The 60,948-nt window shown below is 33.0% G+C and overlaps 6 protein-coding genes, 1 long non-coding RNA gene and 3 pseudogenes across 12 annotated transcripts in view; 8 read left to right on the top strand and 2 right to left on the bottom strand.

The window, feature by feature from the left end:
- Nucleotides 1-721, bottom strand: part of LOC110657850 (protein PHYLLO, chloroplastic) — a 3,791-nt gene extending 3,070 nt beyond the window's left edge. The window contains exons 1-2 of one of the 2 annotated variants that reach the window (XR_009145607.1): nucleotides 137-363; nucleotides 1-45 (exon numbers count right to left, since the gene is read on the bottom strand). The exon at nucleotides 1-45 is cut by the window's left edge and continues 163 nt beyond it. The gene's annotated coding sequence lies outside the window, so the exon portion shown is untranslated. The other variant, XM_058139675.1, reaches the window with a different exon arrangement.
- Nucleotides 705-2,130, top strand: LOC110657851 (fe(2+) transport protein 1-like; annotated as a pseudogene).
- Nucleotides 2,131-11,223: 9,093 nt separating this feature from the next.
- On the top strand, nucleotides 11,224-12,170 carry LOC110657813 (basic leucine zipper 43-like). Its single transcript, XM_021815177.2, has one exon. It carries the CDS (start codon nucleotides 11,422-11,424, stop codon nucleotides 12,019-12,021), a length of 600 nt encoding a protein of 199 aa, XP_021670869.1. The 5' UTR covers nucleotides 11,224-11,421; the 3' UTR covers nucleotides 12,022-12,170.
- Nucleotides 12,171-16,310: 4,140 nt separating this feature from the next.
- Nucleotides 16,311-16,994, bottom strand: LOC110657849 (phytosulfokines 3). Its single transcript, XM_021815247.2, has 2 exons — nucleotides 16,649-16,994; nucleotides 16,311-16,562 (listed from the first exon to the last, which is right to left on the bottom strand). The coding sequence occupies exons 1-2, from the start codon at nucleotides 16,748-16,750 to the stop codon at nucleotides 16,437-16,439; spliced, it is 228 nt and encodes a 75-aa protein (XP_021670939.2). The 5' UTR covers nucleotides 16,751-16,994; the 3' UTR covers nucleotides 16,311-16,436.
- Nucleotides 16,995-18,450: 1,456 nt separating this feature from the next.
- LOC131168966 (chaperonin 60 subunit beta 4, chloroplastic-like) lies at nucleotides 18,451-21,178 on the top strand (annotated as a pseudogene).
- A 2,911-nt stretch (nucleotides 21,179-24,089) lies between these two features.
- LOC110657945 (uncharacterized) lies at nucleotides 24,090-24,827 on the top strand. The gene is made up of 2 exons (XR_009145673.1): nucleotides 24,090-24,264; nucleotides 24,406-24,827. It is a non-coding gene; the product is annotated as an uncharacterized LOC110657945 (long non-coding RNA).
- A 5,732-nt stretch (nucleotides 24,828-30,559) lies between these two features.
- On the top strand, nucleotides 30,560-33,611 carry LOC110657848 (6-phosphogluconate dehydrogenase, decarboxylating 1). The gene is made up of 2 exons (XM_021815245.2): nucleotides 30,560-30,780; nucleotides 31,814-33,611. The coding sequence occupies exon 2, from the start codon at nucleotides 31,825-31,827 to the stop codon at nucleotides 33,280-33,282; it is 1,458 nt and encodes a 485-aa protein (XP_021670937.1). The 5' UTR covers nucleotides 30,560-30,780; nucleotides 31,814-31,824; the 3' UTR covers nucleotides 33,283-33,611.
- Nucleotides 33,612-47,585: 13,974 nt separating this feature from the next.
- On the top strand, nucleotides 47,586-53,469 carry LOC110657846 (ASC1-like protein). Of its 5 annotated transcripts, none has more exons than XM_021815242.2 (7): nucleotides 47,586-47,958; nucleotides 50,578-50,807; nucleotides 50,956-51,111; nucleotides 51,367-51,552; nucleotides 52,143-52,327; nucleotides 52,656-52,722; nucleotides 53,113-53,469. In XM_021815242.2, the coding sequence occupies exons 1-6, from the start codon at nucleotides 47,821-47,823 to the stop codon at nucleotides 52,679-52,681; spliced, it is 921 nt and encodes a 306-aa protein (XP_021670934.2). In that variant the 5' UTR covers nucleotides 47,586-47,820; the 3' UTR covers nucleotides 52,682-52,722; nucleotides 53,113-53,469. The 5 variants fall into 5 exon arrangements, with proteins under 5 accessions (XP_021670934.2, XP_021670933.2, XP_021670936.2 ...); XM_021815241.2 differs by having other exon boundaries at nucleotides 47,587-47,958; nucleotides 53,072-53,469; XM_021815244.2 differs by having other exon boundaries at nucleotides 47,820-47,958; nucleotides 50,553-50,807; nucleotides 53,072-53,469.
- Nucleotides 53,470-53,622: 153 nt separating this feature from the next.
- Nucleotides 53,623-55,526, top strand: LOC110657847 (uncharacterized; annotated as a pseudogene).
- Nucleotides 55,527-56,625: 1,099 nt separating this feature from the next.
- On the top strand, nucleotides 56,626-59,390 carry LOC110657845 (peroxidase 11). Its single transcript, XM_021815240.2, has 4 exons — nucleotides 56,626-56,913; nucleotides 57,307-57,498; nucleotides 58,519-58,684; nucleotides 58,830-59,390. Exons 1-4 carry the CDS (start codon nucleotides 56,668-56,670, stop codon nucleotides 59,252-59,254), a joined length of 1,029 nt encoding a protein of 342 aa, XP_021670932.2. The 5' UTR covers nucleotides 56,626-56,667; the 3' UTR covers nucleotides 59,255-59,390.
- The last annotated feature ends 1,558 nt before the right edge of the window (nucleotides 59,391-60,948 follow it).

The following is a 60,948-nucleotide window of genomic DNA, read 5'->3' on the forward strand; positions in this document are numbered from 1 at the left end:
TCAATACCCATTATCGGACCATCAAATCTCACCGCTTCCACAAACCTAACCAATCGACAGCAATACACATTAAATCATATAAGTACACTAAGAAATAAAATGCAGAAGAAAAAAAAAAAAAAAAAAGATGAAGAACTTGAAATTGGGGTTTAGAATTGCAGGGCGGCGAAGAAGATTGATGTGAATGGCACTGTTTCTGCTGGGGAATGCGAGTGTCAGTGGAGAGAATGAAGATTAATAGATGGCGAAATCGAGAGATTGCTTGCGAGTAATATCTGAGGCTTCGATTGATAAGAGAATTGATAAGAGAGAGTAAGGATTGAAGGTGGGCGGGATGATAGCTTGTAGAACTGATAGTAGTGAGTTTTTCAAGTTTGGAGACAAACAGATAAGGCGGCGTGATTGGGATTTGCCACGTCATGTAAGACTGTCAAGCGTACACTGGTGTAATACGCAGACACAAGCCAACCACGAGGTTTCTACTTCCAACAGCAAGCTCTCCAGAATACCCATCGTTATATAAGAATTTACGTTTCTCTCCCCCTCTTGCAACCAAAGCCACTCGAGGCTCTGTCAAGGGTAGTCTTGACATTTCATTATTCTGATTGCAGCTTCAAAGTTTGAACACTTCAAATCAGGTAGTGGATGGAGACCCTCCAACAAGCATATATGTGCGAATTCACTACCAGGAAAATCATTCACCATTGACGCATACTGCACTAGTAGCTTGCTTCAAGCTTACTAGCCTTAATATAACTAGCCATGGCCTCGTCGCGAAGTTCAATGCAAGTATCACTATTTCTCTCCTCATTTTCTCTTTCACATGTCCGGCATTTGCAGAACAATGCCTTTCCAAAGCCGGTGGAGGGTGCCACGACATGGCGAAATCCTTGAAGCTTAAGCTCATTGCAATAGCTTCAATTCTGATCACTACCATGGTTGGGGTGTGTTTACCATTGTTTTCGACTGCAGTTCCTGCCCTTAGGCCTGATAAAAATTTGTTTTCAATCGTTAAAGCGTTTGCTTCAGGCGTTATCCTAGCTACAGGGTACATGCATGTGTTGCCAGACTCCTTCAACTGCTTGACTTCGGAGTGTTTGCCAAAAATCCTTGGAAGAAGTTCCCGTTCACGACATTCGTGGCCATGTTATCAGCTATCGCGACGCTTATGGTGGACTCGTCTGCGATGAGCTATTATTGGAAGCGTTTGAATGGTGTAGCTGAAGGTGGTGATCGTGAAAAAGGGCGAAATCGAGATGGAGAGTCGGTGAATGTTAAGGTTGAGGATCAGGGGCCGAATAACCAGGATTCGGCGCCGTTGTTACGGCATCGCGTTGTGGCTCAGGTATATAAATAAAAATATTGGTCATATATATATATATATAGCAGAAACTCTTGTTTCCAATTGATCATTTCATATAAATATTGGATCGTACATGCAGGTATTGGAACTTGGAATTGTAGTGCACTCGACAGTGATTGGTCTGTCAACGGGAGCCTCTTACAATCCATGCGCAATCAGGCCACTTGTTGCTGCACTCTGTTTCCATCAACTATTTGAAGGAATGGGTCTTGGAGGATGCATATTGCAGGTAAGAAACCAGTCCCTTCCTTTCAAATTTACACAATCAAAAGCTCTAGTAATGTAGTAAAGAGATATCTAATTGATAAGTGCATCGGTGCTCAGGCTGAATACGGATTGAAGATGAATGCAATCATGGTGTTTTTGTTCTCAGCCACAACTCCCCTTGGTATTGTGTTAGGAATTGGTTCGTCGAATGTATATAGCGACAACAGTCCTACAGCACTGATTGTGGTGGGAGCCCTAAATGCTTCATCCGCAGGATTACTGAATTATATGGCACTGGTGGATCTCTTATCAGCTGAGTTTATGGGACCTAAACTACAGAAAAGTGTGAGACTTCAGATACAGGCAGATATGGCAGTGCTACTAGGCGCTGGAGGCATGTCATTAATGGCAAAATGGGCCTAGTTAGGCACTCAAGATCCCAGGCCATTCTGTACAGAGAAAATGCCAATTTTGTTTAATTTTTTTTATGCATGTTTGTATTGAATCAAGCTTAGATGAGACTATGTAAAAACAGTAGAAATAAAAATTAAACATTTTGTCATTTTTAATTTTTGGTAAAACAGACTATCAGTTTAATTAAACATGCACACAGTAATCTGTTCCCAATGGTCATTATTTTACAATTCGAACAATACAGTGATACCAGGTTAAGGTTACTCTCTATGAACTAAACAGGTACAGGAATCATGCTTGGAACTTATTATTCTGAAAGGTGATCGATAGTCTAATTAATTATTTGCTAATTGTGTATATAGTCTGCTGGTAATTCAACAAATGTGTGATTTGTACTGGTTGATATCGATTATACCGATTCCCCTGTTATTTATATTTTTAATTAAAAATAAATAAAAAGGATAATGGGTAAATTACCAAAATCATCCAAAACTTTAGTCTGCATGTTTTTAATATCAGAAACCACTTGATCTTTTAAAAAATGGCAGTGATTTTTTTTAAAAATAATTTTACCTTGTATAGATTATTTATTATTTTATTTTAATAATATAATTTAATATTTTTTATATTTTACATTTTTAATATTATATTATAAAATTTATTAATGATTTATATTAAAAATTTGAACAATTATTCTCTTATTAAAATTAAAATAATTTTTTATTTTTTAAATAATTATCAATTATTTTCCTCAAAATATTTTTTCAAAAGAATGTAATATTATAATATTTTATATTTTTAATAGTAATTAATATAATTTGTGTAACACCCTAGGCAAATCCCACATCGGCAAAACACGGGAGAGATGCTGGGTTTATAAGTTAACGGTTCGTAACCCCTAGTGACGCGTTTTAAAACCGTGAGGGCTTCGGCCCAGAGCAAACAATATCACTAGTGGGCCGGGCCATTACATTTGTGGTATTAGAGCCGCTCCGCGTGCAACCATGGGCGATGGTGGGGCAAACCTCAGGAAAAATTCCACATCGACAAAACACGGGAGAGATGCTGGCTTTATAAGTTAGCGGTTCGTAACCCCTAGTGACGCGTTTTAAAACCGTGAGGGCTTCGGCCCAGAGCGGACAATATCACTAGTGGGCCGGGCCATTACATTTGTAGAACAGGTACAAGGACGTGGATGAACAGGGGATTATATATATAAAAGTTATTTTATTTTATTATTATTTAATATTTTTCTTTTATATTTTAGGTATGTAGGAGATTCAAATATTCATTCTGTCAGCTGAAATTATCTCTCTTTTATTGAATCTAGCTATTATTTTGGAGGTTACAGGTGAGTGGTAATTATAATATATGGCACCGTTTTAGTCCCTTTTAAAATTTCTTAGCATTAAGTTTGTTATTAAATGAAATTTTAAATCAATATTTTAACAAATATTTTATATGTGATTTTCTAGAGTTTTATTTTATTATTGAATTTTATTTTGATTTTGATTAAATAATTGATTTTGTCAACTATCTCTGTATTAGACCCATTAGGATTCCGGGAATAGGCCTTCAATGTATTTATATTGATTGATATTTGACTATAAAATTTACTGATGTATTACTAAATTGATTTGAGATTAATTTGATTTTATTGACTCTCTGAAACTATTGAAATACTCTATTGGAATTGTACTATAAGTTATTATTTGCTATCTGAAATTTTTTTTTTTAATTTTGATTGATTTGTACAAATTGATTTTCTATTTTGAATTGGTACCTGTGCCAAGTATCTGTTTCTGTTATCTTGCCCCGCCGTGTGGACTATCACGGTATTAGGTTGCATTGTCGAATCATGCATCATTGCAGTTTATGGTTTGCATTAGTATCATATGCATTGATATCTGTGAAGGAGGAGGAAGGTATCTAATATCTGGTAGTGCGCTTACCATCTGGCCTTTGGTGGTGTGGGGTATCATCACCCTGGTGTACTGTACTATAAAATTTTTATTGAATGAATTTATTTTATATACATGTTTTATGAAGTTATTTTATTAATGATTTTGACAGCAAGAGCATGATTTTATTGAATAGAAAATTTATTATGAAATTAATCAAGCGTCTACCTGTTCCTATTCCGTTGTGTGCTATAATTATCATTCACTGAGCATCTAACTCAAACCACGTTTCCTCTGTCTGTTATCTGTTTCAGATCAGTATAATTCTGCAGCTGATCCAAATATTCAGTCCATTTTCTGGAGAGGGACAACTTTGATTTGTTCTCATGGTATACCCGAATTCATGTTTTCTCGGGCTAATAATTAGTTTAGTTTATTGAACAGTTTAAGTTTTTATTTGAAATCTGTAGAGACTCCGCAGTTTACCTATGAGATATTTACGATATTTATTCAGCATTTTGTTTATTTAGATTTTGCCTATTTTTGAGATTGGTAAGTGACAAAATATTCGTTAAGATACTATGATAAGGCTTGCATGATTTAAGAATACTTAAATTATACGCCGGTCACGGTTCAAAATTTTGGGTCGTGACAATTTAATTATTTTTTTTAAGATATAAAGAAGGGGAAAGACAATGCTGGTCAAGATTCCATGACACCATTTTATAAGTCATTTTGTAAATCTCAGTTTTCATATAATTTGAATGTATTAATGATTTCTTTTTTTTTTTTTTGTTATTACTTTACAATCTAATAATGTATTTTTAAACATTTCATTATTCATAAATTGAAATCTTAGAATAATTATTTTTTTTAAGAGGGATTTTGTGGGAAATAAGGACTGGAACTTACAATTGAGTGATATACCACTGACGTAAGTCAGATTAGACAGAAGAAGTTTTTGGTCATTGTTGATGATAATTTTTTATCATTAAAAAGGCAGGATGGATTTACTAATTACAACTGCTTTTAACTAAGCAAGAATGAAATTTCTGAGCCAGTTTGGTCTCAGTGTAGTGGACATGACAATGACATCATGACAATAGACTCTCACAAGGCCAATGAGTAAATGTATTTTTACCTAATGATACTGATTTGCATAGCTAGACAATCACAAGACGACAACTCAAGGTTTAATCAATTGAGTGCATGCTGATGGACCATTTGCACATAACGCTTGGGATTTCTAAAAGCTGATTTGGGTAGAGACATCATTTTGAATCATGCATATATTAATGCATACGCAGCGCAACATTTCCCATCTCAAGATCTTGTTTCTAGATATGAGGAAAGAAAGAGGCCATTAAACACTAGTGACCACACATCACAAGGCCACAAGGCTATAGGAAATCTCTTATATATGGTCATCACATGTTCTTTATGGCTCTGATCTGAGACGAAAAAAACAAAAGAGCGAAAGTTGTTTGTCCAATTCAAAATGGGACACCCAGCAATCAGGGGCCTCTTCTCAAGATTTAATCAAAATGAAATTATTACCACTTATGACCATTGATATATGGCCTTGGTTTGCTCTCTGAGCTTGCACTTCTCTGCTTTCAGATGATATTTTACGCCATATATAGGCCAAATTCTTAGCATGAAGCATTTGGTCAACGTAAAGTGTGCAATTAAATCACTCCAGAACTTTCCCACTTCTTATTGGAGACCCTTCAAAATAAATTAAAATTAAATGTAAATGTTCTAATTGTAACATCTAAAAGTCTTGATCTAACCATAAAAATACAATAATAAAGCTACATTTGAAAACTAAAATGAAGAATTTTTAGAATTAGCTAACTAGTTTTGTCACTGCTTGTAAAATTTGTAATTTTGAGAAATACTTAGAAAAATTATTTTGATCCTTTAAAATTCTTAAAAATACATTTTAAAATTTGGCTAAACATTTAGATTTGAAAAATAAAACATTGGTAGTTTAAATTTGGCAAAATTCTCCCTTAAATTTTACATAGAAACTAAAAGACTTAAACTAATAAACATTTTGAGTCTTTATGTCATGTGTTCTCTCATTATCTTCATGTTTCAAGTTCTTGCCGGCAAAGTATAGCTCATTTGCATTGAATAAAGAAGGGTCAATTAACTCCATTGATTTTATATAAAATTCAAAAGAGACACATACATTAGAAGAAATTTATGTTTTGAACCCGCTACAAAACCAATTATAATCCACTAAAATTAGTAATAAAACTCTACTCAATATTTTTTAAAAAAGGTGGCTGCATAAAAATTAAAATTCAATTAAAATAGGAAAAAATATGAAGAAATTATATATTACATTAGTTATTCCATATAAGATAGTATACATGAAATGGCAAACTAATGATGAACAAATATGTATACCTGGTGGGTCCCAAAAAATTGTAATCACCAGATAATTATTAATTTTTTTTTTAAATTTCAATAACTATATTTATATACTTATCAATATTTTATTGCTCTATTATTTCATGTAAGATACTGACATGATATCACTATTTCACTATATAATTTTTCAAAAAGATTAGGCAATCAAGCAAATTATATGGGTTAGTATTTAGCTAATCCAAACTTTAACTCTCTTATAACTAGTTATTGATGCAATTAACTTCCTAGTGGAGAAGCCAAAAGCTTTGAAGTTGACATGCATATGCTTACGCCAGTTATTTGGTTAGGTTCAAAGATGATGATGATAGGTAAAGCATTGTGCATTTTCCACATAGCCTGTGTCGAGTATATGGTTGAGTATTTGATGTCATTAGAGAATTGGATAGCCAATGGTGGGGCAAAGCCAAAGAAGCAAAAATCAAAGGGTCTTTGTGCTTTGTTTTTGTTACTTTGCAGAATCATCATCATTCATTCATTCATTCATTCATTCATTATTCTCAGAGAGTTTCAAATATGATTATTATTTCACCCCCCGAAAAAAAATTATGATTATTAATTTGTTTATTAATTACCATCCATATCAACCTCTTCATGCCCATTCCTCCTTGAAAAAGATGGCTTGCGATGACTGATCACACTATAGGGACTACGGCCTAACAGTTACAAGAAGAGAAGCTTTAACTTGCACGATAAAAACATCATTAATTACCATTAACAAACATGTGGACTTTCATCATCATCAATAATAATAATAATAATATAGATGGGGATTGATCACTGTGGCACGTCTACTGGTTGCAAAGTTTGGCAACACTGTGACTTTGTGATGGTACGTACTAGGAAGAATTGCATGATCGATGGTGACCAATCCTTTCATCCAGAAATATCCATTGATCGTCTGCTGTTGAAGAGTTTGGAGCTATCATCCATCGACACTTGTGGGCATCGCCATTAATTACACAGTGATTAATTAGGAGATAATGAAGATGATGTGCTCTCTAGCTACTTCAAATGATATAATATTTAGTGACTAAACAATGCCAATTTGATTCTTTTAAAGCACCTAAACAACTTTAATCTGCACATTTGATGGTGGATTATGACCTTAATTAAATTAACATACGTAAGCACAAACTAAACACGCGCGCAAGTTATATTGTATAGTCTTGTTATTGTAAATGCACCATCCACCATTGATATTATTATTATAAGACAAAGTTATAGAGATATAGAGAGGTATTGGGAATTAAAAAATGCAGAATTTGGTAGAAGAGGAAAGATTAGATGAATAATAAATGGTGATGATGAGGAGCTTATCCTCTTCGAGCCAATCATTCTAAAGTTGGGATGACCTCACCAAGGGGAATTTTTCTTGAGGGAAAGGAAAGGAGTTGGGTTGTTTGAGTGGGGGGAAAGTGGAGACAATGCACACACGTTAGAGGTTTGCTATTCTAAATTGCTGACTCCATGATGGGGAAGCCAAAAAAAAAAAAAAAGCTTGAAACCGACGGACTTTGACGTCGTGGCCTGTGGTCTTACAGAGTTTTCCAGAGTCCCCATTTCACGTGGTGACAAGTTCAAGAAAGACAACATGGAGCACCTTTGATTCGTGGAATTTTCTTTTTTTCTTTTTTTATCAACATTCCTGTGGAAAAAAAAAAACGTAAAAGTTAATAACCTGAACTATTAGATGGTCATATTCATCATCAATGTCTATGTACCATTATCAGGTGAAACGGTGAAAAATGAAATATCATAGCACAAACTGCAAGTTAAAACTAATGACCTGAAGCAGAGAATCTATGGCAGAAGTAACAGAACCCTGTCTGTATTATACTTGTGTATGTGCACGCGTGTCCACGCAAGCGAGTGAAGGAGAGAAGGACGAGAAAATGCACTTCTTTTGGAGTGAGTTGACAGGCAGTAGGTATTGCAAATTGGTGGAGGGGTGGTGGTGCGCCGGGCACCCATGGTAGCAAGAAATATGGACCCATATGGGGTGTGTGTATGAACAATTGCTTCATTTTATCTTATGTGTGTTGCCTTACCCAAATTATGCTTGTTACCATATGGAAGCTGTTAAATCCAGTCCCCCTCTATACCTAGCACTTTCGTCACTTTTGTGTGTCTGTAATTTATTTATGGCTATATTTTAGACTACGCATGTATGGGGAGAAGTCGTGGATAAAGAAAAGAAAGTGCAGCAGTAGCTGATGATCTCTCTGTTTTCCCCCCCTTTATGTTTTTGTTGTTTTCTTCCATTGGTAGGACCCTGAATTTGTACTCCCTCCAATATCTGTTAATGATTAATCAAATCAAAGCATTTTTATGAATTTTAGTATTGCACACTACCTGTTGTTGCCTGTGGTTGAAAATTAGAGGTGCCTGATAATGGCTTGGTTTTCAATCAATCTCTTGGTCATCCCACAAAATTCAGAAAATGATTTTTATGTGGCTGAGCCTCAACAAAAAGTCTTATGCATTAGAATAAACTTTCAACCATGCTCTTTAGATAGTGTTATGAGAGTTTGAACACTACAAACCTCATAAAATATTATATTCCAACCGTACCGCAAACTTTTCAAGTTGAGTCATAATTGGATTCAAGAAAAAATATATCCGAATTTCAAATCACATTATAACATATGAGTGCAATAATTGTTAGGCAATGGTAGAATTGTTTTTCGCAAGAGTTTATTTTGTTTATTAGAGAGAGAGAGCCAAATCAACATGTAATTTCTAGCCTGAACATTGTAGACAAGACATCATTAAGCAAAATATATATATATTTATATATGCTTGCTATTTTAATGAAACTGTTATTGCAACATCCTTTAGTCACCAGAGTCACCCTCCAGTGCTCATTTCAAAGAGGAAAGGTAAACAAGGGAGGACAAGAGACAAAATCTTAGAGAATTGCCTCACAAATTAGTCAGATTAACCTTCATTTGCTGCATATTGTACTGATACGAAATTATTGGCTGGCAGGCAAATTTACATTCCACAAATAGCATGTAAGAATAGTACCCACATGTTATCAATTGGAGAAATAGTTTTTATGAATCTTTTTCACAAAATACTTACTTTGTGTCAATCATGTCTTGTCCAACTTATTTTGGCAACTTTTAGTGCTCTAAGATATACTTTTTTTTTTTTTCTTTTTCTTCCTACTTTGTAAAAATTTTTATATTTACAAGTGGAGGGTCTGTCTGAATTGATTCCACTCAACTTCAAAAGGCCAGTGACTTCTATCCTTCATGGTAAATCATAACAGTTTCATATCTTGATTTGTGTGGCTATAAGCAAAAGTAGCCAACAATTTTTACTGCAAGTTCCCTTTCCTTTTCTTTGATTCGCACTGTAGAATTCTCTTGCATAATAGCATACTGAAATACTATTTCTATTATCCTTCATCTTTTCCAACTTCGTAGACGACTACCTGTCCAGTATCTAGTGATGAAGCTGTCACCATACCTAATTAATTTGTATATGACCACATAATATTTAACAAAGCTAATCTAGTTTCAGATCATGGCAGCCCTTATCTATATATATAGTGCAACATGCTCAGTGATCAAAATGCACCCAATAAATTAATATGTATAAAGAAACAAATTAAAGGCTGCCATGTGATATCCAACACAAGTTTAATCAACAAGGTTTCTTTTATGTATGGATGAGTTTCATGGAATCTTGTTGTTTAATTATCTGTCATTCTGATCTGCAAAGGAAGTTCAGGGAACAAGGGAAGTTCTATAGTGGGGATCACCTAAACCGAGAATAGTTTATTAGTGAAGCTAAAGAAAAAGTTTTGGAGAGAATATTAAACTCTATTAAATAACCAGAATGTAAACATTTGCGTTTGCAATTAGCTGCCTCTGAGATTATGGTAAGACTTTTTATGATCTAATATTCTGTTTCTATTAATCCTCCTGTTATTATAGTCCAAGTGGGCCTCAAGGATTCTAGTTTAGCAGCATCGGACAAATAATTAAACAAACAGAGTGAACTGCTTAAACAATGCGAGATGCTGACACATTTTTCTTGTGTTCATGGTATATATATTATGATAGATGGAGACGTGCCTGTTTCTGATATGCCATGAAAGAACATCAAGAATTGATGATATTCTTGAAGGGGTACTTATACCCTAACATCAAAATGATGCAAGTGAACTTTTATAATGATCTTCGGGATATGTAATTAATAAGGGATCATATGGAGAAAGCAATTGGTAAATAGCTACCTTCTCTTTACTGGTGAGGTCTTAAAAGTATGTGTTACAACCTTAAATGGGCGGATGGAATTAATAAGGGATCATATGGGTTTGCTTGGGTGAGCAATTGAAAGCCAACTATTATTTTTGGTACCCCTATGCTAATTCAGGGCATTGGTAAAGTTGGAGGTTGAAGTAGCTTTCTAAATCCAAAGTTTGTTGTTGGCTTCCAACTGCTAATTGCCAACCACCAACATCTAACCGTTGACCACCTGTCAATGACTGCCAATCAAAACAAGACCAATATATTTAGTACAAAGGATAATTTGTGGCTACTGAATTTGTCTTTTTGCTTTCTTTACTATTGTCAAAGTCCGAGAGTATCTGTTCCATTGACATTGCTACAGTTCTGACAGAGGACAATCAAGAGTCAAGACCACCATTCACCAAGGCTGTTCAGAATGGTGAATGGAGCTCTTGCCTTGACAAGATATTGCACACTAATGACTGGGACAAAGGAAACACAGGAGGAAAGTGCCAATATCATGATCACAAAATCAGAGAAGAGTCTGCATAGGTGTTTCTTGCCTAGTCCAGTTTAATAAAAAACTTGAGAAAAAATGGGCAGGGGTGAGAATTAGGTATTTGATGTTAACTATTTAGATAATTCCACTCTGATGGACCACTCCAATCTCATATTTAAAAATTTTGCTCACGAAGCATTTCTGATACTGTTAATCTTGTTTATGAAAATTGGCCCACGTCATTAGCCCTTTTTTTTTCTCCTATAAAACCTTTCACTCCTCTTGCCATTCTCCCCTACTACAACCTCTGAATACAAAACAAAAACCTTCTAGTATCATCTCAAGGATTTCAGCATGCTTCCAGGTGAGCTCACAGGTATTCACTATCTGGCAGCCGAAAGCCCTATTCCATTCGCAGCTAACCTTGGCCTGATACAGCAGAGCAACATACCAGACTTCCATTTTAACAGAATCTTTAGCAACTTTCACAACCCTCCCTTCCCTCAACCTGTCCACGAATTCACCCCTCAATCCTCAAGTCTCAGCAACAACTCAACTTCTGACGAAGCTGAGGAAAACCAACTCAGCATCATCGATGAAAGGAAGCAGCGGAGAATGATTTCCAATAGGGAGTCTGCTCGCAGGTCGCGGATGAGGAAACAAAAGCACCTAGATGAGCTATGGTCTCAGGTGGTTCGTCTTCGAACTGAGAACCATAATCTGATAGACAAGTTGAATCATGTGTCTGAGTGCCATGACCGTGTTCTTCAGGAAAATGCAAGGCTCAAAGAAGAAGCTTCTGATCTTCGACAAATGCTTACTGACCTCCAAATTGGTAGTCCTTTCACTGCCAGTGCTTTACGAGACCTGGAAGAGATCCCCTGCAACACAGCCCATCTCAGAGCTGAATCCTCAAACCAATCCATCTCTAGTTCTGTAGACTTCCTTCACTGAAAATATATGTTTTTCCATAATAACTACTTTATGTCCTCCTGTTCGTTGTGGTGGTAATCAGTCATTACCTTCATTTGAGTTTGTATATGAGATCAAAAGGAGGCTGCAATAACAGCTCTTAACCATCTTCTTCCTGCTCAGTTTAATCATCATTTCTCACATTCCACTTACAATCAAATCCCATTAAACAACTTATTATGGATCTTCTCGCCGCATATGTGTTGGTAGTTTAGTACACCAGCACAGGAAAAATATATATATTAAAAAAAGACTTGAAAATGAAATCCATCGATCCATTATAGACAAATCAGAGACGTTATATTTGCATATATCTTTTAATCATTTTAAGAACCCCACCAACTCTGATTAGAATTTCAGCTGAATTATCAATCATAGACAGAACATGAAATAGCACTGGAAGATGAAATATGAAAACAAAAAATAAAGGATAATGGAAACGTATGATATGAAATAAACTATTTAATTTCTATAGGAGGAAGTAAAAACTTTTTTCAGGTGTACAAAAATGTGGTGAAGAAACAAGTAATTCTTGTCAGTGATGGATCTTGTCTGAACAGACTCCATTCATGGCGAAGCAAAGAGGAGAGGCCCGTAGCCAGTCATTTATTGCTTACAATACCAGAGGCAAGAAGACAAATGATAGTGGAGGTGCTGGTTATAGTGGCTCATCATAAAAATAAAAACAACTACAAGATGCAAAAACATGTGAAAAGGGTATCCACTAATCACCCCCACAATCACTATTCTTAGCTTTTTGTGAGTCCATCACAGCCCGTGTAAGCTTGTTCCCCTGAGTTTACATTGTTTTCACCAATTCTGCTGGCATCACAAACCTGCATATCCTCCGGTGTTGCTTCTTAGTAGTATGCCCTAGAGCATATCATTTTAGTATGTATCTTGTATTGTACATGTTTTTATTAATAAAATGTATTTTCACTTTTCCGTTTATATAATATATTTATGTGTAGTAGAAAATGTCCTTTGATATTTTGTTAGAAATTCTATTCTTAAGTTGTTAAGAATATGAATGACAGTATTTCTAGCACAAAGTATCATAAATAGGTTCACAATCGATGATATTTCACAATAAGGACATGACTTATCCAAAAAAATTGTAATCATATTTGTTCTCAAGTTAATTATATGAGATGTAAATAAGATGGGATGGTGAGTCTCATGCTATATAACAAACATGATAGGCACTTATACATGATAAGTAGGCCGAACTAGTGACATTTATGATAAGCACATAGAGTTTAATCTTGTCAATGTATTGTCATAAATCATATCAGTGTATATAATCTTTAGACTTGAGATAGCACAGTTATCTTGTATATAGGTGGTTTGAGTTTGATACTACTTTCATACTTGTACTGTGTATGGGTATATGGGTATATGGGTATATGGGTATGTGTTGGCTCCTACTAGTTATATATGGAGGTAGGTGTTGATCAAGATTGAATCTGTTACTCTAAGTAAATAGGGATAAAATTCTATGTTCATTTAATTGTTCTTGATGTTTCAAGTTCCTGACCAGGACAGATAGATTTAATCAGAAAAGAGTTTTTAATGAGAAAATCTTTTTAATCAAGAACTGAAATTAAAAGAGAACATAATATTCATAGCAAATGGGGTTCGACATAAACCATAACTTCAGCTCGAATTGAGATTTTGTAACAGAGAGATTCTAGTGAATGGTAACATATAATTATAGGTTCATTTAAGGTAAACCTTATTACTGATTGGGTGGCCATGACATGCAATGCTAGGTGTTAACCATGGTCTATGAGGTGCATAAAATGATTTAGAGAAATCATTTATGGCAAGAAAGAGTTCTGATGATGTTAAGAGTTGATATCATGTCTCATTGTCAATTACTGATGTGCCTAGTAAGTCACACACATATACAAGTAATCACCAAATTAAATATGATTTAATTAATTAATTAAAGAGTTTAATTGATTAATTAAATAGGTTTGGTTTGTAATTAGATTGTAAAGTCCCTAGCATGGCTTAAAACCAAATCTAGGTTAATGGATATATAGTATAAGTTAAATTTATATTTAAAGTATTTAAATATGAATTTAATTATGAGAAATTAATTAATAGAGATTAATTAATTAATTTATATTTGATATAAATTGATTAGAAGAAGAGAAATAATTATTTTAGGTTGAGAACTCAAAATTAAGACATAAGTGTATTTTGATCATTTCACAGGGTGACATGTGGCACCATGAGAAGGTGACATGTAGCACTACACATAAGCTTGCCAATTGTCTTTTAATCATATAAGATGATCAAAGACAAGATTAAATCTTAGTTTGACACTTGGCACAATGAAATTTGGTCAATTAAACTAGAAGCCAATCAGAAGGTGACATGTGGTAAGGGTTTTAATTGGTGACTTAACTATATAAGGGAAATGATGAAAAGAAAAAATACAATCTGCTCTTTATCAATTTTGTGCGGCCACCCTTAATTGCCTCTCCCTCTCTTCTTCTTCATCTCTCACCAATTCAAAGAGAATTGCCAACATTATCTTGAATTAAAAATACTAGAAATCGTTTCTAGTGTCCTGTATACATTTGTAATCTCTCAAAAGGCAAAACTTGATTTTCTAATTAATTAGAAAGGCTTTAGAAACTGTTCAAGGGGCCGTCATTGGTGATCTTAGTGTAGACAACCTAGAGGGACAACATCTGGTCTCCTAAGCGCATACCAAATATGCCAAACAAACTGCAGTGTATCAAAAAGGTTAGTGCACTTGTTCTTGATCTAATCTAGAATTCTAATGAATTAATCTGTTAATTCTAAAATCTTAAATGGCAAATGTAGATTCAAAAATATATAAAAAGAATTTTAATATGCTGTTTATCATTGAAATCAAATAGATAAAAATAAATCTTGAATGATATATTTGACCCTAAATGAAAAAATTTTAAATTCAATAATTTAAACTTATATTTTTTATGCTTCCGCTCCTAAAGCTCAATGCTGTTTTTTCTTTAATAATGGCACATTCTCTGCATCAGCAAAGTCGGTCTTTTTTTCTTTTCTTTGTCTTTTTTGATTTTTTCTTTTCTTTGTCTTTTTTGGTTGCTTACGCGTATCGCAGATGCAATTTCTGCATAATGTTCTGTTTCTATAGATAAAGTACATGACTTAAACATGTGTTAATGTTAATCCTCTTGGAAAACGCATGTAATATATTATTATTACTTAGTTGACTTTGCAGTCTCAAATCACTTTAAGCCTGCTAGAACAAATTCAACACCATCTTGACAAACCTTCTATTCTATTGGATTTCATGTCATTATTGTTGAAGCCTGAATCGATTCTCAATAAAAAGTTGCAGACAATGTGGATTGCTGAGTATCATATCTTTACAGAATCGGGGGGAAAAAAATAATTAACAGCAATTAATAAATGTACAAATATTTATGTATATGGGTTTCAAGCATCCAAAAGGTTACTTTAGTACATGCTTATCCTGAACTAATTCCATGGCTGCTTTGGTTTTGTTTCTCATTATTTTACAAGAAGTTGTAGTTTCAGAAAGTTACAGCAGGGCATCATTATGATTCAAGAGAATCATAATTTTCTCCTTAGGATTAAGTGGCCACAAAATGAAATATAAAAATCAGTGTGCCTGAATAAATAAATATAAAATCTTGATACAAGTCAAGAGTGCAAAGCCAAATCAGGGTGCCTATATAAATATAATAAGTTCATTAGGAAGACATCGAGACTCAAGGTTGACAGAGAAAATCGATGGGTAAAGGTGGAAAATAAGGTCAGAGATGAAATCAGAATTGTATCGTGTAGCCATCGCTCCAATTCAAAAGCCACGTGAAATTCAAATCCTATCAATCCACCTTTAACAATTTCCAATATATTTAAAAAAAGGAAATGGAAATGGAATTGGAATTGGAAATATAATTGCAAACTTCTGACGCATTGACAATGGAAATGTTTCATGTTATGACATCATGGATATGAACCCTATGCACTGTCCAACGAGCACTCAGACTACTCTAATGATTAGAGTATAACATTATAAAGGGTTTTTTTTTTAATAATTAATTAAAATTGTAGAATTTAGACATTACCCAGCAATTGAAGGGCTCAACTTTTAACATTTTATAAGTTGGGCCGAGCTTGATGGAAGGGGGAAAACAAGCCTAAAGTAGGGCCTAAATGGATGGCTTACCTCACTAACTTGTGCTATTTCTATGACAATAGAGGTCAGAGGAGGAGCAAGGAAATCAATAATAAAAACAGAATTAGATTGGATTTCCCCCATCAAAGGATATTCATCTCAAAACTATTACACATAGATAATGGGTAAACAAAAGCAGAAACAGAAAGAAACTAAAATAAGATTAAAAAAATCAAGGTCCAGTCATGTCTTGAGTATAGATGTAGTCTGTATGTTCAGCCATAAACCTCCTAATCAAGCACTCTTCTTCACTTTCTAATCCAGAACAATATCCATCATCACTGATGTCTGATTCCTCCTACGAAAATCAAAACAAAAATAAGAACATGCAGAGTACAAACTACGACCCAAAACCATTTCTTGATAGATAAATGATAAACTTACAGGAGATGAAGCGAGGTGGGTGTTGGCTGATATGGGTCTGCTGGCTTCTGCAGTTGAGAGTAAAAGAAATACCAATATGAAGAACGAGATGCTCTTTCCCATTTTTCTTGAAGCTAAGGACTTGAGAATATAGACAAAGTTTTGGGAGAAGAGGCTTATATTGTTCTAGGCATTGAGAAGTGAGACTGTCTTTGGCATTGGGATGGAGAAAGGATCAATGAATGAGCATTGAAATCAAGTACCCAAAAGTCAAAACAAAGGCCAGTACTAACTTGGGGCCTGGGGGTCAATAGGGCAAGCAAATGCCCATATTTCTACCTAGGAAAACACACCATTTAAAGACATCATTAAGAAGGCATTTTCCCATCCTCCTTGTTGATAATGCAAGAGTGCCATCTTGAGATTAGAAGGGGCTAGCTGTAATTTCCGCTGCCTGATTAACCCACACGCTCTGCTCCATGTGATAGACATTTATCATTTTTTGAGATTTTTATAATTTATAAAAAATTAATTTCTTCTAAATTTGTAATTACCTTTCTCAATCATGTTTTCTCTAAAAATTACACTGTATATAGAGAGGGGTGGGTGGAGAAGAAGTTTCCCCTTGTACATAAACAAAGGCTATAATGCATCAATATCAACATCGACACATATGAAAGATTCTATGTGGTTTACTGAACCACATGCTGAGATGCTCCTCAAAGCAAAACACCATAACATGATCATATGAAGTAATTAACCTCTAAACCCAACATGATTAACAATTATAACATTTTAACGTCATCTATCATTTTGCTGGGCGATCACAATTATATTTTTTTTAGTAGAAATGATTTCAATAGAAATTTAAATTTTTAAAATGATTTTAATATTATTAATTTTTTTAATAATTAATTTTAGCTAAAATTCGATATTGAGACCTTACAATTTTTAAAATAATTTCCACACTATTGAAATAAAAATTATTAACACTAAAAAAAAAAATCCAACGGATCAGCTCTCCTCTCTTCTAAATTAAATTTATAATATTATAAAACAACTTTCCATGGATGGTTAAATAACACTTTTTCTAAAATACATTTTATTATTATTATTATTAAAATTGTTTTAAATTCAAATTATTTAAAATCTTGCAGTCTTAAAAATAATTTTAGTATTAATAAAATAAAACTTATTAAAAATTACTTATTATTATTATTATTATTATTTTAATTTTGAACCTGAGAAAAAATATTACTCATAATCAGGTGTAATAGGAAATCGCTTATCATGTTTTTAAATAGAACTTGTCCGTGTCATTTATAAATTAATTAGGTATATATTTCTATAAATTGTTGGGACTTAATGTCTCTTTCACATATATTGAATGGCTTCAATATATTATTTTCTTTATTTTAAATACAATAGAATTAATTTATTTAAAAAATAAGCTCTGAAATTTTTATAAAAGTAATATTTAATTTTTATAAAATAATCACTTTATAAAAAATAAAAAATTTATAATTTCATCTTTAAATTTTTTTCTATATTACGCTTTAATCTTTAAATTTTAAAAATATTAATTATTTAGTCTTTAAATTTTACATGATACTACACTTTAATCTTCTAAATTTTAAAAAATAAATTATTTAATCTCTAAATTTTACATTATATAACATTTTAGTTTATATAATTTTAATATATTGAACAATTTAATCCATTTGGAAGAAATTCATCAAATGACGCCAGTCACTCATGAAAAAATGTGTGATTAGTAGTACTTTCTAAGTGACATGCTAAACAATAACAAGTATTTATGAAAAATGTATAAAAAATCTTATTTCACAATTAAATACAAAGAGAATAATTACACCTGTAAATCCAAAAGGAAGAAGCATCTAAGCATTACAGAATTAATAGCGGTAAAAATAGAAAGAAAGGAAGATTTGTTCCATTTTAATGTAAATTTTATTGAGTTAGGCTGATAAATTATCAATATTTATTTCAGTCAATTGAACTTGTCTAACTATCAAGTCAATTTTTTTAGTAAAGCATTTTGAGCCTTAGCATTTTATTATAAATGTTAAAATTACAAGGATTAAATTATTTTATATATTAAAATTAAAAATATTAAATAATTTATTTATTAAAATTTAAGGACTAAAATATAATATAATATAAAATTTAAAGACTAAATAATTAATTTTTTAATATTTAGAGATTAAAATATAATATAAAGTAAAATTCAAAAATCAAATTATAAATTTTCTCCAAAAAATAACTAAAAGAAAAAATATTGTATATACTTTAAAAAATATAAAATATATTTTTTTAAGTTAATATAATAAGATATTATATTAAATTAATAACAATAAATTGAATTATTTACTTTTAATTATAATAATATAATAATATTATTATTAATTTAAAATAATAAATATTATATATTTAGGTTTTATTTATTTTAAAAAAATAATTTATATATAAAAAATATTTTTATATATTTTTTTTATTTTAATAAAATTAATATTTTATTTTAAAAAATATTTTCTTTAAATATTTTTAAAAAATAATTTTCACACCGACAATACACTTAACTCCGGGCTCCGGAGCAGCGGCAAAATCAACCATAGAGATATTTATATAAAAAATAAAAAATAAAAAAAAAAATCCTGTTAGTATCTATCAAATTTGAGCAGAGAGCTTACTGGTTCAACCATGGCATTCTCATCTCCATCTCCAATCTCTGCAATATCTTACCCTAACCCAACTCTTCCTAAAAGTGTCTCTTCACGGCTTCACCTTCCATGTTCATTCCTAAAGCCATGGCCAAGGAGCTTTACTTTAACCATGATGGTTGAGCAACTAAGAAACTTCGGGTATTCTTCAAAGCTCTTTCATTCTTTTTTCCTTTTTCTTTTCCAGTTTTTTTTTCTCTAGGCATTTGGTTTGATAAACCAAATTTAGCTTTTTTTCTTTGATTTGGGTTGGTGCAGGCAGGATGGATATGGTGGCAGAGCTAGTAGGAGTAATTTAGGTCCAAAAGGAAGGGAATGTAGTGTTGGAAAATAGGTATGGACTCCAAAGATTGGTTAACGATGGAGAAACGGTTCTCAAACAGGTACTGCCCAGCTATCAATCAGTTTATTGCCTTGTCAATTTTCATTTTTCATCACCTGTTATAGAATTTGCAATTTGTGATTTTGATATTCTTACAACGATTAGAAAACAAACCATTATTGGGCTTTCACTTATGGGTAATGGGTGTTAATGGAATATCGTGATTTATTATCTGTAGTGGATTCAAAATCTATTGCTTCATTTGGCTCATGAATAGGAAGAGAATGGAATAGCTATATTAATCTTAGTTCAGATTTTAGATGTGTAATAGAACAACTATTCTACAAATTAGTGGCATACAAATTCCACATATAACTGAAGAATAACCATATTCCATGGCCATATGGAATAACTGTTCTATTACACAAACGAAATGAACCATACATAGTATTAAAATTTCATTGTTTAACATTGTATCAATTTGATCTTGATCCCCTCAGGGTCCAATTCAACCAAATTGCAATTCATCATTCAGGGCCAGGGGTTGTTAACTAGGAGTCATTAGGGAAGGGAATCATCCTTCTGAGTTCTGAGGCCTTGGTAATTCGGTGTTCCTCTCCTCCAGCTTTAGTTTAGAAAACAGCAAACCATGTGGGCACTACTACTACTATGGCCCAACGTAATGGATATTTTCAATTTTATATAGATGCTCATTATTAATTTGTTTATGCATAATAGAAGTCAAAATAAAACTGCGGAACATAAGCAAAATCATTTTTTTGGGATTACTTTTTGGAGTATTTTTCTTTGATAGATCTATCATCTATGAGTCTTGATATTTATATTTAATAGATGAACTTAAGCAAATGATATTGTTAACACAATTAAAACTGTTATTTTCACTCTTTGATCGGGTACTTTTTCTTCTAATGAATCTGATTTGTTAATATTTAGATTGAATTGGAGGACTCTTTGGAGAATGTGGGAGTGAAATTGTTGAGGCAAGATAGTGCAAAAACAAATGACCTCGCTTGTGATGGTTCCACAACATCTGTAGTTCTTGCTCATGGTTTAATCACTGAAGGTCAGGAGGTAAGTCACCAGTAGACTCTCTTATAAATCAATAATGCTTGCTCCAATGGTTTAAAGACTAACACTTCTTGTGTCTTGTTATGGTTGAAAGAAGATGCATAAAAAGTAAATTTGTAGCCAGTAGAGATGTTTGTCATTTATGTCATGCAGCAGCTCCTGGCTTTTTTTGATAATCTCTTTCAATGGTATCTCCACTTCAAATATCTCACTAAGCTTTTATATAAGATTCCATGAATTTTTATGTTAAAGATGACGCAATTTCTAGGAGATTGCGGCTGGCATGAATCCATCCAAATTGCTTGCGGGATTGAGAAAACCTTGAAGGCCCTTGTTTCTGAACTCGAATTGATGTCTAAGGAGATGAATAAGTTTCTTTTTCTCCTTTCCTTATGCTTAGAAGTTAAAAAATTGAGATCCAGGAAATGTAAATTAGTATGTAAAATGAGGAGCAAAGATGCTTCTTCTATGTCTGCAAGAATACTAACAAAAGCTTTTAGGTTGAGGATGATGAGCTTGCAGATGTTGCTGCAGTTAGTGCAGGGAATGATTATAAAGTGGGAAACATGATATCTGATGCTCTTCGGGAAGTGGGAAGGAGGTGCATAGTCATAATTGTAAAAGGAAAGTATATTGAGAACAATCTAAAAATTGTTAAAGAGATGCAATTTTATCGTGGATATTTGTCCCTTATTTCATCCCTGATCAATGCAAAATGACGTTAGAGCTCCGAAACTGCAAGGGAGGAACCATAAGCTTTTATATAGTTTGATACCGAATGAAGAGAATGTTTTCATTGGTGGAGATTTGAATGGGCATGTAGGAAGTGATAGACAAGGTTATGAGAATGTTCATGGAGGTTTTGGTTTTGGCAGTCGAAATGAGGAGGGAAAAAGTATCCTGGATTTTGCTATGGCATACAACCTAATACTAGCAAATACCTACTTTATAAAAAGAGAGTCACATTTAGTGACTTTCAAAAGTGGGCAACATAGAAGCCAAATCGACTTCCTCTTAACTAGGAAGACAAATAGGGCTCTATGCAAGGATTGCAAGGTCATTCCAGGAGAGGCTTTAACAAGTCAACATCGGTTGGTGGTCTTGGATGTCAAGTTTAGGAACAATTCAAGTAAGGTCAGAAGAAATAGTGTAGCTCGAACAAAGTGGTGGGAGTTCAAAAGAGTAAAGCAAGTGAAGTTCAAAAATGAGCTTCTCGAGTTCGAAGTATGGAAGCTAGATATGGAGGCCAATGATATGTGGATATAGATGACATCAAAGATTAGAGAAGTAGCTAAAAAAGTACTTGGAGAGTCTAAAGGACATGGACCACCCTCAAAAGAGAGATGGTGGTGGAATGAGGAAGTACAAAAGGCAGTGAAGAGAAAAAGGGAATGGTATAAGAAATTACCTAAATGTGATAATAATGAGGCATATGAACAGTACAAGATAGCAAAGAAAGAGGCAAAAAAGGCAGTTAGTCAAGCAAGAGCACAGGCCTTTGAAAAGTTATATGAGAAACTTGGAATTAAAGAAGGGGAGAAAGATATTTATAGATTAGCAAGGAGGAGAGAAAGGAAATGTCAAGATCTCAATCAAGTTAGGTGCATTAAGGATAAAGAAGAAAAAGTGTTGGTGAAAGATGAAGACATTAAAGAAAGATGGAGAAATTATTTTAATGTTCTCTTTAATAATAGTCAAAATGGTAATAGCGTGAATATAGATTATAGAACAATAGAAAAGAATGTGAATTATACTAGAAGGATTAAATCTTTAGAAGTAAATGTAGCACTTAAGAGAATGAAAGTGGGTAAAGCCTGTGGACTCGATGAAATACCAATTGAAGTGTGTAAGTATTTGGGAGATATGGGAGTGGCATGGTTAACTAAATTATTTAATAAGATTCTAAACTCAAAGAAAATGCCTGATGAATGGAGGAAGAGTATTTTAGTACCTATTTTTTAAAATAAGGGAGACATACAGAGTTGCTCAAACTATAGGGAAATTAGACTCATGAGCCATACTATGAAGTTGTGGGAGAGAGTTGTGGAGCATCGACTATGTCATGATACTTCTATCTCTCTCAATCAATTTGGTTTCATGCTCGGTCGTTCAACTATGGAAGCAATCTTTCTCATTAGAAGCTTGATGGAGAAATATAGAGATGTGAAGAAAGATCTACACATGGTTTTTATTGATTTGGAGAAGGCTTATGATAGTGTTCCAAGAGAGGTCTTATGGAATGTGTTAGAACAAAAGAGGGTATCTATTAAGTATATACAAGTATTGAAAGATATGTATGAAGGAGCAACTACTATTGTGCGCACAGTAGGAGGGGACACAAGAGATTTTCCGATCTCAATTGGATTACACCAAGGATCAGCCATAAGCCCTTACCTTTTTACATTAGTTTTAGATGAACTGACGAAACATATACAAGAGAGTATTCCTTGGTGCATGATGTTTGTGGATGATATTGTTCTGACAGATGAGACACGAGAAGGAGTCAATATAAAATTAGAACTTTGGAGAAGTACTATAGAGTCAAAGGGTTTTAAGTTAAATAGAACGAAAACAGAATACATGCATTGCTAGTTCAGTAAAGGCCAAACTGGTGATAGGGAAGGAGTTAGTTTGAATGGAGTGATACTGCCCAAAGTAATCACTTTAAATATCTAGGCTCAGTCCTTCAAGTAGATATGGGATGTGAGGAGGATGTTAGTCATAGGATTAAAGCCGGATGGTTGAAGTGGAGACGTGCCACGGGAGTTTTATGTGATCGTAAGATTCCCAATAAATTGAAAGGAAAATTTTACCGTACAGCCATACGACTGGCTATGTTATATGGTAGTGAGTGTTGGGCACTGAAAGAATCGTATGCATCTAAGATAAGAGTTGTAGAGATGAGAATGTTAAGGTGGATGAGTGGCCATACTAGACTAGATAAAATCCGTAATGAGAGTATTAGAGAAAAGGTAGGAGTGGTGCCAATTGAAGATAAGTTGAGAGAAGGGAGATTGAGATGGTTTGGTCATGTGAAGCGTAGACATACGGAGGCTCCAGTTAGACAAGTAGAGCACATTAGGTTAGAGGATAGAAAGAAAAAAAGGGGTATACCTAAATTGATTTGGAGGAGAGTAGTACAACATGACCTAGAAGCATTACACATTTCTGAGGATTTAACCCAAAATCGTTCAGAATGGAGAAAGCGAATCCATATAGCCGACCCCAAATTTTTGGGATAAGGGCTTAGTTGAGTTGAGTTGAGTTGATATGTTCTTCTATGAAAGGATTAGAGATGATATCATTTGGTTGCAGTTACTTTTGGTTCACAAAAAAATCACAAATCCAAAGGAGATGTTTAAAGTATTGGACAATGCTGTATAAGAGAAGTACCCCATAGTGAGAGTTGCAGAGGGCATTGAACAGGAAACGTTGGCTCTAGTTATTGCGAACAAACTCAAGGGTGTGTTGAAGGCAGCTGACAGGAGGTAGTGAGCTAAGTACTCAATATCAATAGATACCCTTATTTTATTGTATCTTATCTTACATAACACTACATTCTATAATAGTTATTGACTTGTTCAATTATTAATTATAGTTGTGATCTTATTATGCAAATATTTATGCAGATTGGAGCTGAGATCTTCAGAAGAGCTTAGAGTTATCTTGCAAGACTGATAACCGAGAATGCAGGCGAAAATGCCAACATTGTCGTAAACTAGGTCCTTTTACCTTAGTTCATCATTATTCTTTAGATATGAATGCTGGGATTTGAAATTTTGGGCTTTGAATTTTTTTTATCATTATAGAAAAATTTGATGCAAAAACTTGAATTTGGTTTGGTGCTATGTTGTGACAGCAAAGGAGTTGATTCAGCAATCTTGAGGAGCTGGCAAGATCAGTTAGAGAGTTAGTTAGCTAAACAAGTGATAACTGTTAGTTAGAGAGTTAGTTAGCTAAACAAGTGACAACCGTTGTGTTACCAAAATAAATAGTATTCTTTGTACAAAACAGATTCATTCAATGAATAATACGGAAATTACTCTCTAAATTCTCTCTCTTTCCCTCTACCTCTCGAGCTCTTTCTCTCTCCTTTCTTCTTCTTTTCCTCCCCCCATTCTCCTATCTTCTTCTTCCTTTCCCATTTTTCATGCTAGTTTGTGGCTCTGCCATAACATGCTGTCAAATGATGATCCAAGATATGGATACAATCCTGCAAGAGAGAGATATGAGGATTTGATAACTGCAGGAATTATAGATCCAACAAGGGTATCATCAGTTATATGGCGTATAGCAAAGAGGCAACAAGCTTATGCACTTACTGGATGATGAACAAGAAGGATAGATGCTAATATGTTGTAGTGATCTAGAACTCTTAAGTGGTCTAGCATATTTATATAACTGCTGATGGCAAATATCTATATTAGATGCACAAAATAGCAAGTATCAGTAATTCAGTGACTATGATAGTGAACAATTAACTTCATGAGTGGTTTTAACTGGCTGGAAATCATATCTTAAACTCTTAACAGAAAACAAGTAGAGGGCGAAAGCGGTCAAGAATTATTATGTATTTGAAGTGGATTTCTTGCAGCACATTTGTCTTTGTGCAACTTCAGTTCTTCTTTTCTAATTATCACTGCCATTTTTCCTATGATCAGGCACCAATTCCAAAGCTGAATCAGCTAGTTATTTCTTGTATGTCAAAAAAAACAAAAGCTAGAAATTTTCACTGGATAAAAAGTGTTTGAATTTAATTAATGTAAACATTGATATCAAAATGCTTATGATAATCAGAATTTGGTGCGGGTAGTTAGATGTTGTTTGGAGAATGCTGCATCAGTGGCGAAAACATTTCTGAATTCCGAAGCTGTTGCAGTTGACATTAAGGAACCACAACCGCTGCCAAGAAAACCAATGTCAACAAATCCAGGTAACACGTCCTTCACGCCATATACAGAGATACTTGTAAGTGAATGCAGGCAGAGACAACAGTTCTCGCTTATCTCTATCTGCTTGGCTAAACAATGCCAAGCTCTGATGTTTTGGTAATTCATAAAATTTGCATCCTAAAAGGAAGGGTAAGGGCACCAAGATAAGGTGGTTGCACAGTTTGACAGACTTCCATGGAAAATGATTTTAGACTGGACCAACTGGTAATGATCTGATACTGGCAAGCTTTTGTAAACTTTCCAGAGAAGTATATTTTAATTGGATTTTAAAAAAAGGGACTAAATAACTAATTTTAATAAAAAATAGGGATCTAAAAGTAAGTTATCCTAAATTAAAGAGGCTTTGACCTGCTCCGACCCTATTTGCTCCTTGTCCTGTTAATTGATTTTAATGGCAAATTTCCTTCACCAAACCACGCAACAACCAACAAACTCGGTGTGGTGGGGTCCGTTAATCACAACTACTGAACTACCCTTTAACTTTGCAAGCATTTTTTACGTAATAATATAATAAGAATGGCATATACGTGGAATCTGAAGGGGATCCCAAACTTTTACTTTTTCGCCCCGCTGAATTCTTATATTTCGTATTATTGCACCTGTCTCCTAAAGTATTTACAATTGTGGCACCATACCCTAAGAGAGATTAATTAATAAAAAAATTACTAAAAAATTAATAAATATTAATTTAATGATAATGGAGTCATCTCAACTTAAGTTTAAATTATAATTGGAATTAATTATAAAAAAATTAATATTTATAATATATACTTTGATTAATTTTAAATAATAAAAATTGAAATCTATGAATTTTGAAATAAATTTCATGGGATTTTCGGAAATAAAAAGTTTAATTTTTTTTATTGGTTTCTAATAAAAATTTGCATATGTAAAAGTGGCTGAGTGGGTGGTCAATGGCTGATTTTAGCTGAAATTTTAAATAATTAGCTAAATATTTGTGTCATACATAATTTTAATAGAAATTAAATTTTAATTTTCAATTTTTATTAAAATTATTTTAAATGTTTTTTTATATAATTTTGATTATTAAAATTTATAAAACGTAATTATAATGCTCTCATTTTAATGTATTATTTTTAATATTTATATATTCAATTTAGATTTTTAATAAAATTATATTTTTTTATCACTTTTTACAGTTTATTTTCTAAATAAATTAGTTAATACATATATATTGTTAAAATATATCATCATTTACACGCATGAACAAATGAAAAATTTTAAAAATATATCATCATGATAATCAATAGATAAATAATTTTGAAAATATTTAAATTTAATAGAATAAATATATATTTTGTAAATTTTAGTTATCATTATATTATTAAACTAAAATAATTTTTATTTAAATAATAACAACAATTATCATAAATAAATGATTGTCAATGTTGTGATAAAAATAATTATTTTTTCATTAATTAATTACATATGTTACAATATATTAATCTTAAGAAGGTAAGTTTTAAACGAAGAAAACAATTTTACAAGGCCAATTATATCAATTATCGAGTGACATCTTAAATATAACTTAAATAATTTAAGAAATAAATAAAACATTAATATGATAACATTAAAAATTATTATTTTTTTATTAATTTACATAGAAAATCAAATAACATCATTTAGCAAAATGAAGCTAAAGAAGATTCCACCAAAAGGGGTGACAATTTTTTAAATTAAATTAATTAAATTATAGAGTTAAATTAAATTATTTTTTATATTAAATGATAATAATAGTAATTATAATAATTAATGACAATTAATATTGTAATATTTTTTATATTTTTTATTAATTAATTATAAATTAATTATAAAGATTACAATATATATTAAATTTAGAAATGTATTAAATAATTAAAAAAGTAATCGTTTTTAATCAGTAAGTTAAGCTCTCCTTATAAGCGTCACGTTTCAAGGAAAAATTTGGCTTGCTTTACATATTGGGAGAGATTCTACATTTTATAATATAATCTTAAATCATTTTACTAATTTTAAGATATTGTGGAAATTTAATATTTTACCTATTTATTTATTTTAATTAGTTAATAATAATTTAATATATTAATTAAAAAAAAAGGAGAAATATTTTATTGAATGGCCTACTTATTTATTTCTATATATATTATTTTTAAAATTAAATATATATTATAATCTGAACAATCCAGTTTAATAATAACTCTTATCACATTCTATACCTAATAGAACTCTTGAAATATATATATCATAATCAATTATTTTTGCTAAACTTTACTCTCAAAACATGTTTATCATCTCATTTTTCTACCAAATACTCTTAACAAGTATTTTCAATATCTTTCATTATTGTTATATATATATATATATATATAAATTTATGATTTATAATCTGATATGCGCAGAAAATTCATAAATTTTTACTTCTCTTTCATCACATTGGATTCTATTTTCAAGGAGATTCGAATATTCAATCTATCAGCTGAAATTATCTCTCTTTCATTAAATATAACTATTGTCTTAGAGGTTTTAGGTGAATGGTAATTATAGTACATGACACCGTTTTAGTCCATTTTAAAATTTATTAGCATTAAATTTGACATTAAATGAAATTCTAAATCAATATTTTAATAATTATTTTACATATGATTTTCTAGAGTTTTATTTTATTATTAAATTTTATTCTAATTTTGATTAAATAGTTGATTTTGTCAATTATCTCTGTATTAGAGCCATTAGGATTCTGGGAACAGGCCTTTAATGTCTGTATATTGATTGATATTTAACTATAAAAATTTACCGATGTGTTACACTGAATTAATTTTGAGATTGATTTGATTTTATTGACTCTCTAGAATTATTGAAATAAACTATTGGAATTGTACTATCAGTTATTATTTGCTATCTGAATTTTTTTTTGTTAATTTTGATTGATTTGTACAAATTGATTTTCTGTTTTGAATTGGTACCTGTGCCCAGTATCTGTATCTGTTATCTGACTCCACCGTGTGAACTATCACGGTATTAGATTGCATTATTGAGTAATGCATCATTGCAATTTATGGTTTGTATTAGTATCATATGCATTGATATCTGTGAAGGATGAGGAAGGTATCTAATATCTGGTAGCACGCTTACCATCTGGCCTTTGGTGATGTGGGGTATCATCACCCTGGTGTACTGTATCATACTTTTTTTTTTAATAAACTTCTTTTATATATTTATTTTATGAAATTATTTTTATTAATGATTTTGATAGCATGAGCATGATTTTATTGAATGAAAAATTTATTGTGAAATTAATCAAGCGTCTGCCTGTTTCTATTCTGTTGTGTGTTATAATTATCATTCACTGAGTATTAGCTCAAACCACGTTTTCTCTATCTGTTATTTGTTTCAGATCAGTAATCTGCAGCTGATCCAAATATTCACTCCAATTTTTAGAGAGAGATAATCTTTAATTTATTCTCATAGTATGCCCGAATTCATATTTTCTCGGGCTAATAATTAATTTAATTTATTGAACAGTTTAAATTTTTATTTGAAATCCAAAAAGACTCCACAGTTTACTTATGAGATATTTATAATGTTTATTTAGTATTTTATTTATTTGGAGTTTATTTTTTTTGTATTAATAAGTGACAATATATTTATTTAAGATACTTTGATAAGACTTGCATGATTTAAGAATATTTAAATTATGCGCCAGTTGTGACACAGAATTTTGGGTCGTGACAGATATATAGTTTTAAAATTTTTTTAATGAAATATTTAAAAAATTAATAAACATTAAATAAGAATTTTATGAAAATTTAAAAATTAATTAATTAAATATATCTGATTTTTCATCACGTCAAAACTATATATAAATACATCAATCATTTTTTATACAAAATATTTTATCAATTATAATAATTATTAAATCCTAAAATCTTAATTTTAATTTTATTTAATTATCTCATTTTAAATTAAATTATGAATCCTTCTAAATTAGATCAACAAAATATTATTCAATTGAAATTAATAAAAATATATTCATCAAATTAATGTATAACATTCAATTAATATATTAAGGAGTTGTAAAATAAATGATAAAAATATATGCATATTATTAGGTATATGGATATTAAAGAAAAACAATATTATTGCTATTTTGATAAATTAAGAAAAATAATGTAATAAATTTTTAAATAATAAATTTAATTGTAGAAGCTTTGAGATTTGACAATCAATTGATAAAGAAAATAATCATTTAATCATTAAAATTGAAATAACAATAATAATAATAAAGACACTTAAATAAATAAAAAAAATTAATTACTTAGTATAAAAGATAATAAATATTATAATTACAAAATATTTTATATGGTAAGTATTATGTAACAATATTAAAAAATATATTCACATGATAATAACAAAGAAAAAATTGCAATAAATGGATAAATTTATGAGTTCTTATGATTCTTCCTTTATTTAATTTAAACTAAATTAAAATTGAAAGCATTGATATAAATTGTTCGCTTTCTACAATATTTTAAGAATATTTTAAAAATTAAATTGTCTTAATTTGTATCGAAATGAAATTAAACTAAATTAAAATCGAAAATCGTTCATGAACTACCCCTTTCGATCCAGCTTAGGTCCATTCAGATCATGAACCAAACCATCATTTCTGATTCAAATTCGGACCGAGTCTGACCGGCGGGTGGCCACCCAATGTGAGAGTTAAAAAAAAAAAAAAAACCTGTAACATTTATTCCTTGGACTGTGAAATAGAAACTAATAGGGGTAAAAGTAGAAATATGCCATAATAGACGGTGCAGCGGTTGAAAGAAATGTATTTGGCACGTGAAATCAAACAGCCACCAACCCCCACATTCACAGAGACGGTAGGCCGAAAGCCCCAAAACAAGGCATTAAAAATAGCTAAGACATCGGCTAATTTGATCTTCTGCAGCTAGTGGAGTGCTCTGATTCTGATACGATATAAGAAGATCTTTAATTTCTCTGGGTTCTTTTCATTTTCAAACTGTATTCACTGCTCTGCAAGTTTAACAGGTATATATCTTCATTGTCACTGTCGTTTCACCTTTTGCCTTTGCCTTGTGCAATTCCATTTATCTCGGGGTTTGATGATCTGGGTTTTTTTTCTCACGCCTTGCTAATGTGTTCTGATTTTCCTCTAGAGTTTGATGCTTCATATTAATTGCTTGTGTTTGTTGTGAATTTTTTTTTTCTTTGGTATTGTAATTTGGTCTCATTTCGTTTGATCTTTCTTCTTTATCCTTCACTTTGGATGAGAATTGCGATGTTGTATAATTATGAGATCTGGTTTTATTTACAATGTTTATGTGTTGCGTCGCAAGCCACATAATAGCTATTGTGTTCCTTCCAATAAAATGACCTTAAACAGCTGTTTATTATGCTAAGGATTCTTCATATACAGGCCCTTTCTATTGGATCATTTAATCGGCCTTGTCCAAATTTGATTTTCTTCTCATTTTATAACTCTAATGAAGTTAGTCAAGAACTTTTGGGGCTTTAACCTGTGATAGAAAGGCGGGTTGTGAGTAAAAATCCAATGGAATAAGGGTCACAAATTTTAATATGTATTTGGTTGTTTTTTTTCGTTTCTTTAAAAGTTCAAAATTTTTCCTCTTTAGCTACCACATGTTGTAATCATCAGCTCCTAATTATGTGTTGTCTGCTGCTGAACTTGTTACATGCTTTCAACAAGTGGTTATCCAGGTAGACGATTCTTTATTGTTTGTGGGTCTTTTCCTGAATCAATTGGCTTCATGTAAGCTGCAGAACATAATACCTGTATTATTACAGTGCTAAATTTATGAGCATAGGTGGTGCTCTAATCTCTTTCTAATAGATTGCCAATAATGTTTTTTTTTCCCCCTTGAACATTTTTTTTCATCTCTATGCCGCTTTGAGATTATATGGCTAATCTCTTTCTAATAGATTGCCAATAATGTTTTTTTTTTTTTTTTTTCCCTCTTGAACATTTGTTTTTATCTCTATGCCACTTTGAGATTATATGGAAGTTGCCATCTATTGAACTCCGGTCTTAAATTTTGACCAGGAAATTTAGATATGGCTCCCTTAACAAGAATTGGGCTTGCTGGCCTAGCTGTCATGGGCCAAAATCTTGCACTCAACATTGCTGAGAAAGGATTCCCAATTTCTGTTTATAATCGAACCACTTCAAAAGTTGATGAGACAGTTGCACGAGCCAAACAAGAAGGAGATCTTCCCTTATATGGATTCCATGATCCTGAATCCTTTGTAAGGTCAATTCAAAAACCTCGTGTGATAATCATGCTTGTTAAGGCTGGACCCCCTGTTGACCAAACTATCAAGACTTTGTCAGTTTACATGGAGAAAGGTGACTGCATCATTGATGGTGGTAATGAGTGGTATGAGAACACTGAGAGAAGAGAGAAAGCCATGGCTGATTTGGGTTTGCTTTATCTGGGAATGGGAGTTTCAGGGGGTGAAGAAGGTGCTCGTCATGGACCATCTTTAATGCCTGGAGGTTCCTTTGAGGCCTACAAATACATAGAAGACATCCTCCTTAAGGTGGCTGCTCAGGTTCCTGATAGTGGCCCTTGTGTCACTTACGTTGGCAAAGGAGGGTCTGGCAATTTTGTCAAGATGATTCACAATGGGATTGAATATGGTGATATGCAGCTGATTGCAGAAGCATATGATGTGCTGAAATCAGTTGGGAAGCTTACAAATGAGGAATTACGCCAGGTTTTCTCAGAATGGAACAAAGGGGAGCTTCTGAGTTTCTTGATAGAGATTACTGCTGATATTTTTGGAATTAAGGACGACAAGGGAGAGGGATATTTGGTTGACAAGGTTTTGGACAAAACTGGCATGAAAGGTACTGGTAAATGGACAGTTCAGCAAGCAGCTGAGTTGTCAGTAGCTGCTCCTACTATAGCATCATCATTGGATGGAAGATTCCTTAGTGGTTTGAAAGAAGAGAGAGTTGAAGCTGCCAAAATTTTCAAATCAAGTGGTATTGGAGACTTCCTAGCCAATCAAGCTGTTGATAAGAAAAAGTTGATTGATGACGTGAGGCAAGCTCTGTATGCTTCCAAAATATGTAGCTATGCCCAGGGTATGAACTTGATACGTGCAAAAAGTGCGGAGAAGGGATGGAATTTGAAACTTGGGGAGCTGGCAAGGATTTGGAAGGGTGGTTGCATTATTCGTGCTGTGTTCTTGGACCGTATCAAGAAGGCCTATGATAGAAACCCAGATTTGGCTAATCTTCTTGTGGATCCAGAGTTTGCTAAAGAGATTATTGAGCGACAATCTGCTTGGCGAAGAGTTGTCTGCCTTGCTATCAACTCAGGTATTAGTACCCCTGGCATGTCTGCTAGCCTTGCTTATTTTGACACATATAGGAGGGAAAGGCTGCCTGCTAATTTAGTCCAAGCCCAACGAGATTACTTTGGAGCACATACCTATGAAAGAATTGATGTGGCTGGATCCTTCCACACCGAATGGTTCAAGATTGCTAAACAGTCAAAGATTTAAATTTTGCTTTCTCTTGGTGCTGTTGGTAATGCGATAATCTACCCTAGTAACTTATTGCCAAAGAACCTAATAATGTGACATTTCTGAAAAAATCATGTATTTTTCCTGTTATCTTGCGGTGATATCATCTCAAATATGTAAGGCATATTAAATATGTTCAATTTATTGGACATAATGTCGCCATGTGTGTGATTGGGACCTTTCCAAGAAGATCCAGCCAGCTTTGTTGTTTTAGATGAAAGGATTAATCCTTTTACTTACATGCACCTCATTCAATACAATAAGAGTGTATTTACGCTCCATTGGTAATTCATCAATATATTAGTCCATATTCCTTGTCTTGCTGCTTTTTTTTGGTAGTGTGTTTATTTCACATTTTAGAGCTTTGTACTTTTATGTTCTCATACTTGAGCCTCATGGAGGGGGTTCCATATGTTAAAAGAGTCCACCACTGCATCTCTTATTGGAATTTTTACCGACAGTGTTTGATGGATACTTCTAAAAATCCTTGATTACATCTATCGTTGCAAAACAATTCTGTGTGCATGTAACTTCTTAACTCAGTAAGATTCTCAGCATAACAGTGCTTTCTTAAATAGAGTAATTAGTATTTGCTTCATGGAATAATCAGTTGGTATCAATACTGCTGATTACAGGGTGGTTAGCGGTTACCTAATTAAACAGTGTCAATATTGTGGGAAATAGCATTGTCTTAATCACATGCTGGTGGGTGGTTTGCTGGTTTAGGAAACCATATTTGAAGTACCTTTAATTAAAGTCTGAATTTTGATCCTGTTCTTGATACAATAGTCAAAAGACAATTAGGTCACGTTCACTCTTAATTCCTGTAGTTTTATAAGCTGATTGTGAAGGAGGGCCTACAGAAATATTACATTAGAAGAGAAAATGATGATATATGTCTAGTTTGTATGCTCATTTGGTTAAGCACTCGTCCTTTATGTATTCTTTTAATCTTTTGGGTGTGGGAGAACGAAGTGAACTGCACTGCTTATTTATGAATTTAAGGTTCACTTTTAAGCAGCGCAGGTGTTGAGAAAATTCCACAACCCTTTCTTCTTTTTCTACATGGTCTTTGACATCATTTAGCATCTCTATGTGCCTGGAAAGAACAGTATCAAATCATGAAGCCCGTAAGTTTGTTTACCCATGCACACAAAAACTTTTGCTACTCTGCTAGTGTCTCTGGATTGTAGACATTTGTCTATTTGTACGCTAACTTTTTTATTTGATCAATGTGAGCAAAGAGGCGCCATTTTTTGGCTGTCCACTGGATCTATGTGACCATTACATGAAAGGTCATCTAGACTTTCATTAAAACATCAATCATCTTGAACTTCTTCTGAAAGAGTGAAAGCTGTGGTGGAACCTGAAGCTTATACATGGAATAGGGATCCTAAAAATGATGTATCATCTTTTTTGTTCAGCAAGCAAAATTTCACTCAATTTGAATCCTTGGCCAAGTTTTGTATGTTTTTTCATTGCGTTTAGCAACAATTCTTTTTTAAGGTCCTTTGTTTTGGAAGACAGATTGCAATGCTTTCAGAATCTGCTACTTTTAGCTGACGTTCAGGGATTTGGAGTAACCAAAAGATACTAATCATTTCTGGAAAAATCATGTAAACCATCTTCAATTTTCTGGAGAAATAGATTCAATTTTTTTATCAGTTTGTTCTGTGCATCGTTTTTCTCTCTAGAATGACCTTTATTTTGTTTCATTTTATCGGACAGAATTCTTGCATGCGAAGCCTCAGAAGGATCTATTTGTTTGGGTGACTGAATGTCCGAAATATTGCAAATAACGATAGACACTAAATAAAGTTTGCTGTGGCACGTTGGGGCTACTCCTCTCCATGATTTTGAATACATTGATACTCTACCAATTCAGACATCTTGTGATGTCCGTAGCCCAAAATTTTGGACGTGGGCTTACTGTGGGAAAATGGAGGCTCATACTCCATGTTAGAAAAATGCAGGGGAGCTGAAGATGGTTTCACCCAAAATAAACAAAATGCTTTACACCAACACAATAAAGAAATATTGGAAGTAACGAGTAAAACACATATTTCATTAGTTAAAAAGCTGCACACTCAAATTCACAGCAGTAGCAGCTCGTCCTTTTTATAGGTAAAGAAATGTGTTTTACATGTCAATAGGAGAAATTAAATAGTATATCGGTTATTTCATGTAAGACAGCTTACATGAAATGATAAATTAATAGTGAATAAATACATATACATGGTGGGTCTCAAAAAATTATAACCACCAAGTACTTATTTTTTTTTTAATTTTATTAATTATATTTATATACTTGTCAATCTCTTATTGCTCTAATATTTCATATAAGATGCTGATATAATATCACCGTTTCACTGTATAATTTTTCTGTCAATAGTCACACACCTAACACTTGGATAAACTTCCTAATTTTTATGCTATGCTAAAAACATGAAAGGCCATTCCTTTTCAACGCATTATATCAAGAAGATTTCTTGCAGCAAATATCTCAACTTCCAACACTTATCGCAGCCCTTTCAATTATCCTAAGCATCATCAAGTTCATTGGGCATATATCGCAAGTTGTGACTTGTTGCTGCAGATAAAATTAACAGTAAACTAAATGTCTCAACTTTATAGGTACTGGCTGGTTTGGAAGTTGGAACTCCTAAGAGAAGGCAGAATAAATCAACATGCCAGTCACAGAGGGTATCATCCTTTATCATATCTTCTCTTGGTTCCCTGTCAAACTACGAAATCAAGCATCATTGTTCTATTTTAATCATGGTATTTTTTCTTCGCTCGGAAATCTGTGTAACCAGTGCGTCAAGCAGTTGAGCTAATACCAATCTTGCAAGAGAATGTATTATGCATCAGTTATTCTATACTTCCTTAAATGACTGACCTCAAGACTTAAAGAAGCAATGTAGCTTAACTATTAAAATCTTCATATGTACTCAGCGGGGAAAGGGTTAAAATAGAGAAATGCTGTTTTGTACTCTTAACTTTTGTACCCTAACTATTGAAAAAGAAAAAAGATCTTAACATGATTTATGTTTAATTCTTAACTAGGCTTTATTTATGTCTGATCACATTAGCAAACCTCTTTGATCTCAAGAGTCTATGTTGATTGGCGCTCAACCAAAAATCAGATCCATCTAAGAATTTCTTGCTTGATAATCTAATCCTGCTTGATCTTCTTCAAGCTGCCAATATGAAATCTACTTGTGTGTGTATATTTAATATGAAACCTACTTGTGTGTGTATATTTAAGTATGTATGTTGCAGGAATTTCATTGTTGGTATGGCTGTTTGCATCATGCTGATGCAAATATTCAGCCAGGAGAAATGATGATGTATTAAAGCGTTCATGCATTTTTGTTAAAATGGAATGGAAAATGTTTGAAACATGTACATTCCAGGATTCTACATTCGACACATCCAATTTCTGAAATCTCCAGACAGAAGCATGGAATTTGCTCTGTTTCTAGTCACCTGAAGAACACTATCACAAAGAATTTTGCTGCACTCTATGATAAGTGACAACTAAGGCGCATAGTTCTTCTTACTTGGTTTTCCTTACCGTGCCTCCAACATCAATGTCACTAACGGCACTCCCAACTTCTTTTCCTAGTTTGATCCTTGGCCTTGCTCCTTCGTTTTGCTTAAATTGTTTGCCAAGTTTTTCTCTTGATGAATAGTTAGTAACGGCATGCTTGGAAGGACCTATGCCGACACTTATTTCATTGATTTTACATGGACATTCAAGATGACTTGGACCAGAAGATGCATCGGAAGCCATGGAGTCATCACTCTCAGTACCATCATCGACTTTATTATAATTGCCCTTTCTGTAATCTGCTTGGCCATTGGTGCTGTGATCATCATCATCATCATCATCAAGGTGGTGGTGCTGGTGGTGTTTTTCTTGGATGGGGGAGGCAATATAGGTTGTCCACCCAGATTCATTGCTGCTATTGCCACTGCATTCCTTTATGCATCGTAGGATTCGTGAAGACTCCATTACTTAGCTAGAGCAGCAGGATGGAAAAGAGAAGCATAGCACAACAAAGAAAGAGAACAAGGTTTCAAGAAACTAGATAGTGTAGTTATAGTGTTTTAATATCACCTTTGGAAGTTTACTTATATTTTTGTCTCTGACCATCAGCCACAAGCTTCATCCCATACTTGGGCTAAAGATACCCCCTGATACTGCACATGAAACCTTCATTATTGAATGCTGAAGGCAAATATCACCACATGTCAATCCTAGCAACCATTATTTCTTTGGCTTGAATTGCTTGTGGACAAGCTACGGTGATAAATAAGGAAGCTTGTCGGATAAAATAGGACAAAAATCCAAGTCCTTAAATATGATCAACTGGGGTGGCTCACTCGGTCATTAGACCTTTCAAGTTTGACCTGAAAAATACAACCTTTACTACTCTGAGCATTTCATAAAATAAGAGCGGCTTTGAAGGTGTCAGTACAGGTGAGGCGCACTCCAAAACCAGAATGTGAGACCCATTTCTTAAATAGGTTAGGACAGTGGCCTTCACTACGCTTTTAATTCACATCTTTAATTCTCTGTCTTGTCATCGACACAGGGCAGCCTTTTCCTGAGAAAAATTGCAGAGAACCCAACTGGGTTTTGGCATTTTGTATAAAGGTTGTATGGAATTAGGTTGGCTAAAGGTCATTTTGCTTAAGGTCTACTGCCCTTATATTGCTGTTTTCAGTCCCATGAAAAAAGTAAGTTTATGTCTTGTCTTATTTGGGATGCGATATCAAGGAAATTTCAGAGTGAAAGAAACTATTCTAAGAAGCTGTTCTAATGCAAACAGGAAATCAAAAGAAGCTCTGTGAGTATAAGCTAGCTAGCATATATCTATTAATTGTATGGTATGCAATTGTGTTACTGTTTTGCTTTACCCTGTTCTGTGCTTTCTTTGATTTTCCTTAACTCACCTTCCTGAATTTGTAATTGAATGTAGTAACTTACACATGGAGGGTCAAGGATGCATTGTCCACCATTGAGTGGTTTACCTTGTGACTTCTCATTTTAATTTCTTGGCCAACTTATCATGTCCTTACACTGAACAAGTGACTTGTGGCAGGCCCCTTGCATTTTTGTTGCCACTTGTGCCCCCTGGGTGGGAAATCTTCTCCATGCCCTTCATATTTTGTTCGATGCAGATGCTAGACAAGTGTTCCTTGTTAATTTAGAAGCTCAGATATTAAAGAAAAGAGGGCAGGCCCCTTGTACAGCACCTGCTTTTTGGTGATGCCTGTCCTTTTGGGGTATTGTGATTTGACTCTCCCATTGTTCTTGGGCTCCATTTGTGAACAGATTTCATTTGGGAGTTTTCTTTTCAACCATTAGAGCACATGCACTGAATTAAATACCTGTTTCACTCTCTGCATTTATCTCAGTTTTGAGATATGCATCCGAAATCCCAATAAGACAAGGCAAAACTAGTATCCTTCACTGGTTTTGTTTTCTTGCTAAGTTGCTATTCTGGAGCAAGATGCTGAGGAGGAAAAAATTTTGCTTCTGATTGTCGTTGTCATTAGCTCAATTTTCTTATTGGTTATGAAATAGATTCTGATTTTGTTTTGATTATTAGTGTCTATAGTCGATAGTGATTTATGTTGTTATTTTTATGGCTTAAAATTTGGATATGTTTTTCGTAGATCCGAATTGTGACCCGACTCGAAAGTTTCGTGCTACGACTCGATTGGGATAAAACACACTGAGGTTAGGGTTTGAAAGTTCTGATTAATTGTATCTTGCTCTTTTCATTATAGTGAAACTTTTTCTCTTGTCTTGTCCATGGACGTAGACCTTACAGTTAAACCACGTTAAATTCTATGTTATTCTTCTCCTCTTTTCAATACTGTATAATTGTATAAGTTGTGTGTGTGCCTTAGATTTGTGTGCTTGTTATAACAAACTGGTATCAGAGTTTTGTGCGCAAAACCTAAGGTTTATAGATGGAGTCGTTTTCAACGAAGTATAAGATGGAGAAATTTGATGGTGGATCGAGTTTCAGTTTATGGAAGATTAAAATTAAATCTTCCTTGATCCTATAAGGTCTATGGAAGGCAATCGATAATAACTTTCCAGAAGGTATGAAAGAGGCGGAGAAGGCTGATCTAAAGGAGAGAGCCTTGAGTGCGATTTTCATGAGCGTAATTTATAATGTCCTACGCGAGATTGCTGGTAAAAGCTCAGCATCTGCGGCATGGAAGAAATTAGAAAAGTTGTACTCTACCAAATTGCTGATTAACTGCCTGTATATGAAGAAAAGGCTTTACAATCTGAGAATGAGCGAAGGTACGCCCATTAAAGAACATCTAGATGAATTCAATTCAATCATTATGGACCTGAAGAATATTGATATTGAGATTGATAGTGAGAATCAGGCCCTTATTGTATTATGTTCTTGCCACCCTTCTATGAAACTTTTGTTGATACTCTGTTGTATGGGAAAGACAGTATTTCACTAGACGATGTTAGTAATTCTCTAAAATCGAAGGAGTTGAAAAAGAAATTTCCAGATAATAGAGAAAGATTTGAGAGGGAAGGCTTGGTGAGCAAGAGAAGAACACATTCAAGGGAGGGTTTTTCTAGCAGAAAGAAATCTAAGGCCAGATCTAAGTCAAGAATAAAAAAGGCTAACTGTTTTGAGTGCGGGGACCAAGGTCACTACAGGAGAGACTGTCCCAAGTTGAAAAATAAAAAGGGAAAGCAACCAGAAAATTCTGCAAATGTGGTTGATAGTTTTATCGACTCTGATGGTGATGACAGTGCTGGAGAAATTTTATCGATGAGTTTAGATCATGGACAAAATTCCTGGATTCTTGATACTAGTGCTACTTATAACATGTGTCTACACAGAAACTGGTTTGTCACTTACAAATAGATGAGTGGTAAGGTGTTTCTCGACAATGATCGTGCATTATCTGTTGAAGGAATTGGTAACATCAGATTGAGGATGTTTGATGGCATTGTCAGAACTATACAGTATTGGCATGTTTCAGGGCTAAAGAGGAACCTGATTTCTCTTAGGACACTTGACTCTCATGGATTCAGATACCATGCAGAGAATAGAGTTCTCAAAGTGTGCAAGGGCTCTATAGTACTTGTGAAAAGTAGTTTGGTTTCAGGATTGTATTTTCTTCAGGGAAGTACAGTAGGGGAAGCTACAGTAGCATCCGGAAGTAATAATCAGAATCAGACTCAATTGTGGCATATGCATCTTTGTCATATGAGTGAAAGAGGAGTATCTGTGTTAAGCAAGTGAGATTTATTGGACAAGCAGAAAATAGAATCTATGGATTTTTTTAGAATACTGTGTGTTTGGCAAACAGATCAGGGTGAAGTTCGATAAAAAAGCAGTGCGCAAGACTAAAGAAACGGTTGATTATATCCACTCAGATCTATGGGGTCCTAATAGAATCCTTTCCAAGAGTGGTGCCAGGTACTTTATGACTTTGATTGATAATTACTCTCGGATGGTGTGGGTGTATTTTCTGAAAACAAAAGATGAGGCATTTTCAACCTTTGTAAAGTGGAAGACAATGATTGAGAAGCAGATAGAAAAGAAGGTCAAGCGTCTTAGAACTGATAACAGATTGGAATTTTGCAATCATGAGTTCGATGCATTCTGCAGCAATGAAGGTATAGTGAGACATCGCACTTGTACAAGGACACCACAACAGAATGGTATTGCAGAATGCATGAATAGAACTCTTTGGGACAAAGCACGAAGCATGCTCTCACATTCAGGATTGGAAAAGGATTTCTGGGCTGAAGCATTTAATACAGACTGTTTCTTAATTAATAGATCTCCATCTACAGCTATTGAGTGCAACACTCCCTTTGAGATCTGGTCTGTTTCATTTGCTGATTACTCTCAGCTGAGAGTATTTGGTTGCCTTGCTTATGCTCATGTGAGAGATGGTAAGCTTGAGCCGAGGGCAAGAAAATGCATATTTCTAAGGTATGCATATGGAGTGAAAGGCTACAGGTTATGGTGCAATGATCTAAAGTCTCCAGGATTAATTATCAGTAGGGATGTGACATTTAATGAGTCTACTTTATTGGATAGTCAGGGGGAGAAGTCCATAGTAGAATCAGATCACGATGTTAGAGAACAGGTAGAGCTTGATATTGATACTTTAGCAGTTCAGTCTAGTGATTCAGAGGATGAGGTACAAGATCCTGATCAACAAGAGGATGCACCTGAGCAACAGCAACAGGAACCATATAGCATTGCAACTAGTAGAGAGAGAAGACAGATTAGACCACCGTATAGATATGCATATGCAGTTCTAGTTGCGTTTGCCTTGTCAGTTACCGAAACAATTAATGTGCATGAACCCAACAATTATATAGAAGCTATTTCTTGTTCAGATGCAGATTAGTGGGTCGGTGCTATGAGTAAAGAAATTGAATCTCTTCACAAGAATCAGACTTGGGAACTTGTAACATTGCCTAAGGGACAAAAAGTAGTAGACAGGGGTTGAAGAACCTTGATATAAGGCACGGTTGGTAGCAAAAGGCTTTAATTAGAGGGAGGGGATTGACTTTAATGAAGTGTGTTTCTCCAGTTGTGAAGCACAGTTCTATCAGAGTCTTACTTGTTATGATTGCTCTTCATGATCTAGAGCTTGAACAACTAGATGTGAAGACAGCATTTTTGCATGGTGAGTTGGATGAGCAAATTTATATGAGTCAGCCTGAGGGATTTGTCATTCCAGGTATGGAAAACTGTGTTTGTTTGCCTAAGAAATCTTTATATGGTCTGAAACAGTCTCCTAGGTAGTGGTACAAAAGATTTGATACATTCATGGTTCGTAATGGCTTTAATCATAGTTCATATGACAGTTGCATATATCATAAGAAGCTTTCAAATGATTCCTTTATTTATTTGCTATTGTATATGGATGACATGCTTATTGCTGCTAAAAGCATGTCACAAATTGACATTCTGAAAAAGTAGTTGAGTAATGAGTTTGAGATGAAGGATTTGGGTGCTGCAAAGAAGATATTGGGAATGGAAATTACCAGGGATAGAAGTGTTGGAAAGCTTTTCTTGTCTCAACAGGCTTATATTGAGAAAGTGCTTAAGCGTTTCAACATGAATAATGCTAAGCCTGTGACTGTTCCATTTGTTACCAATTTCAAGTTATGAGCAGACATATCACCAAAAACAGATGAGAAGATGGAGTACATGTCCAGTGTTTCCTATTCGAGTGCTATTGGTAGCATCATGTATGCTATGGTATGCACCCAACTTAACATTTCACATGCAGTTAGTGTTGTGAGTAGATATATGGCGTGTCCTCCGAAAGAGCATTGGTAGGCAGTGAAATGGATTTTGAGGTATTTGAAGGGTACTAAAGATGTTAGTTTGACATTTGACAGGGCCAAGATAAGTGATTCAGTTGTTGGCTATGTGGATTCAGATTTTACAGGGGACTTAGACAAGAGGAAATCTTTGACAGGTTATTTGTTTACTCTTTCTGAAAGTGCTATCAGTTGGAAGGCAACATTGCAAGCTATAGTTACTTTGTCTACCATAGAGGCTGAATATATGACCTTAGCAGAGGCAGTAAAGGAAGCTTTATGGTTACAAGGTTTGGTGGGTGATCTTGGGTTAATACAGAACAAATAACAATGTTTTGTGACAACCAGAGTGCAATATACCTCATAAAGAATCAGTTGTACCATGAGCGAACTAAGCACATTGATGTTAGATATCACTTCATTCGGGACATTGTATCTCAGGGGATTGTAGTTGTGCAGAAAGTCTCTACACATAATAATCCAGCAGATATAATGACCAAGGGAGTCATAGTCAGCAAGTTTAGGTATTGCCTAGACTTAGTTGATGTTTGTAGTGCTCAGTAATGCCCTTACGAGGGCATATGGCAAGACAGAATATTTTGTAGTTATTTTGTTGATGATTGAGGGAATTCAAACCAAGGGGAAGAATTGTTATTTTTATGGCTTGAAATTTGAATATGTTTTTCATGGATCCGAATTGTGACCGGACCCCAAAGTTTCATACTGTGAATGGATTGGGATAAAAAGTGAGATCTGTGGTGGTAGCGGAGGGCACGAGCCGATAGATCCAGGCTCGAAGCCCACCACTGATCTCTTTGGGAGTGCGAGGGCAACGCCCACACGGTACGTATCAGTATAAATATTGTAATATTTTATCATTTACGGTAGAATTATGAAATATTCGAGAAACATACTTGGATTAAAGTTTAAGAGTTCTGATTAATTGTATTTTGCTCTTTTCATCATAGTAAAATTTTTTATTTTATCTTGTTCATAGATATAGACCTTACAGTTAAACTACATTAAATCTTATATTTTTTTTTTCTTTTTTTAATATTATATAATTATATAATTTATACGTATACTTTAAATTTACTTATTTATTATAACATATGTTAATTAAAATCAAATTTAGGCATGTGTTCACGAGGCAACCAATTTACCAGATATTGGTTGATGGTCTTGAATTAACCAAATAAGTGCAGCTAGAATAGGTTTTAAAACATGATTATTGCTTTTATTGTCTCCTATACATAAATTTTGTCAGAAAAATTAGCTGTTACAGAAGTATAATCACATGATATGTTGTATGTTCTCAGTACATTTGAAAGATTTGACAACTCTTTGGAAATTGTTTTTTGATGTGATTAATGTTTGCAATGAATGCCTGTATGGACCATTAGACATCGTTTTAGCTGAAAAACAATAACCTTTCACTTCATAGGAAAGATTAGACAATCATTAATAATTCACACATGATGATGCAGATGAGCAGAATACGTGGAAATCTTGAACTTCGTTGGAAATGTAGAAAACGAGAAACACAATAACTTAGCTGTAGATCCTCTAGGAAGCCAAAGATCTCCCATTGGATTCTTTACTTGGCATTTTCACCTGATGTCTTGTGGAGAGAAGCTGCTTTAGGAAGATTTTTAGAGAAACTATATTTGTGGGAATTTGTCGTGCATGCCTCCTACTAATCTACTAACGAGTACTGCCTCCTAGCATGTCTTAGGGCTGTAATCCAGTCATGTCAAGACAATACGCTACTGAGGCTCAAAACTTCTGAACTTGATTGAGTTTTATTTTTATTTTTATTTTTTTTTATAAATAAATTCATTAATAGACAGGTTTTAAAATAAGACCCAAGGCCCAATTACAAGAGAGACAAAAGTAGGGTCTAAATACTAATATTAAAATTTTAAAACTAAGGCCCAAATCAACTCCTCAGCTGCCGTAACCTCCCAACAATATAGGCCCAAGCCCATGAGAAAACCCTAAGCTGTAGATGTTTGACCCACACTCCATGACTTAGCAAGCACGACCCAAGCAGAAAACCTGTCCAGGCAGGCTTACACTAGTGTCAACTTAATCATTAATATGTGTTGGGACGTGGCAATCCTTCAAGTCACCTCTATCTCCAAACGCTCTTATCACGTGCATCTTTCTAGCCCACTTGCAAAACAATTTAGAAAATAAAAATGGATTAATTAAAATAAAAATTCTTTTTATTTATTTGTTTTAAAACACATTTTCTTTTAAGAAAATAAATCACGTTTGAACCTTATTACACTTTCAAAATTCGATATAATAGTATTTTAAAATTATGAATATTATTTATTGAGATAAATATTATTATTTATTTAGATCTTAAATTTCATTTTAATTGAATTTTTTTTTATAAGATAGGAATTTACAATAATAATAATTCTAATTATACTTCTCATCTAAATAAAAATTTACGTGATGTACTCAAACCTCCATAGTCAGGTATGTTGTTTTCTATAATTAATTAATTTTAATTTTAATTCTAATTACTAAATTAAGTATTAGAGATTTGGTATTTTCTCTCTTATCTTTTATGTACATACTCTAAAAATAATATAAAAAATTAATAATTTTAATTTTAATAATATTATTAATAAAATTTAAATAATTTTATAATATTTTATAATATAATTAAATAATAATTTAATAAAAAAGTTAACGGTCAATGTATATTATAAAACTTTTTAATTATAAACAAGAATTTAAATGATAAAATATAGAGCAATTGGAAAATTATTTAAATTAAAAATTATTAATTTAAAATAGATAATAAATGTCAATATTTTTTTAGATAAAATATCTAAATTTTTTTTATTACTTTGCTTAAAATAAAGTAAAATTAATTATTTCAAAAACATATTAAATTAATAAAAATTTGATAATTCAATAAAAAATAAATATATATAATTATAATATTTCTTATAAACAATATTTTAAAAATTAATAAAAATAAGTTAAATTATTTAAATTTAATAATTAATGGCTTTTATTGTTCATAATTTAAAATAAATTTTATTATATTAATTTTATAAAAATATCATATTTATATGCACTTATTTTTTAAAATAATTATGTTAATATAATATTTTTTTATGAAATATTCATTTTAGAAAAATAAAATATTATTTTATGTAAAATTTATAAGAGAATGCATATATTTTCAAAGGTAATTTTTTAACAAAATAATATTACTTTATTTTAAATAAAATAATTCTAAAATTTATCATTGAATTAGAGCTCTAAATCGCTTTAGAAATAAAATCAAAACTTATATAGAATCAAATCAATTTAATTTAAAATTAAACAATTGAAAATTAAATTAATTAAAATTAAAATTAAACTTGACTTGATTTCGGTTTCAAATCAAAATTAACTTTTAAAAATAAAAAAATAATCAATAAATTTAATTAAATCAAATTTCAACTAGAAATTCATGCACTTTTAATTCAACTTCTTTGAACCTTAAATCAGAAACCATTATTTCTAGTCCGGTCAGCCCGTTGGGCGTTGGCCACGTCCACCATCAAATCAATAACAACAAGACCACAAAGCCGGGAGTAGGGCGGCTACGTTCTCGAGAACGCCGATTCGGTTCTGAATCACGTTCAGTTCAATGAAATCATGAACCTGAACCAAACCGTCATGAGACGGTTCAGAAGACGGTTCTTGAACCGCCGGTTCCGGTTCGAGCCCCGGTTTAAAACGGTTTAGAGGACGGTTTGAAAAATTACAATTCAAGACGGTTTGAAAGCGGTTTAGGGGCGGTTTAAGAGCAACTTAAAGGAAAAAATTATAGAAAAATTTTATTAATTTAGAATTTAAGTTATATTTGTAAAAATATTTTAATTTTTCTTATAAATTTTTCAATCAAAATAAAATAAGAAAAATAAGAATAAAAATAACTTATTTTTAAGAAAAATTTAATAAGCAAAGACTTGAATTTATTAAAAAACTAGAGATAAAACTAATTTAAAAAAAAATAGAAAAATGTGCATAAACTTAATTTTGCCTATGTATCCCTTTAGGATTTAGAGGAATCAAAATTTTCAGTTATAAGTTGAGAGAAGGGAAATTGAGGTGGTTTGGTCATATGAAGCATAGACATAGGAAAGCTCAAATTAGACAAGTAGAGCATATTGGGTTGATGATATAATGAAAATAATAGGTAGACCTAAATCGACTTGGAGGAGAATAGTACAACATAACCTAGAAGCATTACACATTTCTGAGGATTTAACCAAAAATCGTTTAGAGTGGAGAAAGAATCCATATAACCGACCCCAATAAATTTTTGGGATAAAAATTTAGTTGAATTGAGTATTATTTGCCTTTTTTAAAAAAATTATATGATAATTAATAATTAAAAAAATATAAAAGAAAAAAAAATCAAAATAGAGGGTATTGAAAATTTTATTGAAAATATAAAATAATAACAGAGTAATTGAGATAGTATTAAAATTTTCAATGAGTATAAAAATAATAAAGCAGGGGAATTGTGAAAGTACTGAGAATTAAAAGGAGTGTAGAAAATAATTATTTAGAAAATTTGAGAGATTGAAAGAGTATTAAGAATTAAAGAGAGTGTAGAGAATTAATGAATTAATGATATATATATATATATATGAATTAGGAGTAGAATTAAGTATTTATTAAATTTTTTATATTTAAAAAAAAAAATAATCAATAAATTTAATTAAATCAAATTTAAACTAGAAATTCATGCACTTTTAATTCAACTTCTTTGAACCTTAAATCAGAAATCATTATTTCTAGTCCCGTCAGCCCGTTGGGCGTTGGCCACGACCACCATCAAATCAATAACAACAAGACCACAAAGCCGAAGCCTGAGAGGGGTCATCTCATCAAATAAAATAAGAAGAGCGGAAAATATGTAGAAATAGATGAAAAGAAAGGGGCAAATTGCAAAAACCCAATCACCCCACCAACGGAATGTTTATATTTTAATGGTTGGATTTTTCTGACGATTAAAAATCTGATTTTTCAGAAACAGAGTTGAAAACGAAAGTTTCTTTTTTGCTCGTGTATGAGATTTACAACAACCTCTACTTTTTATTTGTTTCTCGAAAATTCTGGGATCAATAGAAAGGAAAAGATCTCTGATGGGTTTTATGGATTACGTGAAATCAATTGAATGGGGGAATGAATCGTACCCTGCTTATGAAGATTACATTATTCTACCTTTCTTTGCTCTGTTCTTCCCAACAGTCCGGTTCTTTCTTGATAGATTTGTATTCCAGGTACTTTGTTTCATTCATTAGATATATGTGTTTTTGTATTTATCTGATAAATTTGTTCCCTTTTTGATTCACTTGTTACTTTTATTTTTCTGTCTTGCATTTGATGTTTGCGTTGAGCTCGTTTTTGGTTGTTCACTGCCTCTTTTTTTTTTTTTTTTTTCGGTTCTTCGATGACCCATTACAGATGTAAGCTTTTGTTTTTTGATTTGTGTTTGTTTTAGCTCCTCTGGACATTGGTAGTTAGTTGTATCAGCTTGACATTTTGGTATACTGTTGCCTTTTCATATATTTATTCATTCATTAGCACGATTTGATGCTAGTATATAAATTTTCCCTGAAACATTGGAATTGGATGTGACTTGTGCAGTTTAGAATGATGGGGACGAAAATGAGATTTTGATTGAAAAGATATGATATAATACAAATTTTCAAAGTTTAGTGCAAAAGAACACTTGGACAACCGTAACCAGATGGCGTGGCAGCATAGCTTTATCGGAAACTTATAGTTCTGAGTTGATTGCATAAGACTTGAGAATTACTTGGATAGTTAGAACCTACCCTTGAGGATCATGAACCTTTTTTATTCTAAAATGTCTCTACCCTTTGTGCACTTTCCATTTATTGGTGCTTTTGGTCCAATTGAGTAAATCTAGGTTTTGGCAAACAATGGTACACATGGTTGATGCAGTTCACTAAGCTAACAGCATGTGATTTTGGTTACCTCTTCTTGATTATGCCCCTATTGTCGCTCTTTGTACGTTGTTTTCTCCATCTATGTTAGAGAAGGAAATTTTGTATGATAGAATTACAAAATTTCTCAAATTGACTTTGATATATAGTTTTTGGGATGGGAATGAAATTGGTCAAATGGAAGACTAGCAGTGGCGGATCCACTGCAAGAAAAGAGGGGTCAGTTGACCCTTTTTTTTTCATAAAGTACTCTTATGCATTTATATATTTGTTTAAATTGATCCTTCATTAATTTAAGTATTTAACCCTCTTTTTTAAATGGAGAACATATTTTTATTAATAGAAAATCAATACCCCTGTATATTGAGCAAACTATTGTATGCTTATGGTATAAGTTCATCTTTATCCACAAAAGGAATGGATTTTATCTTCCTAAATTTAAAACTCAATTGCTTTTATATGAGTATTAAGTGTATTATTTTTTAGTGCACCAAATATGTTATATAATTTGCTTATTGACCCTGGAAATTTTTTTTTTTAGATCTGCCACTGAGAACTAGGCTATTTAATGTAGCTTGACTAGTCTACAATTGATTTTGAACTAATTCCTTGCATGATGGTCTCCTCTGGGTCTTTGAAATTTCACAATTGGGTTGGGAAAGTCCACCCTCAGAAAATTTATACAGTTGTGCTTTGACAGCACATATCATTGGATGCTATGATGATTCAAGTGTATAATTATCCTAGCATACAATACAATCATTGTTGATGAGTCTTGATGATCCTACAGGTTAAGCTTGGCCTCTAAACTGTGCTTGTGACTTTGATCATTACATAAATTATAGAAATAATTTTTGAAAGTCGAATTATCAAAAGAAAGTCCCTGGAAAAGTGAGTCTTCCTTTGTTTTGATTGATGGCCAATTTACCTGAGTGAGGTGAGGCTGTAGGCTAGTACACCCGCACACTTGGAACTTGGAAGTTGCATTTGGGGTCTGATTTGTATATTTTTCTCCTTTCCTCAGCCATGAAGCATAGGTTCTTTGTTTTCATAATATTAGCTTAATGAAAATCAAGTCCCTTATGGATATAGCAACAATAATTAGTAGCTCGAAGGGGATTTGCTACTTTTGTGATGATGTGCTTATATTTTAGAAGGTTTCATTTAAAAAAACAAAAAGAGGGCCCAATTACTCCCTGAAATTCCCTATTGTGCAAATTTAGATTTTTAGAAATTGTGAACTAACATGTGAAAATCAATTAGAGGATTGATGGGTAGAGTCAAAGTGAAAAGGTTTGTAGTTTCTTATAAAACTACATCCGACTACTTAAGATAAAAACAAGAAGAAAGCCCGTCCAAATATTCACTATAAGGTGTAAGGTGTTAGCCTCAGAAGGAAACTTTTTAGTTGAAATCTGTGATATGTGCACACTGGCTCCTCATGTAAGGAATAACATTTATACTTTAGACCATGTCAAGTAAAATAAGACAACTAATTCTTTTTTTTTCCCCCTTTATAATGTTTTAGATTTTCTATTCCTTGCCAATAATACCTTACTTTGCTTGTGCCCCTTTACACTTTGTTTATGAAAAGAACACAAGCAAATTTTTTGTGCTTATAGAGAAGTTTCAAAGAGTTATATAAAGTCCCTGCTGCTCCCATTTTTCTAGTACTAAAGTGGATTTACAAAATTGGTACGTGGTTGTGATGTTCTATTCCTTTCCAATTTAATTTATAGTATATCCTCTACTACAATAACTACATAAACTAAGAATGTTAATGAGGATGACTTTTTTTCATATTGTGCTTTTCACTTACTGTTATTTTTTTTATTATCTTTTTCCCCGTCCTCAGCTTTTGTCCTCTCTTTCTCCTAGTTCACTTAAGTATTTTGTTAGGTCAGTTTGAAGTGACTATGCATGTTACAGAAAGTGGCAAGACGATTAATTTTTGGAAGGGGTCATCAGACATTGGATGTGGAGACAGATGAGAGAAAGAAGAAGATACGAAAATTCAAGGAGTCTGCTTGGAAATGCGTATATTTTCTTTCAGGAGAGATTCTAGCTTTGACTGTTACTTACAATGAGCCTTGGTTTACCAACACAAAGTGCTTTTGGGTAGGGCCAGGAAGTCAAGTCTGGCCAGACCAAAAAATGAAGTAAGATCTTCAATTATATATTTAATAGATATGGTTGTTTGATTTAGCTCTCCATTTCGCTTAACTATCCCTATATTGATTTGTTGCTTGAGCAGTATGAGATGTCACATTATTGGACTCAATTGAGTGACTATTGTATGAATTTCAGGTTAAAGTTGAAAGCGTTGTATATGTATGCTGCTGGATTTTACACATACTCCATATTTGCTCTCATATTCTGGGAAACTAGGCGTTCGGACTTTGGAGTGTCAATGAGTCATCATGTTGCAACTGTCATTCTCATTGTGCTGTCCTACATACTCAGGTATTTTATGGTCAAGTTCTGTTCTTAGGTTGGTAATATAGTGTTAATCACAACTCTTTGAATCTCAGGAAGTTTTGTTGGTTTTACCTGTAGCAAAAAAAAAAAAAAAATGAAGTCATAACTATGACGTCCATATAATAGTGACACTTATGCTAAAGGTTTATAGTGTGTTGGCAGCAATAGCACACTGTTACGGATTCGTATCGGGATCATCATAAAATTCTCATAAATTCCAATTTTGTCTCTCATTTTCAGGTTTTCCCGTGTTGGTTCAGTTGTTTTAGCTCTTCATGATGCTAGTGATATATTTTTGGAGATAGGAAAGATGTCCAAATACAGTGGTGCTGAAGGGATGGCTAGCTTTGCATTTATTCTTTTTGTTTTGTCTTGGATCATACTGCGCCTCATTTACTATCCATTCTGGGTCCTTTGGAGTACAAGGTCAGTAAAAAGTTGGTGCACAATTCACATCAACTATCAAACTTTGTAAAGTTGATGTCTTAATATTGAACTGTTTATCAACATTGGTCAATACCCTAGATTAGATGTTATTGTCAAAAAACTACAACCAAAAAACTAAAAGCTTGGTAATGAATATGTTTATTAGGGAAGGTAGTGTGCTCGCATATCATATTGATGGTCATTAGTTGGTGAAAATCGATGCCTGAAATATTAAAATTTTTTCTTGCTTTTTGACACATGTTAGAAGTGAAGCCATCAAGGACCTCTACTCTCCCAGACAATTTCCTTCCTTCTGGGGCAGTCAATACATATGCATATTTGCTTATCATAAAAGGATACCAATTTTCTTTCCTTAATTCTGCATATAATCCGGAGGTTAAAGGTTGAATTAAGGATATATACCAAGGAAGTAGATCTCTCATTTCAGGATATGTGTGTATGAGCTAATATTTTATGCAATTGATTATCTCCTTTTAATTTAAACTACTTTATCTATTTGTTTGTTAACTTTATCAGCTATCTTGACACTTATCAAATTATCCATTCATTTTTTTCTCTCTCTATTGCAGTTATGAAGTTGTCCAGACCTTAGACAAGAAAAAGCATCCAGTGGATGGTCCAATCTATTATTATGTGTTTAATACGCTTCTGTATTGCTTGCTTGTTCTCCATATTTACTGGTGGGTCCTGATATATCGGATGCTTGTTAAGCAAATCCAAGCAAGGGGTCAGATTAGTGATGACGTTCGATCTGGTATGTTAAAAAAATTTTGAGTATTAAATGGTATTGAAGTTTGCTGCATGTATGTACACAGTCAAGCATGAAAAAAGGAAAGAAGAAATAAATGAGATCAAATTTTGGTGGATGGGAAATTAATCTGGGGTCCAGCATGAGAATTTACATTTAATTACACTTGCACCATCTAGGTTGTTGATTTATGAAGAACGAGACAATTATTGATCATTTTAGAGATATGGGCTATTTCAAGGAACTATTTCCTTTTTCAATTCTCTTTACTCTTAAACACCCTTACTTGGTAGGTAAATTCCTTAATATGTTTGCCTCTATTTGTGTTGTGCAGATTCTGAAGATGAACATGAAGATTGACCAAAAGCATTAACTACTGCCTCAACATAACTGACACGAAGGTTGTGTTTTGGGGGAGCCATTTGGACATCTCATTGTATTTGCATGCATGTTTCTGCATGATTTTGTTCTTGCTCATCAAAACAGTAAGATAATTCAACTTTAAACTAGTAATAGTGTAATACCAAAAATAAAAATTATTGATTGGTGCTTTCTCTTCTTTTGGGTAAGATGTGTACTACACTGCTGCATAAAGCACAATGAAATATCTCATTATTATGAGGGTTGAAAGGCATTTAATATATTCATTCTTTATAATCAAGGCATGCATCATTTTTATTGCATTATCCTAGTTTGATTTCACTAAATTAAATGAAAAGAAAATATTTGTCTCTGCCATTCCTTCTGCAGTTGAGGGACCTGTGGTTTTACACATCTGATGTATTTTATAGCCAAATTTGGAGGACTGGTCCAAACAAGGATCCTCTGCAATTCAAGGGTTTGCTGATGGACTTAAAATCAGATGTTGAAATGGAAATGAAAGGCTGCATTGTGTGAGTAGGTTGATTATTCATATGCCACCTTACTTCTGAGTTTATTTGCTCGCCAATGATCTGTTGTGAGAAAGCTTAAATTGATTTAAAAACTGTGAACTTAGCCCCCAGCCAATTTTGAGGGCTTTTCATTACATTTAATTTTTCCTTGTTCCCTAAGGATAGGAGTTTAGTTCTAGTTAAGGTACTTTTACATTATTGTATGCCCATGTGATTTTTTGAGTTTGATCAATGATTTTTTTTTTTTGAATAAACATTTTGCTGGTCCGATTTCAGATTGTAATTAACTCAAATTTTTTATTTAGTGTATTTTGCTGACAAATTTTTTGATCCTCGCTAAAAATTACAATCCCACCTAAGCTTTCTGCTCTGCTTCTCCTCAACAACATCAATTTCCAAACTCTTTTAAGTGTGTTTTCATTTCTATTTCTTTCTTCTTTTTGTGAATATTCGGTCTCCCATTTGAATTCGTTTGTTTCCCCGGAAAACGTTGGTGAAATATAAAGATGGGCTTCCTGGAAGCCTAAGATTTGTGGGTTAGGGTTTGTCCTGAATATTAAAAGACCAATTTTCTGGCTTATGAGCTCATATTTCTGCCGTTGATTACCACGTGATCATATTTTCTGAAATTAATGGTTTGCGGTGCTTGGCTTTGGATCAAAAGTAATTGATAAAAGATTACTTGAACTGTGAATTGCTTATGGGGTTACGTTAATCTACAACCCTTTTTGACGAGTGACTGGAGCAATGAAACTGATGAGTTGTCTACTGTCATAAGCAGTTTGTTCATTTTGCACCATGGAAGACGTTCTTACAGAGATTCCACCACCTTCAAGGTTCTTTCAGGAAGCTCCCAACAACTTAACTACTCCACCAACACTTCCGTCTCCTTTCCTTCTGTTTTCTAATCCCAAACCCGATCTACCACTTTGTCCATCTCTTCTCATCTCTTTATGTCTTTGACCGCGTATTCTCAAAGACCCTAATTGGCAGTGTCTTCCAGCTACCCGAGATCCCTTTCTCAGGTAACACACTATCGAAGCCTCTCTTGGAGACAATCCTGCAATATTTATGCCCTGAATGATGCGGATAATTTGACTCTTATGGTTTCTGTTCAATGTCTTGTCAGTGCTGAGAGATCTAATTAACGTGGTTGCTAAGTTGCTTATTGGTGAACAAATAATTCCTGCGAGGGTTCTAATCTTGGATTTAGTTCAGAGCTATAATCTCTCATCAGATGAGACATGTTCTTTCCAGTTAGAGACATTGGCAGAGAGGAAAGGGCAAGATGGTGTTTATGGAGGTTCATCCTTACTGAAAGGTGTGGGCTATTTTCCCTTGGGGAGTATGGTGGATGGCTTGGCAGCTGCACTCCTAGCCCGATGCCAGATGAGGAACTCTCATCTTTCCTGGCCTGAATATGGTGGTTCCGTGGTAACTCACAAGTCTATCCTGCAGAGAACTGTGTTGCATGGCATTGACCTGAGCTCTAAAGGAGATGCACAGGATAAGTTTTAAGGTTTGGTAATATCTATGATCGTCCTTTTGATTCTGAAATGTACACCTGATGCACTTACGTTTGAAGTGCTTATTTGACTCACGAGCAACATTTCAGTTCCATGCTTCATTAGCTTTGTTTAGTTGCCTATTTTACCACTCAAAATGAGTTTACTTCTTCAAGCCAAATTCCAGAAATGTTTCGAGATTGGATAGTTGAAATCTTCAGTAATTTGAATAGGCAAGTTTTCATTAGTGGGAGAGGTCACTGCTTAAAAACCAGACTACCAGACTGCCTTCTCGATTCTGCTGGGCGCTGGCTAGTGTCCAGCTCCATGTAGCCCAATTATTCTATTAAGCTTCCTTTAGTGGCTGCGGCCCATAGTTTCCATTGGGCCATTCGGAGCCGAGCCCGTACTCCAGTCAGCTGAAAGTGATAGGTCATCCATCGTCTGCTCTAAACCTGGTGTCATGTCTCCTGTCCTGATCATGAAATAGTCGGATACACACGGCATTTATTTTTTTTTTTCTTTAATGACCTTTAAATATTACTGTTTATTAGAAGCAGATCATCTACTAAATAAAATTCTTAACTGTACATGTTTTTTCAGTATGGAAAGCATATCCTTTTAAGGCAGTATTGAGGGTGAGATCCTTATGTTTAATTGCTTTTAATATTTGTTTGTTATGCCAACATTGGAGGGTGTGGTAGTTGGTGATATTGGTCCCTATCATGCAATAAACAGTAGATGGGTTATTGTTTTTTCTATGTATTTCATGGACTCTTGTATTTGGGCAGACGTTAAATGGAAGAAAGTTTTGCTCATTTTGTTCATTTTTAAGTTTTTATTCAATTAACTCAAATTTTTATTTAACCTCAAATTAACTCCTTTCCCATATAAAAGTAATTAACTCATATTTTTAATTAAAAAAATTAAAAAATAATAAACTTATGCACCACTTTCATTAGAATAGATTAATTTAAGTTTAAATAAAAAGATTTGAATAAATTAAGCAAAAGTTTAAGACAAAATTGGACAAATGAAAAATTCAGAAGCAAAAATGAACTTTTATCTGACCTTAAATAATACGGGTCTATGATTCTATTGATTGTGCTCAGAAATGACACCTTCCTTTTATTTTTTCCCTTTTTTTACAAAAAGATTTTTTGGGATTGATATTTCCATCATTCTAATAACAACGTCAACTTGAATAATAGAAATATTACTTAGTTGATGAGTATCCTATCTTGCACTTCTAGATCATGACTGGTTGATGATTTTCCTCCATCCAAATTTTCACTCTCTGGAAAACAAGCTAGGCAGGCTATGCACATTCTTGTTTAATTTCTTCAAGAATAATTTAGGACATGTGTGAATTGACGTTCATGTCATGGAGAAATTAAAAAACTATGCAAAACCCGAAAATCAAATATACTAGATGAGGTCACAAATTCATCTTTGTCTAATCTAAACTGATCAAATCATCATCCAACCCATGAATTCCACACCAAATAACAGTCTGAAAGGTTCAAGCAGGTGGCTTTCACGCTTCAAATAGTAGATTAATAGGACCCTTTTCTAGGAGAGAAAAATTGTACATAATACCTCAACTTGAGATGAATCTTGAAAGTTGAAGAAGTAAAATATAGCACGATTTAGCTGTTATCAGTTGTAGGTTTGAAAAGTTGCCAAATCATTAAGTAATGTGCATGGCTAAGCATGTTTATTATATAGTTTAAACATTTTCTTTTTCTATTTGGTGACTTTAGTTTGGGAGTACCCACCAACCAGACCACCGTTAGTTGCATCTGCTATTGACTATGCAAAATACTCAAACGGCCATGCAAAAGAAATAGGCAAAGCTTTGTAGTCTACATTCTTTTCTCTTATATATCTCACATTCCAACCCATGTCTTCCACCCTCCTCTCGTTCAAGAAATCCAAGAAAGAAACAATGGCATTATCACCTCTCTTTCACTCTAATCTTCCTTCGCTCCAGTTTGTTCTTTTGGTTTCTGTCTTCATCTTTAGCGGTAGCTTGTATGCAAGTGATGACCCTCATTTGTCATTGGATTACTATGCATCTACTTGCCCCACTGTCTTCGACATCATCAGGAAAGAAATGGAATGTGAAGTGCTCTCAGATCCACGTAATGCAGCCCTTGTAGTGCGACTGCATTTCCATGACTGTTTTGTTCAGGTCCACACCTACTATCTTATGGCATTACCATTGAGTTTTTTTTTAACCTGTGCTTAGCCAAAGTAATACCATAATCATAATGTATATAAGATTTCCTTAGCATTGTTGTTGAGAAAAATATTATTTTGAAATACAATCTCTTTGCAAAGCAGGGAAAGTTTGTGTATATCAACTCTTCCCATAGCCACACCACAATTGTGGATGCTTGGTGCACTGGGTCAACCCTTTTTTTTTTTTTTTTTTTTACAATTATTTCAAACTTTTTTGAAGAGTTTCTAAGAGTGTTCTTTTCTGTAAAAGCAAATTTAAGCCCGATGCTTAATGTACTATAACAGTACCAAATATTGCTAAGCCAGTTCGGAATAATTATAATGTATGGTCTAATGGGTGCAGGGATGTGATGGATCGGTTTTGCTAGATGACACAATCACCTTGCAAGGAGAGAAGAAAGCTTCTCCAAACATAAACTCCCTAAAAGGTTTTAGAATCATTGACAAGATCAAGAACAAGGTCGAATCTGAGTGCCCTGGAATAGCCTCTTGCGCAGATATCCTCACCATCGCTGCAAGAGATGCAGTGATTCTGGTACTATATAATACAATTTCGTATTGCCAGTATTAGTATACAATGGTATGTAGAGGACTCAATTAAAATATATGATTTATTAATAAATTACTTATTTAGGTATTCATTGAAGAGATTGATTAATCAATGACAATAACCATCTCATAATTATAAAATAAAAATATTTAACAGATATAATAATAAAAATAAATGCTTTAATTTTTTTTTAAATTGATTTGCTACAAATTAAATGAAATTACTATTAGTTAAAAAATGTAATGAATAATTAATATTGTAAATTACTAAAAATAAAATATATTGATGGCCTAATATACAAAATTTGTCTAATTTATCTCAAATCTATTTTGTTAAAAAAATTATAAAAAGTAAATTCAGTTAAAATTATAGATTAAATAAAATAAATAATATGGTTTAACTTCTAATATTATAAAAGAAACTTCTTTTTTCTAACTTGAATACAAAGACATTTTAGCAGGAAAAAAATTCAAAATAGTAATAAGATTATAAGAAAAAAGTTACTAATATTTTAAATTAATGAAAAAATATGAGAAAATTATGTTAGACTTTTTTTTAATAATATTATACAATAATTTAAATTTTAAAGAATAGCAATTAGTAATTGTGATTTTATTAAATGAGAAAATAATAAAATAAAATTGATGAAAAGTATAGGAACAAGTGACAATAATGATTTAGATTTTTTTTTAATATGAAGATTTGTATTTTATTATGTCATTCTTTTAATAAAAAAATTAAAATTTTTTTTATATAAAATTACTATTAAACTCACTTAAAACTTTTAAAACTCGCAAGTTCCCATAGTTATCAAAATAATGTAAGAATTAAAAAAAAAAACTTTTTTTTCAAATTACCATTAAGTCCTCAAAAATTTTTAAAATTTCAGGTGCCCCCTTGGCCGTCAGCTGGCTCCTCCCATCGGTATGCCATATAAAATATTTCCATTTTTTGCTTGTTCTAAGAACCTTGAGATTTTTTCTTTTCTCTGCCCAATGCTGCCAGGTCGGTGGACCATATTGGGATGTTCCTGTAGGAAGGAAAGATTCCAAGACTGCAAGCTTTGAGCTTGCATCAGCAAATATTCCAACCGCAGATGAAGGTCTGGTATCTATCATTTCCAAGTTTCTTTATCAGGGCCTCTCTGTCACAGACACGGTAGCCCTTTCAGGTAATAATCTCTTACTGGGAAAGTGAAACTGTCCGGAGCTGCTATTCTACAGATTCCATTATACACTTTGCATATTCATATTAATCAAAACTTGAGACAGATTAAATTAATTACAGTTGATATTTGTGTAATGTATAATCTGCAGGGGCACACACTATAGGCATGGCCCGATGTGCGAATTTTCGAGCAAGGATTTATGGAGATTTCGAAACAACTTCAGATAGAGGCCCAATGTCAGAGACATACCTGAGTAACTTGAAATCCATATGTCCTGCTGCTGGAGGTGGAGACAATAACGTATCAGCAATGGACAATATCACTCCTAACCTTTTCGACAACTCTTACTATCAGATTCTATTGAGAGGAGAAGGACTACTGAACTCAGACCAAGAATTGTACTCGAGCATACTTGGAATTCAAACAAAGCAGCTTGTTGTGAAGTATGCTCATGACCCAATAAGTTTCTTCCAGCAATTCTCTGATTCTATGGTGAAATTGGGAAATATCACCAATCCTGATAGCTTTACCAATGGAGAAGTCAGGAAGAACTGCAGATTTGTGAATACATGAGCTGCCAAACCATGCATCTAAATTAAATTAATTTATATTTGTTCGTCATATCAAGAAGTGAAAAACACAGATTTATCTGTAACAGCTTTTGGCAATTCAAATGTCCCCCCAAAGGAAAGGCCTATTCGATGTTGAAGTTGCATTTCCCTTTGATTCATTTTAAGTACATAAAATTAAACTCCTTTTGATTCGTGCCCCACAATCCCATTTTTTCTTCTAATAAAATGGTACTAAGAGCAGTAAGCACTCCAACGAGAAAGAACGTGAAAAGCTGAGAAGAAAAAGGTCGTGAAAAACTCCAGGTAATGTCAACAAGCCCAACTTGCACAAGCTCCACTTTGGTTTGGGTTGGCCCTTTCTTTATTTTTTTAATTTAATACTTAATATATGTCAATATTTTATTTTATTTTTAATCATTTGCGTTACAAAGACAAATTGGACTATTTACCCATTTTTCCAATTATTTTTTGGTATTATTGTAAATTATACTTTATTTAATAAATACATTTACTAGATTTTTAAAGTCAATTTTAATTAGAAGAATTTTATTTAAATACCACTCTCGATTGGATTCAAGCATAAGAAATTGTGTAATATATATATATATATATCAATAATTTTGGTTTAATTAGAATCCATATTGTGCTATGTTCTTTTAATGAAATTTATTACCATGATAAAATTTTCATGCACATTTGTCATTTTAAAATCTTATTAATTTTTATTTACAACTATATAACATGACTAAGAGGTGAAAGCAACGAAAATATTCTCAAAAGGAGGGGAAAAGAGGGAATGAGAAATACTGATATTTAAAATATAATTTTTATAAAATAAATATTTAATCACTTAGCTAATAATCTAATGATCGAACATTTCATGATATGTGTGGAAGGCTAGGGACGTAATTTGGAGCATTATTTTTATGGAAGTTGGTGGATGATTAGATTCCCAGTGAGTTACGATCATATCAAATTGTCTCATCAATTGAGTAGATGAGTGGCCAATAATAATCTTTGAATCGGTCAGAGAATAAAGGGAAAAAAAAGGACAGAGAATAAAGAGGAAAAAAGGACGGAGAAATGGCAAATTTGTGAGCTCAGTCTGTGGATGTGGTGTTGAATACAGATTCTTCTTCTTTTATTTATTTATTTTTTTTTACTTTAAAAAATGTCAACTAAAATTTGTTTTATGTTAATATAACTCTCAATTTTATAATAATAATAATTTATAAAAAAAAATATTATATAAAAGAAAGAATATTCAATAAATAGATTATATTGTTATATAATTCTTAATTTATTTACTGATTAATTTATTTTATGAGATTAATATTATTAACTCATCTCTAAATAATTGTGGCGAAATTTAGTTCTCATGATTGTTGTTTTCTCTATTTTCCCTTCGTTGGCGTAAATTAAAGGTACGAAAGGTCACTTTCGTGATCTATCTATCCCTACCCACTAGAAGTGGGGATGAAAGGGGGACTTATCCCATAAGCCAATGGAAATGGAACAAATGTACAGTGGAAAAAGGGACGGAAATTGAAAGAAATCGTAATCTTGTTATTCAAGGATATTGTGAAAAACTGGCCCTACTTTCAATACAGCACGAAGACAAAAGCCAATTGCACTTTGGAATCACCAATTTCAATCCTCGTGATTTTTGGGACAAGACTGCAATTGACCCATTTT

Source organism: Hevea brasiliensis, chromosome 17, assembly GCF_030052815.1.
Source record: "Hevea brasiliensis isolate MT/VB/25A 57/8 chromosome 17, ASM3005281v1, whole genome shotgun sequence".
In the NCBI taxonomy this organism is placed as follows: domain Eukaryota; kingdom Viridiplantae; phylum Streptophyta; class Magnoliopsida; order Malpighiales; family Euphorbiaceae; genus Hevea; species Hevea brasiliensis.

Coding starts and splice junctions, on each gene's coding strand:
- LOC110657845 (XM_021815240.2), top strand. CDS start 56,668: ATGGCATTATCACCTCTCTTTCACTCTAATCTTCCTTCGCTCCAGTTT. Junction 57,499..58,518: donor CAAGAGATGCAGTGATTCTG/GTACTATATAAT, acceptor CAATGCTGCCAG/GTCGGTGGACCATATTGGGA. Junction 58,685..58,829: donor AGACACGGTAGCCCTTTCAG/GTAATAATCTCT, acceptor TATAATCTGCAG/GGGCACACACTATAGGCATG.
- LOC110657813 (XM_021815177.2), top strand. CDS start 11,422: ATGCTTCCAGGTGAGCTCACAGGTATTCACTATCTGGCAGCCGAAAGC.
- LOC110657846 (XM_021815242.2), top strand. CDS start 47,821: ATGGGTTTTATGGATTACGTGAAATCAATTGAATGGGGGAATGAATCG. Junction 50,808..50,955: donor TGGCCAGACCAAAAAATGAA/GTAAGATCTTCA, acceptor TATGAATTTCAG/GTTAAAGTTGAAAGCGTTGT. Junction 52,328..52,655: donor TAGTGATGACGTTCGATCTG/GTATGTTAAAAA, acceptor TGTGTTGTGCAG/ATTCTGAAGATGAACATGAA.
- LOC110657849 (XM_021815247.2), bottom strand. CDS start 16,750: ATGGGAAAGAGCATCTCGTTCTTCATATTGGTATTTCTTTTACTCTCA. Junction 16,563..16,648: donor CCCACCTCGCTTCATCTCCT/GTAAGTTTATCA, acceptor TGATTTTCGTAG/GAGGAATCAGACATCAGTGA.
- LOC110657848 (XM_021815245.2), top strand. CDS start 31,825: ATGGCTCCCTTAACAAGAATTGGGCTTGCTGGCCTAGCTGTCATGGGC.